General features: G+C 41.4%; 1 protein-coding gene across 3 annotated transcripts; it reads left to right on the forward strand.

The window, feature by feature from the left end:
* The first annotated feature begins 23,060 nt into the window (after positions 1-23,060).
* LOC119724367 (vacuolar protein 8-like) lies at positions 23,061-51,236 on the forward strand. 3 transcript variants are annotated; one of them, XM_038195385.1, is made up of 14 exons: positions 23,061-23,307; positions 37,535-37,868; positions 38,452-38,574; positions 40,972-41,091; positions 42,412-42,534; positions 43,664-43,786; positions 45,098-45,306; positions 45,851-45,896; positions 45,999-46,132; positions 47,555-47,680; positions 48,076-48,190; positions 48,686-48,820; positions 49,524-49,649; positions 50,568-51,236. In XM_038195385.1, exons 2-14 carry the CDS (start codon positions 37,718-37,720, stop codon positions 50,693-50,695), a joined length of 1,659 nt encoding a protein of 552 aa, XP_038051313.1. In that variant the 5' UTR covers positions 23,061-23,307; positions 37,535-37,717; the 3' UTR covers positions 50,696-51,236. The 3 variants fall into 3 exon arrangements, with proteins under 3 accessions (XP_038051313.1, XP_038051315.1, XP_038051314.1); XM_038195387.1 differs by lacking the exon at positions 23,061-23,307 and adding an exon at positions 33,138-33,578; XM_038195386.1 differs by lacking the exon at positions 23,061-23,307 and adding an exon at positions 36,720-37,075.
* Positions 51,237-51,461: the final 225 nt, after the last annotated feature.

The following is a 51,461-nucleotide window of genomic DNA, read 5'->3' on the forward strand; positions in this document are numbered from 1 at the left end:
CCCGCTGACAGCCTACTCTATGGCAATTTACACACAGAAACAAACTCGGGCAAAATATTCTTGCTTATGTCCCATTTTCTCCACGAGTATTGGGTCTACGGACTTCAAACTTGTTGGACGTTGTAGCCTGACTAACTAGCTCTCCATACATGTCAAAAAAATCAGGAATTTTTCATAACAAGATACTGTCAAGACGAGATATAGCATAAAAACAAACCACGGAGTGAAGCCCGCTGACAGCCTACTCTATGGCAATTTACACACAGAAACAAACTCGGGCAAAATATTCTTGCTTATGTCCCATTTTCTCCACGAGTATGGGTTGGGTCTACGGACTTCAAACTTGTGGACGTTGTAGCCTGACTAACTAGCTCTCCATACATGTCAAAAAAATCAGGAATTTTCATAACAAGATACTGTCAAGACGAGATATATAGCATGTAAACAAACCACGGAGTGAAGCCCGCTGACAGCCTACTCTATGGCAATTTACACACAGAGAAACAAACTCGGGCAAAATATTCTTGCTTATGTCCCATTTTCTCCACTAGTATTGGGTCTACGGACTTCAAACTTGTTGGACGTTGTAGCCTGACTAACTAGCTCTCCATACATGTCAAAAAAAATAGGAATTTTTATAACAAGATACTGTCAAGACGAGATATAGCATAAAACAAACCACGGAGTGAAGCCCGCTGACAGCCTACTCTATGGCAATTTACACACACAGAAACAAACTCGGGCAAAATATTCTTGCTTATGTCCCATTTCTCCACGAGTATTGGGTCTACGGACTTCAAACTTGTTGGACGTTGTAGCCTGACTAACTAGCTCTCCATACATGTCAAAAAAATCAGGAATTTTTCATAACAAGATACTGTCAAGACGAGATATAGCATGTAAAAAAAACCACGGAGTGAAGCCCGCTGACAGCCTACTCTATGGCAATTTACACACAGAAACAAACTCGGGCAAAATATTCTTGCTTATGTCCCATTTTCTCCACGAGTATTGGGTCTACGGACTTCAAACTTGTTGGACGTTGTAGCCTGACTAACTAGCTCTCCATACATGTCAAAAAAATAGGAATATTTTTCATAACAAGATACTGTCAAGACGAGATATAGCATATAAAACAAACCACGGAGTGAAGCCCGCTGACAGCCTACTCTATGGCAATTTACACACAGAAACAAACGGGCAAAATATTCTTGCTTATGTCCCATTTTCTCCACGAGTATTGGGTCTACGGACTTCAAACTTGTTGGACGTTGTAGCCTGACTAACTAGCTCTCCATACATGTCAAAAAAATCAGGAATTTTTCATAACAAGATACTGTCAAGACGAGATATAGCATAAAACAAACCACGGAGTGAAGCCCGCTGACAGCCTACTCTATGGCAATTTACACACAGAAACAAACTCGGGCAAAATATTCTTGCTTATGTCCCATTTTCTCCACGAGTATTGGGTCTACGGACTTCAAACTTGTTGGACGTTGTAGCCTGACTAACTAGCTCTCCATACATGTCAAAAAAAATCAGGAATTTTTCATAACAAGATACTGTCAAGACGAGATATAGCATGTAAACAAACCACGGAGTGAAGCCCGCTGACAGCCTACTCTATGGCAATTTACACACAGAAACAAACTCGGGCAAAATATTCTTGCTTATGTCCCATTTTCTCCACGAGTATTGGGTCTACGGACTTCAAACTTGTTGGACGTTGTAGCCTGACTAACTAGCTCTCCATACATGTCAAAAAAATCAGGAATTTTTCATAACAAAGATACCGTCAAGACGAGATATAGCATGTAAAACAAACCACGGAGTGAAGCCGCGACTGACAGCCTACTCTATGGCAATTTACACACAGAACAAACTCGGGCAAAATATTCTTGCTTATGTCCCATTTTCTCCACGAGTATTATTGGGTCTACGGACTTCAAACTTGTTGGACGTTGTAGCCTGACTAACTAGCTCTCCATACATGTCAAAAAAATCAGGAATTTTTCATAACAAGATACTGTCAAGACGAGATATAGCATAAAACAAACCACGGAGTGAAGCCCGCTGACAGCCTACTCTATGGCAATTTACACACAGAAACAAACTCGGGCAAAATATTCTTGCTTATGTCCCATTTTCTCCACTAGTATTGGGTCTACGGACTTCAAACTTGTTGGACGTTGTAGCCTGACTAACTAGCTCTCCATACATGTCAAAAAAATTAGGAATTTTTCATAACAAGATACTGTCAAGACGAGATATAGCATAAAAAAACCACGGAGTGAAGCCCGCTGACAGCCTACTCTATGGCAATTACACACAGAAACAAACTCGGGCAAAATATTCTTGCTTATGTCCCATTTTCTCCACTAGTATTGGGTCTACGGACTTCAAACTTGTTGGACGTTGTAGCCTGACTAACTAGCTCTCCATACATGTCAAAAAAATCAGGAATTTTTCATAACAAGATACTGTCAAGACGAGATATAGCATGTAAACAAACCACGGAGTGAAGCCCGCTGACAGCCTACTCTATGGCAATTTACACACAGAAACAAACTCGGGCAAAATATTCTTGCTTATGTCCCATTTTCTCCACGAGTATTGGGTCTACGGACTTCAAACTTGTTGGACGTTGTAGCCTGACTAACTAGCTCTCCATACATGTCAAAAAAATCAGGAATTTTTCATAACAAGATACTGTCAAGACGAGATATAGCATAAAACAAACCACGGAGTGAAACCCGCTGACAGCCTACTCTATGGCAATTTACGCACAGAAACAAACTCGGGCAAAATATTCTTGCTTATGTCCCATTTTCTCCACGAGTATTGGGTCTACGGACTTCAAACTTGTTGGACGTTGTAGCCTGACTAACTAGCTCTCCATACATGTCAAAAAAATAGGAATTTTTCATAACAAGATACTGTCAAGACGAGATATAGCATAAAAAAACCAAAACGGAGTGAAGCCCGCTGACAGCCTACTCTATGGCAATTTACACACAGAAACAAACTCGGGCAAAATATTCTTGCTTATGTCCCATTTTCTCCACGAGTATTGGGTCTACGGACTTCAAACTTGTTGGACGTTGTAGCCTGACTAACTAGCTCTCCATATATGTCAAAAAAATAGGAATTTTTCATAACAAGATACCGTCAAGACGAGATATAGCATGTAAACAAACCACGGAGTGAAGCCCGCTGACAGCCTACTCTATGGCAATTTACACACAGAAACAAACTCGGGCAAAATATTCTTGCTTATGTCCCATTTTCTCCACGAGTATTGGGTCTACGGACTTCAAACTTGTTGGACGTTGTAGCCTGACTAACTAGCTCTCCATACATGTCAAAAAAATCAGGAATTTTTCATAACAAGATACTGTCAAGACGAGATATAGCATAAAACAAACCACGGAGTGAAGCCCGCTGACAGCCTACTCTATGGCAATTTACACACAGAAACAAACTCGGGCAAAATATTCTTGCTTATGTCCCATTTTCTCCACTAGTATTGGGTCTACGGACTTCAAACTTGTTGGACGTTGTAGCCTGACTAACTAGCTCTCCATACATGTCAAAAAAATCAGGAATTTTTCATAACAAGATACTGTCAAGACGAGATATAGCATAAACAAACCACGGAGTGAAGCCCGCTGACAGCCTACTCTATGGCAATTTACACACAGAAACAAACTCGGGCAAAATATTCTTGCTTATGTCCCATTTTCTCCACGAGTATTGGGTCTACGGACTTCAAACTTGTTGGACGTTGTAGCCTGACTAACTAGCTCTCCATACATGTCAAAAAAATCAGGAATTTTTCATAACAAGATACGTCAAGACGAGATATAGCATGTAAACAAACCACGGAGTGAAGCCCGCTGACAGCCTACTCTATGGCAATTTACACACAGAACAAAACTCGGGCAAAATATTCTTGCTTATGTCCCATTTTCTCCACGAGTATTGGGTCTACGGACTTCAAACTTGTTGGACGTTGTAGCCTGACTAACTAGCTCTCCATACATGTCAAAAAAATCAGGAATTTTTCATAACAAGATACTGTCAAGACGAGATATAGCATAAAAACAAACCACGGAGTGAAGCCCGCTGACAGCCTACTCTATGGCAATTTACACACAGAAACAAACTGAGGCAAAATATTCTTGCTTATGTCCCATTTTCTCCACTAGTATTGGGTCTACGGACTTCAAACTTGTTGGACGTTGTAGCCTGACTAACTAGCTCTCCATACATGTCAAAAAAATCAGGAATTTTTCATAACAAGATACTGTCAAGACGAGATATAGCATAAAAAAACCACGGAGTGAAGCCGCTGACAGCCTACTCTATGGCAATTTACACACAGAAACAAACTCGGGCAAAATATTCTTGCTTATGTCCCATTTTCTCCACGAGTATTGGGTCTACGGACTTCAAACTTGTTGGACGTTGTAGCCTGACTAACTAGCTCTCCATACATGTCAAAAAAATCAGGAATTTTTCATAACAAGATACTGTCAAGACGAGATATAGCATGTAAACAAACCACGGAGTGAAGCCCGCTGACAGCCTACTCTATGGCAATTTACACACAGAAACAAACTCGGGCAAAATATTCTTGCTTATGTCCCATTTTCTCCACGAGTATTGGGTCTACGGACTTCAAACTTGTTGGACGTTGTAGCCTGACTAACTAGCTCTCCATACATGTCAAAAAAATCAGGAATTTTCATAACAAGATACTGTCAAGACGAGATATAGCATAAAAAAACCACGGAGTGAAGCCCGCTGACAGCCTACTCTATGGCAATTTACACACAGAAACAAACTCGGGCAAAATATTCTTGCTTATGTCCCATTTTCTCCACTAGTATTGGGTCTACGGACTTCAAACTTGTTGGACGTTGTAGCCTGACTAACTAGCTCTCCATACATGTCAAAAAAATCAGGAATTTTTCATAACAAGATACTGTCAAGACGAGATATAGCATAAAACAAACCACGGAGTGAAGCCGCTGACAGCCTACTCTATGGCAATTTACACACAGAAACAAACTCGGGCAAAATATTCTTGCTTATGTCCCATTTTCTCCACGAGTATTGGGTCTACGGACTTCAAACTTGTTGGACGTTGTAGCCTGACTAACTAGCTCTCCATACATGTCAAAAAAATCAGGAATTTTTCATAACAAGATACCGTCAAGGCGAGATATAGCATGTAAACAAACCACGGAGTGAAGCCCGCTGACAGCCTACTCTATGGCAATTTACACACAGAAACAAACTCGGGCAAAATATTCTTGCTTATGTCCCATTTTCTCCACGAGTATTGGGTCTACGGACTTCAAACTTGTTGGACGTTGTAGCCTGACTAACTAGCTCTCCATACATGTCAAAAAAATTAGGAATTTTCATAACAAGATACTGTCAAGACGAGATATAGCATAAAACAAACCACGGAGTGAAGCCCGCTGACAGCCTACTCTATGGCAATTTACACACAGAAACAAACTGGGCAAAATATTCTTGCTTATGTCCCATTTTCTCCACGAGTATTGGGTCTACGGACTTCAAACTTGTTGGACGTTGTAGCCTGACTAACTAGCTCTCCATACATGTCAAAAAAATCAGGAATTTTTCATAACAAGATACTGTCAAGACGAGATATAGCATAAACAAACCACGGAGTGAAGCCCGCTGACAGCCTACTCTATGGCAATTTACACACAGAAACAAACTCGGGCAAAATATTCTTGCTTATGTCCCATTTTCTCCACTAGTATTGGGTCTACGGACTTCAAACTTGTTGGACGTTGTAGCCTGACTAACTAGCTCTCCATACATGTCAAAAAAATTAGGAATTTTTTATAACAAGATACCGTCAAGACGAGATATAGCATGTAAACAAACCACGGAGTGAAGCCCGCTGACAGCCTACTCTATGGCAATTTACACACAGAAACAAACTCGGGCAAAATATTCTTGCTTATGTCCCATTTTCTCCACGAGTATTGGGTCTACGGACTTCAAACTTGTTGGACGTTGTAGCCTGACTAACTAGCTCTCCATATATGTCAAAAAAATCAGGAATTTTTCATAACAAGATACCGTCAAGGCGAGATATAGCATGTAAACAAACCACGGAGTGAAGCCCGCTGACAGCCTACTCTATGGCAATTTACACACAGAAACAAACTCGGGCAAAATATTCTTGCTTATGTCCCATTTTCTCCACGAGTATTGGGTCTACGGACTTCAAACTTGTTGGACGTTGTAGCCTGACTAACTAGCTCTCCATACATGTCAAAAAAATTAGGAATTTTTCATAACAAGATACTGTCAAGACGAGATATAGCATAAAACAAACCACGGAGTGAAGCCCGCTGACAGCCTACTCTATGGCAATTTACACACAGAAACAAACTCGGGCAAAATATTCTTGCTTATGTCCCATTTTCTCCACTAGTATTGGGTCTACGGACTTCAAACTTGTTGGACGTTGTAGCCTGACTAACTAGCTCTCCATACATGTCAAAAAAATCAGGAATTTTTCATAACAAGATACTGTCAAGACGAGATATAGCATAAAACAAACCACGGAGTGAAGCCCGCTGACAGCCTACTCTATGGCAATTTACACACAGAAACAAACTCGGGCAAAATATTCTTGCTTATGTCCCATTTTCTCCACGAGTATTGGGTCTACGGACTTCAAACTTGTTGGACGTTGTAGCCTGACTAACTAGCTCTCCATATATGTCAAAAAAAATAGGAATTTTTCATAACAAGATACCGTCAAGGCGAGATATAGCATGTAAACAAACCACGGAGTGAAGCCCGCTGACAGCCTACTCTATGGCAATTTACACACAGAAACAAACTCGGGCAAAATATTCTTGCTTATGTCCCATTTTCTCCACGAGTATTGGGTCTACGGACTTCAAACTTGTTGGACGTTGTAGCCTGACTAACTAGCTCTCCATACATGTCAAAAAAATCAGGAATTTTTCATAACAAGATACTGTCAAGACGAGATATAGCATAAAACAAACCACGGAGTGAAGCCCTGCTGACAGCCTACTCTATGGCAATTTACACACAGAAACAAACTGGGCAAAATATTCTTGCTTATGTCCCATTTTCTCCACTAGTATTGGGTCTACGGACTTCAAACTTGTTGGACGTTGTAGCCTGACTAACTAGCTCTCCATACATGTCAAAAAAATCAGGAATTTTTCATAACAAGATACTGTCAAGACGAGATATAGCATGAAACAAACCACGGAGTGAAGCCCGCTGACAGCCTACTCTATGGCAATTTACACACAGAAACAAACTCGGGCAAAATATTCTTGCTTATGTCCCATTTTCTCCACTAGTATTGGGTCTACGGACTTCAAACTTGTTGGACGTTGTAGCCTGACTAACTAGCTCTCCATACATGTCAAAAAAATCAGGAATTTTTTATAACAAGATACCGTCAAGACGAGATATAGCATGTAAACAAACCACGGAGTGAAGCCCGCTGACAGCCTACTCTATGGCAATTTACACACAGAAACAAACTCGGGCAAAATATTCTTGCTTATGTCCCATTTTCTCCACGAGTATTGGGTCTACGGACTTCAAACTTGTTGGACGTTGTAGCCTGACTAACTAGCTCTCCATATATGTCAAAAAAATTAGGAATTTTTCATAACAAGATACCGTCAAGGCGAGATATAGCATGTAAACAAACCACGGAGTGAAGCCCGCTGACAGCCTACTCTATGGCAATTTACACACAGAAACAAACTCGGGCAAAATATTCTTGCTTATGTCCCATTTTCTCCACGAGTATTGGGTCTACGGACTTCAAACTTGTTGGACGTTGTAGCCTGACTAACTAGCTCTCCATACATGTCAAAAAAATTAGGAATTTTTCATAACAAGATACTGTCAAGACGAGATATAGCATAAAACAAACCACGGAGTGAAGCCTGCTGACAGCCTACTCTATGGCAATTTACACACAGAAACAAACTGGGCAAAATATTCTTGCTTATGTCCCATTTTCTCCACGAGTATTGGGTCTACGGACTTCAAACTTGTTGGACGTTGTAGCCTGACTAACTAGCTCTCCATACATGTCAAAAAAATCAGGAATTTTCATAACAAGATACTGTCAAGACGAGATATAGCATAAAACAAACCACGGAGTGAAGCCCGCTGACAGCCTACTCTATGGCAATTTACACACAGAAACAAACTCGGGCAAAATATTCTTGCTTATGTCCCATTTTCTCCACGAGTATTGGGTTACGGACTTCAAACTTGTTGGACGTTGTAGCCTGACTAACTAGCTCTCCATACATGTCAAAAAAATCAGGAATTTTTATAACAAGATACCGTCAAGGCGAGATATAGCATGTAAACAAACCACGGAGTGAAGCCCGCTGACAGCCTACTCTATGGCAATTTACACACAGAAACAAACTCGGGCAAAATATTCTTGCTTATGTCCCATTTTCTCCACGAGTATTGGGTCTACGGACTTCAAACTTGTTGGACGTTGTAGCCTGACTAACTAGCTCTCCATACATGTCAAAAAAATCAGGAATTTTTCATAACAAGATACTGTCAAGACGAGATATAGCATAAAACAAACCACGGAGTGAAGCCCGCTGACAGCCTACTCTATGGCAATTTACACACAGAAACAAACTCGGGCAAAATATTCTTGCTTATGTCCCATTTTCTCCACGAGTATTGGGTCTACGGACTTCAAACTTGTTGGACGTTGTAGCCTGACTAACTAGCTCTCCATACATGTCAAAAAAATCAGGAATTTTTTATAACAAGATACTGTCAAGACGAGATATAGCATAAAACAAACCACGGAGTGAAGCCGCTGACAGCCTACTCTATGGCAATTTACACACAGAAACAAACTCGGGCAAAATATTCTTGCTTATGTCCCATTTTCTCCACGAGTATTGGGTCTACGGACTTCAAACTTGTTGGACGTTGTAGCCTGACTAACTAGCTCTCCATATATGTCAAAAAAATTAGGAATTTTTCATAACAAGATACCGTCAAGGCGAGATATAGCATGTAAACAAACCACGGAGTGAAGCCCGCTGACAGCCTACTCTATGGCAATTTACACACAGAAACAAACTCGGGCAAAATATTCTTGCTTATGTCCCATTTTCTCCACGAGTATTGGGTCTACGGACTTCAAACTTGTTGGACGTTGTAGCCTGACTAACTAGCTCTCCATACATGTCAAAAAAATCAGGAATTTTTCATAACAAGATACTGTCAAGACGAGATATAGCATAAAACAAACCACGGAGTGAAGCCCGCTGACAGCCTACTCTATGGCAATTTACACACAGAAACAAACTAGGCAAAATATTCTTGCTTATGTCCCATTTTCTCCACTAGTATTGGGTCTACGGACTTCAAACTTGTTGGACGTTGTAGCCTGACTAACTAGCTCTCCATACATGTCAAAAAAATCAGGAATTTTTCATAACAAGATACTGTCAAGACGAGATATAGCATGAAACAAACCACGGAGTGAAGACGCTGACAGCCTACTCTATGGCAATTTACACACAGAAACAAACTCGGGCAAAATATTCTTGCTTATGTCCCATTTTCTCCACGAGTATTGGGTCTACGGACTTCAAACTTGTTGGACGTTGTAGCCTGACTAACTAGCTCTCCATACATGTCAAAAAAATAGGAATTTTTTATAACAAGATACCGTCAAGGCGAGATATAGCATGTAAACAAACCACGGAGTGAAGCCCGCTGACAGCCTACTCTATGGCAATTTACACACAGAAACAAACTCGGGCAAAATATTCTTGCTTATGTCCCATTTTCTCCACGAGTATTGGGTCTACGGACTTCAAACTTGTTGGACGTTGTAGCCTGACTAACTAGCTCTCCATACATGTCAAAAAAATCAGGAATTTTTCATAACAAGATACTGTCAAGGCGAGATATAGCATGTAAACAAACCACGGAGTGAAGCCCGCTGACAGCCTACTCTATGGCAATTTACACACAGAAACAAACTCGGGCAAAATATTCTTGCTTATGTCCCATTTTCTCCACGAGTATTGGGTCTACGGACTTCAAACTTGTTGGACGTTGTAGCCTGACTAACTAGCTCTCCATACATGTCAAAAAAATCAGGAATTTTTCATAACAAGATACTGTCAAGACGAGATATAGCATAAAACAAACCACGGAGTGAAGCCCGCTGACAGCCTACTCTATGGCAATTTACACACAGAAACAAACTCGGGCAAAATATTCTTGCTTATGTCCCATTTTCTCCACGAGTATTGGGTCTACGGACTTCAAACTTGTTGGACGTTGTAGCCTGACTAACTAGCTCTCCATACATGTCAAAAAAATCAGGAATTTTTCATAACAAGATACTGTCAAGACGAGATATAGCATAAAAAAACCACGGAGTGAAGCCCGCTGACAGCCTACTCTATGGCAATTTACACACAGAAACAAACTCGGGCAAAATATTCTTGCTTATGTCCCATTTCTCCACTAGTATTGGGTCTACGGACTTCAAACTTGTTGGACGTTGTAGCCTGACTAACTAGCTCTCCATATATGTCAAAAAAATCAGGAATTTTTTATAACAAGATACCGTCAAGACGAGATATAGCATGTAAACAAACCACGGAGTGAAGCCCGCTGACAGCCTACTCTATGGCAATTTACGCACAGAAACAAACTCGGGCAAAATATTCTTGCTTATGTCCCATTTTCTCCACGAGTATTGGGTCTACGGACTTCAAACTTGTTGGACGTTGTAGCCTGACTAACTAGCTCTCCATACATGTCAAAAAACAGGAATTTTTCATAACAAGATACTGTCAAGACGAGATATAGCATGTAAACAAACCACGGAGTGAAGCCCGCTGACAGCCTACTCTATGGCAATTTACGCACAGAAACAAACTCGGGCAAAATATTCTTGTTATGTCCCATTTTCTCCACGAGTATTGGGTCTACGGACTTCAAACTTGTTGGACGTTGTAGCCTGACTAACTAGCTCTCCATACATGTCAAAAAAATCAGGAGTTTTTTATAACAAGATACTGTCAAGACGAGATATAGCATGTAAACAAACCACGGAGTGAAGCCTGCTGACAGCCTACTCTATGGCAATTTACACACAGAAACAAACTGAGGCAAAATATTCTTGCTTATGTCCCATTTTCTCCACTAGTATTGGGTCTACGGACTTCAAACTTGTTGGACGTTGTAGCCTGACTAACTAGCTCTCCATACATGTCAAAAAAATCAGGAATTTTTCATAACAAGATACTGTCAAGACGAGATATAGCATGAAACAAACCACGGAGTGAAGCCCGCTGACAGCCTACTCTATGGCAATTTACACACAGAAACAAACTCGGGCAAAATATTCTTGCTTATGTCCCATTTTCTCCACGAGTATTGGGTCTACGGACTTCAAACTTGTTGGACGTTGTAGCCTGACTAACTAGCTCTCCATACATGTCAAAAAAATCAGGAATTTTTCATAACAAGATACTGTCAAGACGAGATATAGCATGTAAACAAACCACGGAGTGAAACCCGCTGACAGCCTACTCTATGGCAATTTACACACAGAAACAAACTGAGGCAAAATATTCTTGCTTATGTCCCATTTTCTCCACTAGTATTGGGTCTACGGACTTCAAACTTGTTGGACGTTGTAGCCTGACTAACTAGCTCTCTATATATGTCAAAAAAATCAGAATTTTTCATAACAAGATACCGTCAAGACGAGATATAGCATGTAAACAAACCACGGAGTGAAACCCGCTGACAGCCTACTCTATGGCAATTTACGCACAGAAACAAACTCGGGCAAAATATTCTTGCTTATGTCCCATTTTCTCCACGAGTATTGGGTCTACGGACTTCAAACTTGTTGGACGTTGTAGCCTGACTAACTAGCTCTCCATATATGTCAAAAAAATTAGGAATTTTTCATAACAAGATACTGTCAAGACGAGATATAGCATAAAACAAACCACGGAGTGAAGCCCGCTGACAGCCTACTCTATGGCAATTTACACACAGAAACAAACTGAGGCAAAATATTCTTGCTTATGTCCCATTTTCTCCACTAGTATTGGGTCTACGGACTTCGAACTTGTTGGACGTTGTAGCCTGACTAACTAGCTCTCCATACATGTCAAAAAAATCAGGAGTTTTTCATAACAAGATACTGTCGCGACGAGATATAGCATGTAAACAAACCACGGAGTGAAGCCCGCTGACAGCCTACTCTATGACAGTTTACGCACAGAAACAAACTCGGACAAAATATTCTTGTATATGTCCCATTTTCTCCACGAGTATTTGGTCTACGGACTTCAAACTTGTTGGACGTTGTAGCCTGACTAACTAGCTCTCCATACATGTCAAAAAAATCAGGACTTTTTTATAACAAGATACTGTCAAGACGAGATATAGCATGTAAACAAACCACGGAGTGAAGCCTGCTGACAGCCTACTCTATGGCAATTTACACACAGAAACAAACTGAGGCAAAATATTCTTGCTTATGTCCCATTTTCTCCACTAGTATTGGGTCTACGGACTTCAAACTTGTTGGACGTAGTAGCCTGACTAACTAGCTCTCTATATATGTCAAAAAAATCAGCAATTTTTTATTACAAGATACCGTCAAGACGAGATATAGCATGTAAACAAACCACGGAGTGAAACCCGCTGACAGCCTACTCTATGGCAATTTACACACAGAAACAAACTGAGGCAAAATATTCTTGCTTATGTCCCATTTTCTCCACGAGTATTTGGTCTACGGACTTCAAACTTGTTGGACGTTGTAGCCTGACTAACTAGCTCTCCATACATGTCAAAAAAATCAGGAGTTTTTTATAACAAGATACTGTCAAGACGAGATATAGCATGTAAACAAACCACGGAGTGAAGCCTGCTGACAGCCTACTCTATGGCAATTTACACACAGAAACAAACTGAGGCAAAATATTCTTGCTTATGTCCCATTTTCTCCACTAGTATTGGGTCTACGGACTTCAAACTTGTTGGACGTTGTAGCCTGACTAACTAGCTCTCCATACATGTCAAAAAAATCAGGAATTTTTCATAACAACATACTGTCAAGACGAGATATAGCATGAAACAAACCACGAAGTGAAGCCCGCTGACAGCCTACTCTATGGAAATTTACACACAGAAACAAACTCGGGCAAAATATTCTTGCTTATGTCCCATTTTCTCCACTAGTATTGGGTCTACGGACTTCAAACTTGTTGGACGTTGTAGCCTGACTAACTAGCTCTCTATATATGTCAAAAAAATCAGGAATTTTTCATAACAAGATACCGTCAAGACGAGATATAGCATGTAAACAAACCACGGAGTGAAACCCGCTGACAGCCTACTCTATGGCAATTTACACACAGAAACAAACTGAGGCAAAATATTCTTGCTTATGTCCCATTTTCTCCACTAGTATTGGGTCTACGGACTTCAAACTTGTTGGACGTTGTAGCCTGACTAACTAGCTCTCTATATATGTCAAAAAAATCAGCAATTTTTCATAACAAGATACCGTCAAGACGAGATATAGCATGTAAACAAACCACGGAGTGAAACCCGCTGACAGCCTACTCTATGGCAATTTACGCACAGAGACAAACTCGGGCAAAATATTCTTGCTTATGTCCCATTTTCTCCACGAGTATTGGGTCTACGGACTTCAAACTTGTTGGACGTTGTAGCCTGACTAACTAGCTCTCCATATATGTCAAAAAAATTAGGAATTTTTCATAACAAGATACTGTCAAGACGAGATATAGCATAAAACAAACCACGGAGTGAAGCCCGCTGACAGCCTACTCTATGGCAATTTACACACAGAAACAAACTGAGGCAAAATATTCTTGCTTATGTCCCATTTTCTCCACTAGTATTGGGTCTACGGACTTCGAACTTGTTGGACGTTGTAGCCTGACTAACTAGCTCTCCATACATGTCAAAAAAATCAGGAGTTTTTCATAACAAGATACTGTCGCGACGAGATATAGCATGTAAACAAACCACGGAGTGAAGCCCGCTGACAGCCTACTCTATGACAGTTTACGCACAGAAACAAACTCGGACAAAATATTCTTGTATATGTCCCATTTTCTCCACGAGTATTTGGTCTACGGACTTCAAACTTGTTGGACGTTGTAGCCTGACTAACTAGCTCTCCATACATGTCAAAAAAATCAGGACTTTTTTATAACAAGATACCGTCAAGGCGAGATATAGCATGTAAACAAACCACGGAGTGAAGCCCGCTGACAGCCTACTCTATGGCAATTTACACACAGAAACAAACTCGGGCAAAATATTCTTGCTTATGTCCCATTTTCTCCACTAGTATTGGGTCTACGGACTTCAAACTTGTTGGACGTTGTAGCCTGACTAACAAGCTCTCCATACATGTCAAAAAAATCAGGAATTTTTCATAACAACATACTGTCAAGACGAGATATAGCATGAAACAAACCACGAAGTGAAGCCCGCTGACAGCCTACTCTATGGAAATTTACACACAGAAACAAACTCGGGCAAAATATTCTTGCTTATGTCCCATTTTCTCCACTAGTATTGGGTCTACGGACTTCAAACTTGTTGGACGTTGTAGCCTGACTAACTAGATCTCCATACATGTCAAAAAAATCAGGAGTTTTTCATAACAAGATACTGTCGCGACGAGATATAGCATGTAAACAAACCACGGAGTGAAGCCCGCTGACAGCCTACTCTATGACAGTTTACGCACAGAAACAAACTCGGACAAAATATTCTTGTATATGTCCCATTTTCTCCACGAGTATTTGGTCTACGGACTTCAAACTTGTTGGACGTTGTAGCCTGACTAACTAGCTCACCATACATGTCAAAAAAATTAGGAATTTTTAATAACAAGATACCGTCAAGGCGAGATATAGCATATAAACAAACCACGGAGTGAAACCCGCTGACAGCTTACTCTATGGCAATTTACACACAGAAACAAACTGAGGCAAAATATTCTTGCTTATGTCCCATTTTCTCCACTAGTATTGGGTCTACGGACTTCAAACTTGTTGGACGTTGTAGCCTGACTAACTAGCTCTCCATACATGTCAAAAAAATCAGGAATATTTCATAACAAGATACTGTCAAGACGAGATATAGCATAAAACAAACCACGGAGTGAAGCCTGCAGACAGCCTACTCTATGGCAATTTACACACAGAAACAAACTCGGGCAAAATATTCTTGCTTATGTCCCATTTTCTCCACGAGTATTGGGTCTACGGACTTCAAACTTGTTGGTCGTTGTAGCCTGACTAACTAGCTCTCCATATATGTCAAAAAAATTAGGAATATTTCATCACAAGATACCGTCAAGGCGAGATATATCATGTAAACAAACCACGGAGTGAAGCCCGCTGACAGCCTACTCTATGGCAATTTACACACAGAAACAAACTCGGGCAAAATATTCTTGCTTATGTCCCATTTACTCCACGAGTATTGGGTCTACGGACTTCAAACTTGTTGGACGTTGTAGCCTGACTAACTAGCTCTCCATACATGTCAAAAAAATCAGGAATTTTTCATAACAACATACGCTCAAGACGAGATATAGCATAAAACAAACCACGGAGTGAAACCCGCTGACAGCCTACTCTATGGCAATTTACACACAGAAACAAACTCGGGCAAAATATTCTTGCTTATGTCCCATTTTCTCCACGAGTATTGGGTCTACGGACTTCAAACTTGTTGGACGTTGTAGCCTGACTAACTAGCTCTCCATATATGTCAACAAAATTAGGAATTTTTTATAACAAGATACCGTCAAGGCGAGATATAGCATGTAAACAAACCACGGAGTGAAGCCCGCTGACAGCCTACTCTATGGCAATTTACACACAGAAACAAACTGAGGCAAAATATTCTTGCTTATGTCCCATTTTCTCCACGAGTATTGGGTCTACGGACTTCAAACTTGTTGGACGTTGTAGCCTGACTAACAAGCTCTCCATACATGTCAAAAAAATCAGGAATATTTCATAACAAGATACTGTCAAGACGAGATAAAGCATAAAACAAACCACGGAGTGAAGCCTGCAGACAGCCTACTCTATGGCAATTTACACACAGAAACAAACTCGGGCAAAATATTCTTGCCTATGTCCCATTTTCTCCACGAGTATTGGGTCTACGGACTTCAAACTTGTTGGACGTTGTAGCCTGACTAACTAGCTCTCCATACATGTCAAAAAAATCAGGAATATTTCATAACAAGATACTGTCAAGCCGAGATAAAGCATAAAACAAACCACGGAGTGAAGCCTGCAGACGGCCTACTCTATGCCAATTTACACACAGAAACAAACTCGGGCAAAATATTCTTGCTTATGTCCCATTTTCTCCACGAGTATTGGGTCTACGGACTTCAAACTTGTTGGTCGTTGTAGCCTGACTAACTAGCTCTCCATATATGTCAAAAAAGTTAGGAATTTTTCATAACAAGATACCGTCAAGGCGAGATATAGCATGTAAACAAACCACGGAGTGAAGCCCGCTGACAGCCTACTCTATGGCAATTTACACACAGAAACAAACTCGGGCAAAATATTCTTGCTTATGTCCCATTTTCTCCACGAGTATTGGGTCTACGGACTTCAAACTTGTTGGACGTTGTAGCCTGACTAACTAGCTCTCCATATATGTCAAAAAAATTAGGAATTTTTTATAACAAGATACCGTCAAGGCGAGATATAGCATGTAAACAAACCACGGAGTGAAGCCCGCTGACAGCCTACTCTATGGCAATTTACACACAGAAACAAACTCGGGCAAAATATTCTTGCTTATGTCCCATTTTCTCCACGAGTATTGGGTCTACGGACTTCAAACTTGTTGGACGTTGTAGCCTGACTAACTAGCTCTCCATACATGTCAAAAAAATCAGGAATATTTCATAACAAGATACTGTCAAGACGAGATAAAGCATAAAACAAACCACGGAGTGAAGCCTGCAGACAGCCTACTCTATGGCAATTTACACACAGAAACAAACTCGGGCAAAATATTCTTGCTTATGTCCCATTTTCTCCACGAGTATTGGGTCTACGGACTTCAAACTTGTTGGTCGTTGTAGCCTGACTAACTAGCTCTCCATATATGTCAAAAAAATTAGGAATTTTTCATAACAAGATACCGTCAAGGCGAGATATAGCATGTAAACAAACCACGGAGTGAAGCCCGCTGACAGCCTACTCTATGGCAATTTACACACAGAAACAAACTCGGGCAAAATATTCTTGCTTATGTCCCATTTTCTCCACGAGTATTGGGTCTACGGACTTCAAACTTGTTGGACGTTGTAGCCTGACTAACTAGCTCTCCATACATGTCAAAAAAATCAGGAATTTTTCATAACAACATACTGTCAAGACGAGATATAGCATAAAACAAACCACGGAGTGAAACCCGCTGACAGCCTACTCTATGGCAATTTACACACAGAAACAAACTCGGGCAAAATATTCTTGCTTATGTCCCATTTTCTCCACGAGTATTGGGTCTACGGACTTCAAACTTGTTGGACGTTGTAGCCTGACTAACTAGCTCTCCATATATGTCAAAAAAATCAGGAATATTTCATAACAAGATACTGTCAAGACGAGATAAAGCATAAAACAAACCACGGAGTGAAGCCTGCAGACAGCCTACTCTATGGCAATTTACACACAGAAACAAACTCGGGCAAAATATTCTTGCCTATGTCCCATTTTCTCCACGAGTATTGGGTCTACGGACTTCAAACTTGTTGGACGTTGTAGCCTGACTAACTAGCTCTCCATACATGTCAAAAAAATCAGGAATATTTCATAACAAGATACTGTCAAGCCGAGATAAAGCATAAAACAAACCACGGAGTGAAGCCTGCAGACGGCCTACTCTATGCCAATTTACACACAGAAACAAACTCGGGCAAAATATTCTTGCTTATGTCCCATTTTCTCCACGAGTATTGGGTCTACGGACTTCAAACTTGTTGGTCGTTGTAGCCTGACTAACTAGCTCTCCATATATGTCAAAAAAGTTAGGAATTTTTCATAACAAGATACCGTCAAGGCGAGATATAGCATGTAAACAAACCACGGAGTGAAGCCCGCTGACAGCCTACTCTATGGCAATTTACACACAGAAACAAACTCGGGCAAAATATTCTTGCTTATGTCCCATTTTCTCCACGAGTATTGGGTCTACGGACTTCAAACTTGTTGGACGTTGTAGCCTGACTAACTAGCTCTCCATATATGTCAAAAAAATTAGGAATTTTTTATAACAAGATACCGTCAAGGCGAGATATAGCATGTAAACAAACCACGGAGTGAAGCCCGCTGACAGCCTACTCTATGGCAATTTACACACAGAAACAAACTCGGGCAAAATATTCTTGCTTATGTCCCATTTTCTCCACGAGTATTGGGTCTACGGACTTCAAACTTGTTGGACGTTGTAGCCTGACTAACTAGCTCTCCATACATGTCAAAAAAATCAGGAATATTTCATAACAAGATACTGTCAAGACGAGATAAAGCATAAAACAAACCACGGAGTGAAGCCTGCAGACAGCCTACTCTATGGCAATTTACACACAGAAACAAACTCGGGCAAAATATTCTTGCTTATGTCCCATTTTCTCCACGAGTATTGGGTCTACGGACTTCAAACTTGTTGGTCGTTGTAGCCTGACTAACTAGCTCTCCATATATGTCAAAAAAATTAGGAATTTTTCATAACAAGATACCGTCAAGGCGAGATATAGCATGTAAACAAACCACGGAGTGAAGCCCGCTGACAGCCTACTCTATGGCAATTTACACACAGAAACAAACTCGGGCAAAATATTCTTGCTTATGTCCCATTTTCTCCACGAGTATTGGGTCTACGGACTTCAAACTTGTTGGACGTTGTAGCCTGACTAACTAGCTCTCCATACATGTCAAAAAAATCAGGAATTTTTCATAACAACATACTGTCAAGACGAGATATAGCATAAAACAAACCACGGAGTGAAACCCGCTGACAGCCTACTCTATGGCAATTTACACACAGAAACAAACTCGGGCAAAATATTCTTGCTTATGTCCCATTTTCTCCACGAGTATTGGGTCTACGGACTTCAAACTTGTTGGACGTTGTAGCCTGACTAACTAGCTCTCCATATATGTCAAAAAAATCAGGAATATTTCATAACAAGATACTGTCAAGACGAGATAAAGCATAAAACAAACCACGGAGTGAAGCCTGCAGACAGTCTACTCTATGGCAATTAACACACAGAAACAAACTCGGGCAAAATATTCTTGCTTATGTCCCATTTTCTCCACGAGTATTGGGTCTACGGACTTCAAACTTGTTGGACGTTGTAGCCTGACTAACTAGCTCTCCATATATGTCAAAAAAATCAGGAATATTTCATAACAAGATACTGTCAAGACGAGATAAAGCATAAAACAAACCACGGAGTGAAGCCTGCAGACAGTCTACTCTATGGCAATTAACACACAGAAACAAACTCGGGCAAAATATTCTTGCTTATGTCCCATTTTCTCCACGAGTATTGGGTCTACGGACTTCAAACTTGTTGGACGTTGTAGCCTGACTAACTAGCTCTCCATATATGTCAAAAAAATTAGCTATTTTTCATAACAAGATACCGTCAAGACGAGATATAGCATGTAAACAAACCACGGAGTGAAGCCAGCTGACAGCCTACTCTATGGCAATTTACGCACAGAAACAAACGCGGGCAAAATATTCTTGCTTATGTCCCATTTTCTCCACGAGTATTGGGTCTACGGACTACAAACTTGTTGGACGTTGTAGCTTGACTAACTAGCTCTCCATACATGTCAAAAAAATTAGGAGTTTTTCATAACAAGATACCGTCAAGACGAGATATAGCATGTAAACAAACCACGGAGTGAAGCCCGCTGACAGCCTACTCTAGGGCAATTTACACACAGAAACAAATTCGGGCAAAATATTCTTGCTTATGTCCCATTTTCTCCACGAGTATTGGGTCTGCGGACTTGTAGCTTGACTAACTAAGCTGGGGAACTTTAAAACCACTTGAAGGCCGTATAAAGACCAGCAAACTAAAACAATAAAACTCCACAATATCATCGATTTCAATATTCCCATCCCCTACTATAACTCAAAAAAACCATTTCTCCCTATCCCCGGAAATATTGGTGACCATGCCTTAACGGATTTAACGGAAATTGGGCGTTCCAACTGTAATATCTAGCACCCCAATCCCTAGCTGGCCCCCTTACCCTAATCATACTTTGACAAATAAATTGCACTGAGTTTTACATACATTGTACATGTATCTGATAATATGTCCTCGACCCTCGGTCGGCGCACAATCTCCGCCGAAAACGCTGTCATGTGCGCTAAACACAAATACAACTTGGGCGAGACTGATGGCGAGTCAAAATAGGATCGCGTACAGCAGAGGGTCTGATTCTTTATTTGACGGAATATACAACATTTGCAAACATCGAACAATAAAACTACCAAGTTTTTACGAAATACCTTACTAGGATGTTGGTAAATAACAGTCTAAAGCATCCTGTAAAATTATGGCACCTGGTGTGAAGTCATTTTCAAGAAAATGGTAATTTAGTATACATTTCCAACGGTGGTCGGCCGGGCACCGTTGGAAAAACCTAACTATTTTTCAACTACTGCTCCAAATTTACCATTTTTACAGTCCAAATTGTGTTTGCTATTGGTTACATGTTCATGAACGGGTGCAGGCCAGCTAGACTGGTTCCCTTGCCTTACAATTTTCCATCATCTATAAATTGATCCATTTTATCTTTTGTGGAGTCAGGGAACCAGACTACTTGAACATTATTGTTTTTCTTGGTTGTTTTTCCAACCTTTTCGAACACAAAACTTCAAAAATGTCAGTGTATCAATATTTGATATATTATACTAACCCCTCAAATAGTTCATTTCTGAAAATTACAGCAAAAGCCAATGATGTACATTCCCTTTAACAGTTGTTTTAAGTTATCAGAGTTTGACTTAACATACAAAAACATTCAACACCACCCATCTAGCGGGTGCCGCGCGAATCACGACATCCTCAGCCTCGACTCCATGGGCGCGTGTGCGTTCCTTACACTAACCCCTGGCTGTGATGATGACGTAAATGACGCTGATTGGCGTCGGCACGTAAAACGGATACACTGCAGCCTAATTATAATGTACGGAAACGTATTACCGCCACACATTTATTTTTTTTCTTTCACGTACGTACGTGATAGTTTCACGTACGTACGTGATAAGTTTCACGTACGTACGTGATATGTTATAGGTTTCACGTACGTACATGATAAGTTTCACGTACGTACGTGATAAGTTTCACGTACGTACGCGATAAGTTTCACGTACGTACGCGATAAGTTTCACGTACGTACGCGATGAGTTTCACGTACGTACGTGAAAACTTTCAGTATATCACGTGTTTTACTGCGTGCGTTTAGTTAGTCTTGTTCCCAGACCAAAGATTCTGGCTATTCCCGATGAATCTTAAGTCCGGTAGCCTCCGGTAATACATTGTATTACAATTTACGTCACGTGACTAAAACGGGAGGAATTCCTCCTTTTCCCTGAAAATTACCGAAGTTTGCCGAATTCGTTTCGTCGACAATCGGATAGCGCCTGAGTATTTCCGAATATAATATAGGTTTAATTAACTGCTAATTGCTTATTAAATTTGTTTAAAATGAGTCGATAAAATATGCATTGCTTTCACTTAGAAATCTTGAAATTCAACGACGATTTTGTGCATCAAATATAATCGGATCGTATGGGCGAACTTTTTGCTGCGTCATGTACAATTTTGAATTTGACGACCATTACTGAGATTCAGTCCAAAACTCTGTCTTCATTCGGCTCCGCCTGCTAACAGTGCTATTTGGGTGCTTAATTTTGAAGATTCCAGATCAACATTAGCCAATGTTATCTTACCAAAACATCAAACTGTATTAGCATAACTGTATGATATTACGAAGCAAGTGATTAACTTAAAAATTTGATCAAAACATTAAAAAGCTAAACGTGATAAAGCGAAATCGGAAACGAAGCCGAGCTTTGAAAAAGGGCCATCAATGTCGTCATGTTTATTTTTAGCCACGGAGGCTGCCTGACCTAAGATTCATCAGGAATAGTCAGAATCTTTTGGTCTGGGAACAAGACTAACTAAACGCACGCAGTAAAACACGTGATATACTAAAAGTTTTCACGTACGTACGTGAAACTCATCGCGTACGTACGTGAAACTTATCATGTACGTACGTGAAACTTATCATGTACGTACGTGAAACTTATCATGAACGTACGTGAAACAGAAAACTTATCATGTACGTACGTGAAACTTATCACGTACGTACGTGAAAAAAATAAATAAATGTGTGGCGGTAATACGTTTCCGTAATACTGTGCCATATTTTGAAACATTTAAATTACACAATTCCAGGGGTTAAGATCGCGCAAGGCATGATGGGAAACAACATGGCGCAGCAAGATCGTACCAATGGGGAACGAGGTTGCGACATCCGATAGTTGGGTTACAAAATTTCCACTAGACTGGTTACATGAAAGCGAAAACCTATTCCTTAACATGATATGGACGTCAAGAAACCTGACTTTACAATCGTAAACTTGCACAGTGTTTCTATGATTCGCTTTTTCTATACATTGTATTTTTTGTGAAATGGCCGTCTTTACAATCTAAATGGTGTTCCTGTTAACGTACCTACGATAAATATAGGAATTTGTGGACAAATAGTAGTTATAAGTGATAATATTATGTTTGCAAAATGAGAAATAACTTATGGAGATTAATGTAGCAAGGACTTGTAAAGTCTATTTATCAAATTTGTTTACGCACAGAATTATTATGCGTGGCTAGGCTAGAGCTAGCTAGAAATAGAATCAATTTTTCAAGCGATGTTTTTTGTTGTTATTTTGCCCGGAACTACAATGTTCCTGCGGTGATCAACAAAGGATCAATGTGGAGCTGGTTCCAGGTGTGCATTCCCACATTAAAAAGCTTGATAAGTATTTGCGTTCGTAAGATCTGAGACCGTAGAACGACGGCACTTAACGGCGGTAAAACAGGTGAGTCGGAAACAGGTCAACTCGTACGCGAACCAACTCGTACGCGAGTCAACTCGTACGCGGATTGGTCAACTCGTACGCGAGACAACTCGTACGCGAGCCAACTCGTACGCGAGCCAACTCGTACGCGAGCCAACTCGTACGCGAGCCAACTCGTACGCGAACCAACTCGTACGCGAACCAACTCGTACGCGAACCAACTCGTACGCGAACCAACTCGTACGCGAACCAACTCGTACGCGGGCCGTTTTAGGAGTGGTTTCGAGGATTGGGTTGGCATGGTTGGGAAGAATTTGGGAATAGTGTGACGGGTAGTCCGTAGTTAAATGTGTGACCGTTGTGTGTGATTGGGAGTGAACCCATGAATGATGATAATAAAGTAACTGATTTTTGTAGTTAGACGAGTGTTGTATCCTTTTGTGCATACCTGTAGCCTTGTCACGTCAAATTTAATTCCATATATTAATGCAACGATGTACCAGTTGCATTTTTCGTGTTTTTTTAATCAATGTACCTGTCAGTCAATTAATTGTCACCATTGTCAAACTGACCCAATTGCAACAATTCGTCACAGCGCACCTGGGTGTGCAGCCTGCGAAGCCATTCACCTCCCCATTGTTTTATTTTACAAAATATAATTTGGATACATAATAATTAGGACTAAAAAATTATCGGACCCAAGCAAAAAATTAATTTTCTGACCCAAGAAAATCGCATTTGACCCAAGAAACCTCGCATTTCCGGTGAAATTATATAAAATTCTGATTTTAACAAAAAAAAAAAAATCATCTCCCCATTTTTTTCTTTTTTTACAAAATATTATTTGGATATATAATAATTAGGACTAAAAAACTATCTGACCCAAGCAAAAAACTGGCGGACACTGTCCTTACAACTGTATAAGCATGCTATATTCCTTTTTTATAGTAGCTCCTTTTTATACAATAGACCTCGCAAATATCGTTGTTTTCTTGTCATTTTACTTGTCTAACCAACCAGCAATTGTACCGCGGCATACACAGGTAACAACGATTCAATCATGCATTCTTTATACAGTGCGCGGTGCGGCGGGAACCAATCATACTGGTTATCGCGAAGACAACTTCCCAATCAATCAAGCGAACTTGTAAAAAAAAAAAAAACGCAGAATTCTTCTCTAAAAAATCGCGAATGTAAGTAGCACTGGCGGTTTCAAAAATCAACTACATTTAATTTGAACATCTCAACCTTTCAGAAAAGGTAAAATTATGCCGACCTACCGTACCGAACCTAATTTCATCTGTCCATGCATGGAGGAGCTAAACCAATCGTCTAAACTCACGCGTACGAGTTGGTCCGTGTACGAGTTGGTCCGCGTACGAGTCGGTCCGCGTACGAGTTGGTCCGCGTACGAGTCGGTTCGCGTACGAATTGTCCCGCGTACGAGTTGGTCGCGTACGAGTTGGTTCGCGTACGAGTTGACCTGTATTCGGTCAGTCGTGTTAAATAAAAATGGATCCGGGCCGGGGGATATTGAAAATCATGCATGCGCAAGTGTATGTATTGCAGTGCAATCAGTGCATGCACAGGCTTAGCCCCATAAATGTGCTCAATTTACTGGACTACCTCCTTAAATAATGGCAACCCTTCCACTTGAACATGAACCCCAAAATGTAGAACTTTGTCAACTTTTTATTTTCATATTCAGACTTTGTTATTTTATAATTAATGTTAAAATAGTTTATTTTGCAAGCACACTCAGTCATGTCAGTCACCCCTCTTTTTCATGTTTTTCAGACTTCTATTTTTCGTGTAATTTCGTGTTCGAATATTGTTGATGTACCCTAACGTTGCGGGCACCCTAACGTGGCACACTTTGATTTTTCACCTGTAGCGCTAGTCCGAGTAACTTGGACCCAACTTATCGCCTTTTTAAAAATTTGGACATGGTCTGGCGATAGTAGGGTCCAAGCCCATTCCTCGACCTAGACAACACAGTCACTGACAGTCCCAAAAACCAACATTTTCCAACAAAAAACATCAGATTTCACCTTCAAAACGGCCTCCAAATTACTAGATATGTCACCTGAGGTACAAGTAGACATAGATGATTAAGATGGTTGTACTTAAGTTTACTTACGATCCGAAAAAAAAGTGAAATTTTCCGTTCAATTCTGGAGACCCCCTCTGCCTAGGTTGTCGTTGTTGTGCTCACGTTCAAAACTGCATGATAATGGCGTCTGACCTCGACCTCATGCAAATGTGGTGCGGCGCGCTTGCGCATAATGCACATAATGCAGCATACACGGCAGATTCCCCTGCGCCGCGCCGACGACTGTTTCCTGATGTAGAGCGCTGTGTAAGTTCGCGGTACGCCTGGGTAGCCAGCGCGACTCCCAGGCGTACCGCGAACTTACACAGCGCTCTACATCAGGAAACAGTCGTCGGCGCGGCGCAGGGGAATCTGCCGTGTATGCATGCAGTGCATTATGCGCAAGCGCACCGCACCACATTTGCATGAGGTCGAGGTCAGACGCCATTATCATGCAGTTTTGAACGTGAGCACAACAACGACAACCTAGGCAGAGGGGGTCTCCAGAATTGAACGGAAAATTTCACTTTTTTTCCGGATCGTAAGTAAACTTAAGTACAACCATCTTAATCATCTATGTCTACTTGTACCTCAGGTGACATATCTAGTAATTTGGAGGCCGTTTTGAAGGTGAAATCTGATGTTTTTTGTTGGAAAATGTTGGTTTTTGGGACTGTCAGTGACTGTGTTGTCTAGGTCGAGGAATGGGCTTGGACCCTACTATCGCCAGACCATGTCCAAATTTTTAAAAAGGCGATAAGTTGGGTCCAAGTTACTCGGACTACTGTAGCGCCCAGCTAGAGCAAAAGTGTCAACTGAAATTTCACAGAAAGTGAAATTTCATCAAGTTCTTAAATCACGAGTTTATCTTTCCGTTACAAAATTAGAAGAAAAAATTTACTTCGGCGTGATTTTCTGATTTTATCAAAGTGCACAGTGAACCTTTGAAAATGTCCCCCCAAAATAAGCAAACAATTTTCTGATAAGCTTCTAGTTGGGTATGTAAGTAGAGATATTAATAATAACTCTTCGAATCACACTTTTTAACATTTGGACATGGTCTGGCGACTATCGCAAGACCATGTCCAAATGTTAAAAAAGGCCATTTGTAGAGCCCTAGTTACACGGACTAGAGATAATAATGGTTTATCAGATTTTATCAACTTTACATAAATTCTTAAATGTTAATTTGGAATTTTTTTCAAGATTTATTCCAGTGCGCCACATTAGGCAACACTCAGCCGATTTGTGCCCAGTTTTCGGACGCCACCGTTTTTGAATCCGAAACTGTTCACAGAAGTTAAATAACAACCATTATTAAAGGGACGTGTACATCATTGGCTTTTGCTGTAATTTTCAGAAATGAAGTATTTGGGGGGTTAGTATAATAGATCAAATATTGTTACACTGACATGTTTGAAGTTTTGTGTTCGAAAATGCTGGAAAAACCAAGAAAAACAAAAATATTCAAGTAGTCTGGTTCCCTGACTCCACTAAAGATGAAATGGATCAAACATACCGGAAAATTGTAAGGTAAGGGAACCAGTCTAGCTGGCCTGCACCCGTTCATGAGCATGGAACCAATAGCTAGCAAAACAAAATTTAGACTAAAAAAAACCTGGTAAATTTGGTGCAGTAATTGAAAAATAGTTAGGTTTTTCCAACGGTGGTCGGCCGTTGGAAATGTATACAAATATACCATTTTCTTGAAAATGGCTTCACACCAGGTGCCATAATTTTACAGGATGCTTAAGCATGTCATTTACCAACATCCTAGTAAGGTTACAACTTGGTAGTTTTATTTTTCGATGTTTGCAAATGTTGTATTTTCCCTTTAAAGTAAAAGTACTAATACTTCACTGAATGAATTTGAAGTTTGTCAACAAAGAAGTTTGGCAACACTGATGTGGAAAGTCGGGGTAAACATCAAAGTGCGCCTCATTAGGGAACATAGGTTATTAAATGCCTGAAATTCTGAATAGGTTTCTGCAACGTAGATACAGATACATACATACTCCAGTGGAGGGTTCTGCACGAGATGATGACAATGTGTCCGTCATTGCATTCATTTATTTCACTGATCGGAGCAGAGTATTAAAGGGAAAGTACATTGTACAACATTGGCAAACATCGAAAAATAAAACTACCAAGTTGTTACGAAATACCTTACTATGATACAGTTGGTAAATGACAGTCTAAAGCATCCTGTAAAATTAGGGCAGTCCTGGTGTGAAGTCATTTTCAAGAAAAATGGTACTTTTGTTTACATGTACATTTCCAGCGGTGGTCAGCCGACCACCGTTGGAAAAACTGTTTTTCAACTACTGATCCAAATTTACCAGGTTTTTTTCAGTCCAAACTTTGTTTGCTATTGGTTGCATATTCATGAACGGGTGCAGGCCAGCTAGACAGGTTCCCTTACCTTTCAATTTTCTGGCATTTTTGATCCATTTCATCTCTGGTGGAGTCAGGGAACCAGATTACTTGAACATTTTTGGTTTTTTTGGTTTTCCAGCATTTTCGAACACAAAACTTCAAACATGTCAGTGTAACAATATTTGATCTATTATACTAACCCCCCAAATAGTTCATTTCTGAAAATTACAAAATTACCAGCCAATAATGTACATTCCCTTTAAACGTCATCCTCATCCAATGGAAACGTCTACATTTGCTCACCAGTTTTCATCGGTTGCTATGTGGGAAAGAATGTCATTTGACACAGTTGATTGATGCAGTACTAAAGTGGTGTTGGACTGTTGCATGTTTTTACTACATGTATGCTACGTTTTTGGACTCTTATAGTACGCAGTAAGGTGAATACATGTAACAAAAATAGTTGTGCTTCCGGTTTCTCTACCTTCCCTATTCTGACAGCCCCTTCCCTAAATTTTCTAAGGGAAAAATGAGAAAAAACACCCCCAAACCATCAATTACTACCTTAAAACAAATTGTTAAATTGGACTAATGCCCAAAAAAAGAGTCTCTGGTTTCTGGTATGGAGCTTGCCCGAAAAGTGATGCGGCGAAGTGTGTGTTTTTTTTGTTTTGGTTTTTTTTTACTTTTTTTTTCTTCAAATGTCGGCTGATGACTGCAAATGGTGCCCGACTAAATTTAGTGCAAAATATATGGGAGTCCAGAGAGGGCACATAAAAAAAATACTCGATCGTAACCCCATCTAAAAGCATGTTAAAATTGTGCAGCAGCAGGATTCCAGTCAAACCAGTGAGTTTGGCAGTTTTTAGACATCATCTTGCATTGAAAAAAAAACTTTTTCATTTTGCCGACACGCATGGCTAAGGCGACGCACGCGCATACCAGAAACCGAGACTTTTTTTTTTTGGCCTAAGCTAAAGATTTGTGCCTAAATTGTATTACATGTATTTGCAACCAAAATACAATGCAAAGGTCAATCTAAAGTGACCTTTATAAATTTATCGCTCAGTGGTCTAAATTTAATCGCAAGTCTGTGACCAATACTACCCTTGTCTACCTGTACATGCAGACACCCTCCATATGATCGTACTCAAAAAAGTTGCCAAAAACAAAAAAATTCCCTACCTACCGGTACCAGTAGGTACCCTATTTTCAAATGCCATGTAATCAGAAGCAGAAAATTTTTGGGGGGCCTAATGCGAGTCCCAATTTTGTTTCGGACAAGCTTATTAGCCTGTACTCCCAATAACCTTGACTTGTATGGGTCACAGATTTTGGGGACAAATATTGACCACTGACAGATAAATTTATAAAGGTCACTTTAGGTTGACCGTTGCATTGTATTTGGTTGCGGACAACAGATACCGGTAGTAATTTAACACAAATATTTGGTGCTGGTAAGTTAGTCCAATTTAACATAATTGTTTTTTTCTTTCATAAAAATCAAACTTAAATTAGATGCAAAAAGTACATTGTAAGACTTATTCTAAGCGAATTTCTCAACCAACATTTTTTCTTAGTTTCTTGATTGGATCAAAATATGTGAGAACCCAACCCCCTCCAAAAAACAACAAAAACCAAAGTGCTCTACAAAACACACTAAAAAGCATGCATGCCTAAAATTTTATTCATAAATCCTTAGAACTTTTTACCCATTCCTATTGGTCGAAAGCCTGTGTCTTAAACGGATGAAAAGACATGGCTGGCTGGTCTTCAACACTTTTCCAGTGTCACATGAAATTTGGACTCCTAAAAATCCAGTGCCTCTTACTGTTTTATTGGTTGAACGTTCACAATCCTCACGTACCGGTAGGCATGCGCAACACTACCAGTGAGTCAGAATTGTATAAGTCCTAAATTCACAACGCAACGCCCCAGGTGCATTCTGCGCGACATCGTGCAGTACGCGCGACGTGCGCGCCAATCTCCATAAATGGAGTGTTTACATCTTATTCGCGAGCTGGATGCTCCCTCATTTAGCTAGAGGGGTGTTTAAAAAAACATGAAGTGAACTTGTTGAACAAAATCAGGTTTTTTTGACCAAAATGATTGATTGTTTTGACCGAAAAGGTATTTATAAATGGGAATAAATGTAAGAGTCTGGATGCTGATAATTACCCTCGCCTTCGGCTCGGGTAATTATCAGCACCCAGACTCCACGCGGTCTTAAACAGAGTGATTAATACCGACCAAGCACACATTTATTCCCTTATTGAAAGCCAACACGGAATAATATTATTTTTGTTACGGGTTTCTAATATCCATATCATGATAAAACTCGGTAAAGTTTAACAGTATTTTATTACATATGATTGGATATTAAATTGACTTCAGCCGGTTGCAGTCTTTCATGCATGCTAGATGATTTTTTTTTTTTGTATTTTCCAAATTGGAAATACTATGAATGCTTGACTTGCTGTTTTGGAAAATATCGCAATTGTGTGCTGATCTTTTATCATTCAGTACCAGAAGGCCTTGCAGCTCCACCAATTATAATAATCATTCAGCAGACAAGCAAACAAACAGTCAAGAACACAACTGAAAATTGTCCCTGACTTTGTGTGAATTGTGATAAAAGTATCCACGCATAGAATGCCAAGGGCATGAAGTTGGTTTTTTTTTTTTTTTTTTAACTAAATTGCAATGTCTGCAAAGTTAAAGGGAATGTACATACGTGTACATGTACATCATTGGCTTTTGCTTTAATTTTCAGAATTGAACTATTTGAGAGGTTAGTATAATACTCAAATTATTGTTACACTCACATGTTGGAAGTTTTGTTTTCGCTGGAAAAACCAAGAAAAACAAAAATGTTCAAGTTGTCTGGTTCCCTGACTCCAGTGAAGATGAATTGGATCAATTTACAGATGCCGGAAAAGAGTACGGTATTAGGGAACCAGTCTAGCTGGCCTGCACCCGTTCATGAACATGAAATCAATAGCAAACAAAACTTGGACTGAAGAATATGGTAAATTTGGAGCAGTAGTGAAAAATAGTTAGATTTTTTCCTACGGTGGTCGGCCGACCACCGTTGGAAATGTATACAAAAATGCAATTTTCTTGAAAATGACTTCACACCAGGTGCCATAATTTTACAGGATGCTTTTAGACTGTCATTTACCAACATCCTGTAAGGTATTTCGTAAAAACTTGGTCGTTTTATTTTTCGATGTTTGCAAATGTTGTATTTTCCCTTTAAAGCAAACTGAACAGACACCGCAGAAAAATTTTAATCAGTAGCATCTGGTTTGTGTTTGAAGCCAGGTTTTTTAATTATTTCATTCCCGCTTCACTGGCAACTCGGCAAACAGATCTTTCACAGTCTGGTGCCGAGCAAATTATCTGACAATTATTACACATGCTATATTAAGGTACCGGTACAGTCCCGTAATTTGTGCGTTTTGTTCGTTTGAAGCAACAAACATGCTCAAACTCTAAAGAAGGATGCTGAACAACTAACCTGATGAAGGTTCAGCTCAGCTTCAGCTGTATATTCTGCGAAAAACAACATTCTAGGATCTCGATTTCAAATCAATTCAAAAGTTGCTGAATCATGTTTTGAATTGGGCCTCAATTCAGCGTCCGAGACACGTTGTCAGCGAGCCGATTGCAGCTACACGATGTCGCGCACTGAACCGACAAATAATAGCAACCGTGCACGCGTGTGCATCGTGCCAACGCTTGGGAGCGCTTCGCCGAATGAAAAAAAATGAACTACTATCGGAAATTTCCAATGCATCTTTAGACACATCGTTGGAAGGGCCTTCTTTTGTGTATTTCTTCAAAATGACAGCTTGCCAGAAATAATGATTTCACAGGGAGTTGAGTCCCCTTATTATATTTCAACCAAGTTTGTTTTTCAACAATAATTATGTCAGTTACTTTTTGGATAAGGATTTAGACAAATGATGGACTGTAGCTTTAATGGAGACCTGTCCATGTAGCAGTGCCCAAGGTTGCTGTATTATTAGTGCTGGACTGAGTGCACGCCCACTGGGTCTGTGCGGCCATGCATGAACGCACTGGTCCATCCCTCTGGGTTTTTTTGCCTGGCTTAACTTTTAATTGGCTTTGAGGATGCTTTGAGCCACTTTGAATTGGGCAAAACGGAACTATTTCTGGAGTCCGCTGAACTGTTTGAATGGGCTTTGTCAGTGTATGGGCGCAGGGCTATTTTAGGAATTTTCAGATTTCATACAAGTTTTGCTGCTGCATGTAAGTCTAAATTAAACAAATAAAAAAAAATAGCTCCATGGTTATGCCAAGTTTTCAGGGTCGCCCTAAAATGGGCTACGGAGTATGTACATGTTTAATGTATCATGCAGTATTACTAACTGTTGGCATGCCTGCCTTGGTTTGATAGTGAATGTTTATAGCTTGTTTTACAAAAGCAGGTTGTTTATTTAAGAAATTTGTATTATTGAAGACATTGTTTTTGTTTACAGATCAGCAGCCAATAAAGTCACACTGAAGATGTTTATGTGGTCTTATGAAACCATTTTCCTAATGATCCTAAAAAACATGCTTATACTTATAGGCATAGGAGGGATTAGGTCATTGATGAAAACATCTCCGCCCATTCACGGCTTTGCCTCGAATTAAAAACGAACTGCTCACGGAAATTTCCAAAAATGCATCTTTAGACGCATCCTTGGAAATGACCTTCTTTTATTGTTTTCTTCAAAATGACAGCGTGCCAGACAGAATAATTTCACAGGGTGTTTGGTGCCATTACTGTTTTTAAACCAAATGCTTATTCAACAATAATTTTGGATAGCTGCAAACTTTTCACTTTTTACTTACTTTTTTGGATAGCTGCAAATGATGTACTCTACCTTTAATATGCATTCATATGATAATTTATACTTATAGGCCTACTACATATGTACACATGTATGAACATGTGTGTTAGGGTTCAATCCACTGTAGACCAAGCCTGCAGATCTGGTACACGGTACCCTGTGGAGACATGTGCATAATAGGGAACAAAAGACTGTATACGTCACCACGGGGCAATTTCTAGATGAATACGTCTCCACAACAAGGTTATAAATCACGAAATAAATGTAGACACATTTTTACTCAAAAAGTAGCAATTTCCAAGGTGTGTTGATCTGTTGCAAACAGGAAATTACAATCCAAATTTCAGCCACAGAAATTAATTTTGGTTAAAATATGAGCATTTTGAAAACCCCGTAGGCTTTCAAACTCGAAAACTTTAGTACGCGAGAACAAAGAAATGACTCCACGAGGATACAAATTTTAGTATGTGTGTACTATGCACATGTGTGTTCTAAAGTGTTTGTTTATCAATCCACTACCAAGCCTGCAGTTTACATACATTGTACATGTATGTCCTTATTGGAGATATATATGGAGCCAAGCTCTGTACATGTATGTTTATTCCTTTGTGTACATTCGCCAGACTGTATGCTGTACCACAATACAGAGACTTGCTATGCAAACAATAGACCATCCCAGCAAAACAATAACTGCAGCTGCAACCCAGGGCCTGTATACACACATATATACACTGATACCCAGCACAAACGGGCTGTACCCACATTGCTCCTTTGTTGTTCGCTGAGTAAGGATGCAGAATTTGTTTCTTCAGTTTGTAGTTTTTGAGCCAGAGATGAGCCCGCATTTTTGAAGAGAGCTCTAGGAACATAAAACTTCAGTGGGATTTGACGAGATTTTATATGTAGCGCAGCCAACTGATGTACCGTAGCCTACATGTACGATATGTACGTACGTATCAATGGTAAGGTAGGCCTATAATTATATGATGGATAAACATGTACAAATAGACATTTGTTGTAATGCTTTGCAGTGTTTACGCCGGTGAAGGGCAAAACCTAATTTGCTTTACTGTGATGTTTTACAGTAAACCTATGTACCGGTACGTGCTTGCATTTTTCCTGTATTTTTAGCTTGCCTGTCTTTTGTACAATGCAGATTTAAAACAAATTACTGTGTATTTCTGGTAATGACACCAAGGATTTTATTCCTCAAAAGTGCCCTAGGCACTGTAGCTTGCAAGCCTGAAGAAACCTGTAGAGAGGAGACAGTGAGAAGAAATTTACAGTTTTAGAGGTGGGAGGAAAACCCCAGTTACGAATATTGTGGGGGAAACCCACGGAATCAGGTAGGGACTGAAAACCTAATCCACGTGTTGGCCCAGGTGGGATTCGAACCCGGGTCACCGCGGTACGGAAGGCGAGGAAAGTACCGCTACGCCAACGCCAACCTGACTCCCATAGACCATATTGAAAAAAAGTATGTTAATGAAGGCCCGCTTCAATGGCAAAAGCATTGTGCTAGCTATTGTTCAGAATCTGCCATGGTGCAGTTGCTTTGTACAATAGTATTAGTAAGCACAGTGCTTCCACCATTAAAGGGGGCCTCGGTGATAGCGTATTTGGAGTGGTCAGTACAACCATAGAACAAAGTCTGAGTTGTTTTAATACAAATTGTGACCCATTTCAATTTTCTTTTTGCACAGACAGAAAATTGATTAGTTCTTCAATGCTCACCATCCATGTAACACGATATTGTGGGTGGAGAAATACATGGTTTGGTTTTTAACTTTCCCTTAAAATATTCACAATGAAGAAAAAAAATTCAATTTACTTAATGCATCGACCCCTCGTTCATTATATTGTGTTTCCCGTTATGAATTCTAAGCACGTCAACGTACACAATCATGTTCTATGTGATTATGACATTTGTTATTGTGAGGCTCTGTATACAGCACAATGGCACACATACATTTTCATTTGTATAATGCTGAACAGATGAAGATATTCATGCTGCATGTTTTTTATACCATGTACAAGCCTTACCAGAGCTCTGTTTAAAACCCTGACCTAGCCCCATAAATGTGGCCAATTTTCTGGACTACCTCCGTAAATAAAGGCCACACTTCCACCATGTACCAAAACATGTAGAACTTTGTCAAATTTTGATTTTCACATTTAGGCTTAGTTTGTACTAGTTTATTTTTGCAGTCCATCGAGCAATCCAGAAAGTCAAGGCTCGCTCCAGGGAGTCAGTACTTTCAAAAAGACCTGTACAACAACAGAGTTCCAAGGAGAAAGTTCCCTTTGTTGTCACTTTCCACCCCTCACTTCCCCCCATTCGTACAATAACCAGTTCTAACCATCATATTCGTCACACATCAGGTCGACTTCAACGTGCTGTACAAGAAGAACCCATAGTTGCCTACAGACGGCCACCCAGTCTCAGGAATCTCATTGTCCGGGCAGATGTCCCCCCCTTTAATGATAATGTTAACCCCCCTTTGCCACAGGGAACTTTCAGGTGTCCCAACACCTCCAAATGCATCATCTGTAGACAACACATTGTCATTTAGCCTTCGAGAAAGACTCTGCTAGGGTCGAAACGTCAGGCCACTTACTATTTTTTTGCAGTTTATTTGTGCTTTAGAAGCACACTCACCCATATGCTAATCAGAAAGTGCTGCCTTTTTCAGATGTCTAATTTTCGTGAAATTTCATGTTGAAATTTTGATACGCAAACGTGTGCAAACGAATCTGGAAATTTCACGAAAAATAGGCATCTGAAAAAAGGCAGCTCTTTCTGATTAGCCTATAAAGACTAAGAGGGTGAGTATGCTTCTAAAGCAAAAATAAACTACAAACTAAGCCTAAATGTGAACATCAAAATTTGACAAAGTTCGACATGTTTTTGTACAAGGTGGAAGTGTGGCCTTTATTTACGGAGGTAGTCCAGTAAATTGGCCACATTTATGGGGCTAAACATGTTGCCTTTGTGGAGCTGTATACAAAGTACATGTTCAATGAGGGTATGCATGACTTATTAGGCCAAAAAAATAAATACTTCTGCTTCCGATTACATGGCCATAGAAAATAGGGTAGGTACCGGTAGGTACCAAAAAAAATGGGGGGGGGGCTTCCTGTGTTTATAGTGAGTAGTACGAATTTGTGATTATGCAAATAAGTTCTAAAGGGCATTGCATTCAGCGTATATAGTGCTGGTTGGCAGGTATCAATATTCTGGAATTGTTCACCATGTTTTATGCATACATTTTTTTTGTATGCTTGGCATAGTCAATTAAATTTGTCCATTTACTTGCAAGCTTCAATGTTGTTTTGAATGAATATTCAGTGAGGTCGTCTTTTCCAGAGGAATTTCAGAATGCTGACAACGATTATTAAAATCGCATTTTTGGACAAAAGAGAATTTCAGACCACCGTTGGAAATGTATACAAAAATACCACTTTCTTGAAAATGACTTTACACCAGGTGCCATAATTTTACAGGATGCTTAAGACTGTCATTTACCAACATCCTAGAAAGGTTTTGTAAAAACTTGGTAGTTTTATTTTCGATGTTTGCAAATGTTGTATACTCCCTTTAAACCAAAGAAAGAAAAAAATTGTTCAATTTGGTTTGTAATTTTTGGGCTGTGGAAGGATAAACAAATACATGACATTTACAATCTAAGTGGACCACATCTAGGTATATTTACGTCTGTACAGTAAAATTCTACCAGGTGCATGTACATGTATACATTTGTGCAAAATTACATAACCGTTAAGCTCCTTTTTACACCAAGAATCGCCGTGTTCATGTACAAGTTGACGTCTGACCCTAAAATTCAGTTAAAATGTTCATGCAGCATTTAGAGGCCATGCAATTCTAGAAGCAAAGTATCAAATATTTTAAAATGCACTGTATACAGTGGAAGTAATGCGAGTGAAAAAAATTACAGGCTATTGTGTAGGCGGTGATATGCTTGGGTAGGTTTTATGCAGATCCGCTCTTCATAATTTAGGGGGGTGGTTAAGGTCACAATGTACGTCTAGAGGTTTTAAGAAAAATACATTGTACCATTGAATCAAAACACAAAATCTGCTGGTTGCACTATTGTTTGATTCTTGTGTATACAACGTACATGTAGTAACAAGTGTTGAGCAGTACTAAAACACAAAGACCTTCCTGCCAGGCAAAATAAAATGCTGGTATCTCTTATAATTTATTAGTGCTGTTTCCTCTGGATAAAATCTTCACAGACAAAGAGCGTAAATGCCACACTGGTCTCTTCGACTGAGGATAATGCATGGTATAGATGCTCTCCATTCAGCAGACATCTTTGGGAGGTTTTGATCTTCTGGTATCTCGTATAATTTATTAGCTGTTTCCTGAGAATAAAATCTGTACAGACAAAGAGCCGTGAAACGCCACACTGGTCTCTTCGACTGTGGATACTGCATGGTATGGATGCTCTCCATTCAGCAGACATCTTTGGGGGTTTTTGGTCTTCTTTCGTTTGTCGGGTAGACAATTCAGATGTCAACTTGCAGTTTGTTTAACAGTAGTCTGGTCCAAATTACAAACATGTACAGTAGTTAGACTGTCTGCTTCATGTGGAAATTGGTACCCGGTAGATGGGGCAATCAGTCTGCAGTTTGGACAGTGATTGCTGGAGAATTTTGCAGGATTGAGGCCCTGGTCACCCCTCCAAGGACCACATTCAAGAAATAACAGAGCATTCTGCAAGTTTGAGGCTGTATGCTGTTTGGATGCAGGATTGAAGTTACATCCTAGCAAAAATGCCTAGGGAGTTGGGGTTATCATGGTTGTAAGCTGTGAACAGGATGCTTTGCATGCCAGAGTTTTGTTTCTGTTATGCATTGAATTAATTTTGCAATGTTTTGTTTTTCTAATCTGTAGGTTATTTTAGATCAGGATTGTTGAAAAGTGAAGCAGTCGGCGTATCGTGGTAGTATCCACTGTGCGCTAAAGAAACAAATCTTTCATTGGCTTGGAATTGACTGCTGTCATTTTGAGGAGTTGTCGTACCATCAATGCGTGAACTGCCATGATACTGTGACCCGTGACCTCTGACCTGTTACCATGGAGACAGTGCTGGACTACTGCCTGTCCTACTGTTGCCTGTGTTGCAGTTGCTACGCCCCGCGTACCCATGACGACGACCTCTACGAGCCCCTACTCTTGGACGAGGAGCGGGCCGCGGTGAACGAACTGCTGAACTACTTAAACAGAGGTGGGTAAACTTTATGAGCAGATACTTAGTCTGAACACAATCATACATGTAATATCTCTTTGCTCATATAGAGTCTGAAAACGGCCAGTAAATCACTGTCGTAGTGACCTCTGATGCAGTGTCAACTCATTTCAGTATCCATTGCGTATGGATAGGCTTAGCATTCCAGTTGTGCATTTACGTGAGAACTAAAGACAAATTCGGCGAACAAAATCAGAAGCCGTTAGAGGTAGAACCAGGTTCGCACTCGGGTAGTACGCACGCACTCTGGGCTCCTTAGACCAATTTGACAGGGTTAAGGAAATGCACGCACGCCTCATCTTTAAGAATGCGTATGGCATTCGCGTGGGCGTGGTGCCACCTCAAATGGCTTCTAATTTTGTTCGGCGAGTTAGCTAGTAGAATCCGGCGACCAGAATTAGAAGCTTTTACTTTTACTTAGTAAAATCAGGTAACCGATTAAAATGTCATATGTTGTATATTGCCCTGGACCGGTACTCGTCTGTTTTTTTTGTTTTTGTTTTGGTTTAGCGTGCTGATATGCTAAGCGGTATTTTCTTATCTGATTGATTTCATCTTGCAGAGTATGAGGAGAAGCCGTCGTTATCCGAAGACCGTCTGCGCGCCATTAACATCCTGACTTACTCGCACAACGATGACCTGCAGAGGTCGGCCGCCCTCTGCCTGGCCGAGATCAGCGAGAGACGTAAGAATCTTTGTATTGTTGTTAAAAGAGTAAAGTCAGTTCCGGCTAATATGCCCATTTTGGCCGGGGCCTACATGTATTTTCAGTGTCCGTTGCAAAACAAAATGACAGAGAAAATTTCTATTCCCCCTGGATGGGATGCCAGTCCTTCGTAGGTTACTCCCCAGCTAATGCCAGTACCGATTTATAATCCTGGGTGGAGAGAGGCAAGTTATGGTGAAGTGGCTTGCCCAAGGACACAACACGTGGCCAGCAGGTGGATTCGAATCCCTGACCCTCTGATCGTGAGTCGTAAACCCTAACCACTGTGCCACACTCTTCCATTTGTATCGTATTCCACGGGTAATATTCTGCCAGAAATGCAAGTACCAGGCTCCGTTAAGTTACTCAGTGGTTGCAGAAGTGGATGAGCAAAGACTCCAATTAGAGTAAATTGAAGGATATATCAGGTGATAATACAGATACTCGTTTGTATTTCAGAGGATTTCTATTGTTACAGCAGCAGATATTAACCTGCCTATGCAAACATACATTCTGTGCCTAGTAGTCCATTCAGTCAAAATCAAACAAGTGACTGTTTTCAACAGTTAAGAATCCCCAGTCTACATACCTGTAAAGCAGGATTGACTGGCTGGGACTGCTTAAGTAACTTGATTACAGCTATGCTTTGACTCCGGGTGAGTGATGAAACAGCTGTGACCACATACAAGTGTGCATACACCTGCAATTGTGGACCCCCTATTGTCCTGCTTTTGTTTGTACACTAACTTTTTAGCAACAGTTTTCATTGGTTTTGTACACGAATCACAATTGTGGACCTTCGGTCAAACATGGACCCTGTTGTCCTCTATTGTTCAACGTCCACAATTTGAATGGTAAACTCAACCTGCCTTCTTTGTCCCAGCTTGACTAGTCACAGTGCTTGCTTGACATATGATCTGACTGTTGGTGACTAGCCTTTGTTAAAAGTACAGCCGGGAAAGTGGAAGTAAATTTTGACTGTCTGTGACTGTTTAAACAGCGGGAGGGTTAAAGGGTCTAAGCACTAAAAACAGGCAGAGGTAAGAAACAAATAAATACATGTACGTTATAAGATTCTTTCATAACTAAAAGCTGAACAGCAGTGATTATATGTACACACGTATCTTTGTATGTATGTGTGTCTGGAATGTGTGTCCTAATTATAGCCGTACTTGTATCTCTGAGGGGTAAATATCACCTCACTTGAGGTGGAATTAGAAATGTTAATGAGAAATGTTAATGGTGTCTATTTCTGGCCTGTGTAATTTCATTGAAGAATGTAATTTCTGGAGAATGCTGGAACTGCAAGTAACCGGCATTTTAACGAAGGTCGTCTCCGACAAGAATAGAAGTCAATCAGTGTGGGATGCTTTATGAAGCAGGGGGAAAACAAGAGAATTTAATGAGTGAAGAAAGGTCATGGCATGTTGAAACGAGGGGGAAAGGTTTGAAGAAAGAAAGATTACGATGGTGCCATCCTGTTCTTCAGTGACATTTTGGATTCTGGTGATTTGTGGATCATGAAATGAACGTAATTGTGGTATCTATTCTAAGGTTTTTTCAGTGCCAGTCATATTGAACATTTTGTCAGAGTGCCATGGGGAAATGGCAAAAAAAATTGTACCTGAGTGATCTTTATGATCAGTAATGGGGTTAGTTTGGGCAAGCTGAGGATATTTTTCAGATCCTCTTATAGAGACAAAAGCAGTACCTAGGACATTGTAAAATAGTTACATTGATAAATTCTCGTAATTCAGGGCTGAGATTTGGGGGAAATGAAAAATCCACAAAAAAATCTGCAGAGGGTTCGAGAGTCACTAAGGGCCCCAGAGCAACGTAGGGTCTATGGTATGGTTGTAGATTTTGCCCGAAAGGCACCTCTTACATACCCATTTCTTTTACGCTATCGATACATGTAGGAGCACCTTTATGGCAAAACCTCAGGAATTCCAGATTTCATATGGGATTCTTAAAAGTTTCTGAAATCAGGGAGGCAAATATCCTGACCAAAAATTCTGAAACCAGGAAAAATGCTGACAAATCTCATCCATGTCGTACAAATAGCAAGCGTTAGTTGCTGACACCATTGTCAAGACGTGGACGGCTACAGATCTAGATGTTTCATCTGAGCAGAATCTCTCCTAAAGGTTTGCTAAGTTTCAAGATTTCTCTGTGTTTCTGTCACAGTGACCCAGCCCATCAACAACAAGGTGCAAACCAGGAAAAATCCTGACAAATCTCATCCCTGTCATACAAATAGCAAGCATAGGTTGCTGATACCATTGTCAAGACTTGGAAGGCTACAGATCTAGACGTTTCCGTCTGAGCAAAATCTCTCCTAAGGGTTTTCTAAGTTTCTCTGTGTTTCTCTCACAGTGATCCAGCCCATCAACAGCAAGGTGCTGGAGCCGCTTCTGGCGCTGATGGAATCTCGAGACATCGAGACGCAGAAAGCTGCTTCCCTGGCGCTCAGCAATCTGGCGCTGCATGGCCATGGTACGTACAAAGATTGATGTCAATTCTTGTAGGTCTTGTACTAGTATTGTTTTTGTAAATAGCTGGAGCAAGTTTGATCGAGGAACACTGGTCGACTAGTAGTTGATTCATGGTAGGCCTGTGCAGTTAATAGCTATGTGCAAACGTCTCTAGTCAAAGGATGGTCGAAGTGTCATCGCGAAACTTCTTGGTCTTGACTCCCTCTCCCTGCTGTGATTTATGATGTGCACAGTTATTGCGACCAACCCTGGTAGACTGGTCCCAAATAGTTGACCAGATTTGTCCAACTTTGGGTCGTTCAATAGGAGTAGGAGCAAAGATAGTTGACATATGGTTAACTATGGTCCAACAAACAAGGACGCATTTTTATCACTTTTTTAGAGCACCGTGAATGGACATCAACAGCCTGTGCGTACTGTACTGTACTGGTTCGCGCGTGAAGTACACACAACTTCCAGAATATAAGCCACAGCGTCTTCGCGTGAGCGCCAGGTGTCGTCAGCGGGCGAATACGTCAGAATTTAACTTGTGATGGTCTCCCAGATTAATCCCCGCCCCCAATAACTTTGGATCATTTGAAATACGCAGTCGATGGACCGGGAACCAGTCTAGGTCTCCCCCAACTCTCCGTTTCTGGCCGTTGAAGGAGTACTTGTGCACGGCGCCCATAGTTCTCACCTGAGCTTGCACTTTATTGCACATGTTTGTAGTACCCTCCACATGGGGACGAACTGGATAGTGCAAAAGCTGATTGTCGACAATGACTCCAACTGACTCCAAAAATAATGGGTTGTAAGCCAATAGGCCAACAAAAAAAAAGTCTCCGGTTTCTGGTATGGAGCTTGCCCCAAAAGTGGTGCGGTGACGCGGCTTTTTTTTTTTTTTACCTGTTTTTTTTGGGGGGGGGGGTTTAAATGTCGGCTGATGACTGCAAATGGTGCCCGACTAAACTTAGTGCAAATATATGGGAGTCTAGAGAGGCCACATAAAGCTTATTCTCGATCATAACCCCATCTAAAAACACGTTAAAATTGTGCAGCAGCAGAATTCCAGTCAAACCAGTGAGTTTGGCAGTTTTGAGACATCATCTTTTATTGAAAAAAAAACTTTTTCATTTTGCCGACGCGCATGGCTACGGCGACGTGCGGGCATACCAGAAACCGGAGACTTTTTTTTTTTGGCCTTAGCCATAACTCGATCCCAAGGGTGTAAAAAAATCGTATTCAAATCGGAAGATTCAGGACTGTTGGGGCTAAATGATTTAATGTGCCATTTGTATCCATTGACTGATTGTCCCTATACCATCTTGTTCTAATACAGATACCAACAAGGATGTGATCATGAGAAGCGGCGCCCTTCAGCTGTTGATCAAGCTGCTACGGTGCTCTAACGAGGAGATCCAGTGCAATGTGTGTGGCTGCATCACCACCCTGGCTACTACAGGTACAAATGCGTCGCAGACGTTCCTTGCAGACTTTCCTTATCCACATACAGGGGTGTAGGTGTGGTATTTTTGATGGATCACAAGTTCGGTCGCAAGTAAATTCCAATATAACACAAGTGTGGTCACAAAATACCTAAATAAATTGTAATGCTTATACAGCGCTTTCCATTGTATCAACAATCTCAAAACGTTTTACAATTATTCCCCCATTCATCAGGCCACGAGACTACGCGGCAGCCGATATCAGCTCACGTTCGGTCCTCTACCCTCACAGGCACCCATTCATACTCCTGGGTGGAGAGATGCAATTGTACTTAAGGGTCTTTGTTTTAACCCTGCGACAAGTGAGTTTATCAAAATACACACGAACACGTGAGGTTGGTCCCGGCTTGGACCAAATTTAGTTCTTTGTTTCTCAAGACAAGGGCGAGGCTGTTTCTACACAAACATACAGTGTACACAGTGGCAATTACCCAAGGCAGTGACTGAGTGGACCGAGTCACTTGGTCAAGGGGGTAGAGGTTTTGGCTACACAAACATATTGGAGCATGGGTTTTGTACACAAACATATGGGAAGGGATATAAGTCCCGCACATTTCAGTGACTGCCAGGTTGACCCGAAGATTGACACCCTATCTAAAAGTAGTGTCTAGGCAAGCTAGGAGATGTCCTAGAGACTGGGTCAAGTGGTGCGTGGCATCTAGTCAGGTGATCAATACACGTGATTTCTGGCCCACGCTGGGCCAAGCTCACTCGTCGCAGGGTTAAGGGCACAAACACCATGTTCCTGGCAGGGCTCGAACCAACGCACCATCGTGCATGAGTCAAACACTGTAACCACTGGACCATGGCATTCACAAGTAAATCACATATCAATTCACAATTTAGGGAATGCTCGGGGAATGCAACACTTGTTTTACAGACTTTCTTAATCCAAATCCAGTCCAGGTGCTTGCGATGGATCGCAAGTGCATTACAAGTTTGGTCACAAGTCCATTCACAGGTTAGTGATCTTGGAAGTGAAACTTGTTCAAGGGAGGGATGACTCCTGAAAAGTAATTCTTCCTGCGTCCAAGTGATTTCTGTGACCACGTTTAAGAAACTATCTTAACCTCTTGTTTTCTTCAGATGCAAACAAGAAAGAGATTGTGTCCTGCGGAGGCGTTCCGCCGCTGATCAGCCTGGCCAGATCCACCGATACTAGGGTCAAGAGAAACGCGACAGGTGCACTACTTAATCTCACCCATATCGGTAAGTCAGCCGTGTAATTGATTAATTAATTGTTGCTGCAGGTGTAGCTGATGTGTAGCATGTTAAATTTGCGGTGTTGTGGCTACGAGGCCATCCACTAACAGCTAAGAGCAAGTTCAGGCGAGGACCATTAGTTGACTAATGGTTGATAAGTAAGTTACGATTGTCCACTAATAGCAACGTGCGAACGCCTCTGGTCAAACGATGGTCAAAAGGTCATCACGAAACTCCTTAGTCCAGGCTCCCTGTTGTGGTTTATGATGCGCATGGCTATTGGTAACCAGCGATGCTACAGTGCCTCTGTTCCAAATAGTCAACTAGAGTAGTCCAACCGTCCTGGGTTCAAGTGAAGTTAAGTCCGGCTAAGTCGGCACTCTCAGGGCCCAAGAATTTGTGACGGCTTACGCCAATGCCGACATCTGCTGTAAGTCGTCATTTTGCCGACTTACATGAATGGTCTTTTGCACACATGATTCATTGCACTAATTGGCTTCGATTTACCCTGGATTATCTCCTTAATACTCGAGTTGAATCCAGCAAATTAATCCTCGAGTTGTATCATCACGTTTGGGGTATTGATAGTGGAGACCACGATACATGTACTGTACAGTAACGAACTAAATGCTTGCATGGTCCGGTATATAGCACGCACGCATTGACTGCAGCAGTAGTCGTTCAATAAGATGACCCCCAAAATGGACAGAGCGCATGCGTACAGCCGAGAGGGGGTACTGGTATTGATATGCTCACGATGCATATGCAATGTATGCAGTAGGACACCCTTTTTCGACACCGATGCATGCAGCGATCACGGGCCGTGCGAAACCATTCGACACCGCAGTACAGGAAGTCGATGCCAATGCGTGATTTGTTGAATGCCGACTTACACAAAGGATTTTGTAATGCTTTTTATGGAAACGGACCAAGAGTAACACGACGACTTGAGCGAAATGGCGACTTATAAAAGCCGACTTAGAAATAAAATATTCAATGGAAATGCATTACGGACAATCGGGACTTTAGTCAGACGGCCGACTTGAGCGATTTGACAAGTTGTACAATGTCGGTTTAGCCGGAGTTTACTGTATCATTAACTATAATCCACGCTTGAACTTGCTCATGTGACTCTGCGTATTACACCCGTACGCAAGGCGGCCCCTAGTGATGGCAGAAACATGGCGGCACCTATTGCTCAGAATAATCGCCAGTTACCATTATGTGGGGTTCTGTGGCCAGACTGAAAGAGGCTGCAAGAAAATGAAATCAGAAAAAAAGGTCTTACCTTTTTCCGATCCAATCTGCTCTTTACAGATTCCACGAGGACCGTGCTGGTCTCCCACGGTGCGGTGCCGCTGTTCGTCAATTCCCTGCACTCGGAGGACCCGGAGATCCAGTATTACTGCGCGGCCGCTCTCAGTAATCTGGCCGTGGATGCTACCCATCGGGCCTCAGTGGTCCAAGCTGGCAACAGCAAGGTCCTGAGACAGCTGATCAGGCTGCTGGAGTCTCCTTCGGAAAAGGTAAAGGGGGAAAGCATGTCATAGTCTCAATTTCTGTCATTAACCCTAACTCCCTAGGCATTTTTGCCTGGTTGCAACCTCAATCCTGCAAAATCCTCCAACTGCCTCCTTGTGAAAATTGCATACAGCCTCAATCCTGCAAAATCCTCAGGTAATTGTTGAGTGTGGTCCATGGAGGGATGACCACTGCCTTGACTAGCGTTGTACATATGGTGTGCACGACCGGAATTTTCCATTATTTTTAAGAATTATTGACCGTAAATATATTTACAATGATAAAGGAAATTCCTTTTTGTGTCAATTTTTTTGCATAGCTTTGGTAGTGCAATGGAAACAGTTCAGGCTGAAATTTGCATATAATTGAATACTCCATTCAATCAGCATAATAAAATTGGCCCAAAAAGAATTCCGACCTACCGACCCTATTTTCAAAAGGCATGTAATCGGAAACTAAATTTTTTTGGCCTTAACAGTTGCATGAAATTGGACCCAGTGTTAACTGTCTTTTCAAGAGTCTATAACTGTTATATTTCTGTCTGTCTAGGTGAAATGTCAAGCATGCTTCGCTCTGAGGAATCTGGCTTCGGACGGTGAGATTTTTTTCCCGTTTTTAAAAACATTTTCTGTGCATCACCTCGACGCAAAGTTTCTTTTATAAATCCTTCTAGTTTGTTAAATCGCTCTTTCTGTAGAAGACAACCAAGTGAACATAGTCGAGATGGGCGCCCTACCTCCATTGCATCACATCATGGAGACGTGTACTAAGGATACGGTCGCTGCAGCGGTGGCGGCGCTACGCAACCTCTCCATACACAGAAGAAACGAGGTGAGATATAGTACATCTTAACCATTAGTATTACATTGTATTACATTGTACTACATTGTACTATATTGTATTACATTGTACTACATTGTATTATATTGTATTACATTGTACTACATTGTATTATATTTTATTATATTGTATTACATTGTATTACATTGTATTATATTGCATTATATTGCATTACATTGTATTACATTGTATTACATTGCCTGATGAATCCATAAAATCATGTGCTCGAGCGGTTTGAGGTGGTACAGGTGGCTAACAGGCAGGTTGGTTTCAGGGAGTAACAGGCAGGGTGGTTTGAGGTGGTACAGGGAGTAACAGGTAGGGTGGTTTGGGGCAGTACAGGGAGTAACAGGCAGGTTGGTTTCAGGCAGTACAGGGAGTAACAGGTAGGGTGGTTTGGGGCAGTACAGGGAGTAACAAGCAGGGTGGTTTCAGGCAGTACAGGGAGTAACAGGCAGGGTGGTTTCAGGCAGTACAGGGAGTAACAGGCAGGGCGGTTTGGGGCAGTACAGGGAGTAACAGGCAGGGTGGTTTGGGGTGGTACTGGGAGTAACAGGCAGGGTGGTTTGGGCAGTACAGGGAGTAACAGGCAGGGTGGTTTGGGGCAGTACAGGGAGTAACAGGCAGGGTGGTTTGGGGCAGTACAGGGAGTAACAGGCAGGGTGGTTTCAGGCAGTACAGGGAGTAACAGGCAGGGCGGTTTGGGGCAGTACAGGGAGTAACAGGCAGGTTGGTTTCAGGCAGTACAGGGAGTAACAGGCAGGGTGGTTTGGGCAGTACAGGGAGTAACAGGCAGGGTGATTTGGGACAGTACAGGGAGTAACAGGCAGGGTGGTTTGGGCAGTACAGGGAGTAACAGGCAGGGTGATTTGGGACAGTACAGGGAGTAACAGGCAGAGTGGTTTGGGCAGTTCAGGGAATAACAGGCAGGGTGGTTTCAGGCAGTACAGGGAGTAACAGGCAGGGCGGTTTGGGGCAGTACAGGGAGTAACAGGCAGGGCGGTTTGGAGCAGTACAGGGAGTAACAGGCAGGGTGGTTTGGGGCAGTACAGGGAGTAACAGGCAGGGCGGTTTGGAGCAGTACAGGGAGTAACAGGCAGGGTGGTTTGGGGCAGTACAGGGAGTAACAGGCAGGGCGGTTTGGGGCAGTACAGGGAGTAACAGGCAGGGTGGTTTGGGGCAGTACAGGGAGTAACAGGCAGGGCGGTTTGGAGCAGTACAGGGAGTAACAGGCAGGGTGGTTTGGGGCAGTACAGGGAGTAGTAGGCAGGATGGTTTCAGGCAGTAAAATGAATAATAGGTGTATTTCCTTTGGACATCTATAGATTTTTTTTTTCGAGTATATGCTGAACTGTTGTAGTTCCGAAAGATCTCATGCCTGAATTTATTTAGGAATCTGGTTTTTTTTTTCAGATGCCAATTGTCAAAGAAAGCTTCCTAGTTGAGCTCGGGAACCAGCTAAGGGAACCCATGTCTTGGGATGCTCACTGCCATGCCGCAGGCACAATACGCAACCTGGCTGCGGGGGACCAGTTGAGGGTAAGTCCTTGTTTAAGAAAGGTGGCTTTAAGACAAAGGACGCAAATCGTCAATCTTTGCATGGAGACCAAAACCTTGCATTTGATGCCAACTTGACCTAATGCCCCAAAGTATATCAGTACAGAAGCAGTTACATGTACAACAGCGTTCCAGGAAATGCTACAATAAGAAGACAAGAAGATATTAAAACAAGCTACACTTGTTGATTCCTTTTAAACTGACATGCCTGTTTGAAACTTGATGGGTTCTTTGTACCGGAGAGCTCGTCTCTCAAAGGCCATCAACATGTCAATCCAGCTACAAGACACAGACGGATACATTTCAATTTTTGTTTTACTGGGCCTCGGCACTTAACTGCTCACTAACAACAATCGTCACTGTTTCGTTCCTTTTAGACAATCATTGAGAAGGGAACACTAGACAGCCTGATCATCGCATTCATGCGGTCAACGTCGCCGTTAGCCGTGCAGTCTGAGCTGACAGCTGCCCTGGCTGTTCTGTCTGCGGATGGTGAGTGTCATTTTGCCTTCCTACTCTAGCTGGGGAGTGTGGCCTAGCGGTTAGGGTTCGTGACTGGTGATCAGAGGGTCAGGGGTTCGATTCCAGCTGCTGGTCATATGCTGTGTCCTTGGGCAAGCCAATTCACCCCACTTGCCTCTCTCTGCCCAAGAGTATAAATGGGTACCGGCTTTAGCTGGGGAGTAACCTGCGATGGACTAGCATCCCATCCAGGGGGAGTAGAAATATTCTCAGTCGTTTCATGCTACTGAAATCGGAGATAAACGCCGGCCTGATGGGCCACATTAGCTCGTGACAGACTTTACTGTTTAGTTTTACTCGAGCTGCGAAATTGAGCAAAGCCGTCTCAGCAGCCGTAATAAAGTCACTGTTTTAAATTCCGTGTCAACATACAAGCGCAATTGACTGCCTGTGGCGGTGCAAACCATCTTTCTAGTTCAAACCAAATAGCTCCTTATTTAACGTTATGTGGTCTTTTATTTTCAGAACAAGCCAAAGCTATCCTTGTGAACGCCCAAGAGGGGAAGGTGTTCAGCAAACTGATCAGTCTGGCTGCCAACTCACATCATTCAGATGTGCAGTACAACAGCGCTGGTACCATTGGTCAACTGGTGTTACAAGGTAATGAATATTCAGTGATAGAGCTCACATGCAGTTTACTATTGGTTCAGATATGCTGCTCATACAGGGTGCTATTGGTCAGATCATGCTTTGAGGTTATGAATATTGAATGTTAACATAATGAATATGCAGTGATAGATCCTACATATAGTTTACTATTGGTCAGATCATGCTGTAAGGTTGTGGATATTGAATGTTAACATAATGATTTTTGGCTTGTAACCAGTTTTTGCAAAGCGTGACTTTTTCCAGCAAATACATACAATGAACCCTCTCTGCCTGTCAGTGTTCCTTCAAACAGTTGCATTGATTAATTAGTTCACGACTTTTGATCAAGTGTCCATGGTACATGTACATGCAGCTCAGTCCAACTCGATCCAAAACACTTTGAGATATGTACACAGACCAGAGGGTGGGCGGGGCGCATGGCCTAATCCGGAACGGTCCAATTCCGTGAAATAGATAACAGAGAATTCCAAATGAATATTGACCTTCATTCCTTACCTTTCATTGCTTCTTTACAGTGACCTACATGTACTGGTTACATCTTCCTGTGAGGTTTGATTGTTAAGATAATGAATATGCAGAAACCACAGGTGGGAAGGGCTTATGGCCTAATCCTGAATGGTCCATTCCAGGAAATCAGTAACAGAGAATTTTTGACTAATATTCATAGACCCTTACCTCTGATCCTCATCAACAGATCTGAAGCCAGAGCTGATCACTGCTAACATCCTGGGTCTGTTGCGATACATCGAGCGTTTCGCCAGACACCCAGACCCTAGCTTCATACACATCGGCTTGTGGACCAGTCTACAACTTCTGAAAGGTAAAACAATAAAAGACGGCCATGAACAATCAAACATCAACCCAATACTAAGGCTGCGTCCGTATGACAGTCTACTGCTTGCTATTACACATGCCCCTATGGAAGTGGCTTGACACCTGTGTCATAGGCCGCATCCGAATTATTTGGCTACGACTAGCAGTCACGCACGTCTCTATGGGAAATGGCTCCAGCCGCTTCCTTAGTCGCATGTGTGAAATTACAAGCCATAACCAAACTTGTGGCATGCGTGGCTAGTGCGTAAAGCACCTCTAACCACTGTGGCCCTGGTTCGTTCCCGGCTAGGACCATATGTGAGTAGAGTTGTGTGTTGGTTCTCTCCTGTGCCACAGGGGTTTTTCTCTGGGCCCTCCGGTTTTCCTTCCTCTGCAAATATCAAACACTTTCGATCTCTGGTTGTGCTTCGTGGTCAGACTTGGGTCGTATGGCGGCTGCCAAAGGCGCCTTTACATTTCTTTGGCTCGACCACGTTGTAGTAGTCTATTCGCCGTGGTCTATGATATGTGAGCAGATTCACTGATAAATTAGGCAAGACAACCGCCTCTTGACCTCTAGATTTTGACCAATCAGTGGGCACTTTCTACATCGGGTCTTCGGTCATTCACCTGTTGCGCATCATGGCGCGCGGCTTGCATATATCCGCATGTCTAGACATATCAGACGTGATACAGGAGACTTGCTCCGTGGATAACGGGTGATACTCAGACTAATGTTGTAGCTGTGTCCTTCGCAATTCAGGTTCTCAGCTGCGAGTTAGAATGATTAGCCCCCAACATTACTACGAGTACTTCTGATGCAGCCATCCATGGGAATTGTGCATCAACGTGTCTTCCTCAGAAATCCAGAGGATCCTTGTTGTTATGGGCTGTTTATGCATGCTTGTGCTTTTTCTCTCGACAGATGCCACATTCCGCACCGCGTTCGGGGAGAGTGCGATCCCACGATTACTCGAGGGAATGCAGCAGAGACCATCGATGCCGCTGCAGATACAGCAACTGGCACAGACCGTGCTGGACAACATGGGCTGATAGAGGGCGCCAGACACCCAACTGAGTGAGACGATAGAGAGCGCTAGTCACTTGGCAGTACTTGATGATAGAGGGCGCCAGATACTGAATTACAAGTGATGATAGTAGCGCTAGTTACCGAGCAATACAAGGTGTTACTGACTGGACAATATCAGGCAACAGAGGGCGTAGTTACCACGATTTGATGACAAAACTGATTTCTCCTGAGTTAGCGAGTTACCCGTAGCATCTTTATACAATGCACGACTGTTGTGATGTGTGTGACTATAACCAACCACTGCGTGACATTATTGTGTATCAACAAGCAAACTAGTCTCCACTTCAGCCGCACAAGAGTAACGCCATGAATCAGCGACAGTGCACAACCCCTGATTTTTGTAATCTTCCCAGCATGCATTGCACAAATCGTTCTCTGATTTTAGCTTATTAACAACAAAATATATACCCTTTTGGTGGAGTAGTTAAACAGAGGTTAAATTTTACGTAATTAAGCCAACAGGGAAACCACATCAGAGCCAATATACAGGGTGAGTAAAAAAAACGAAACCCAAATGTCGGGATTATTGTTTTAGTGAAGTTCTGCAAGTAGTGCTTTCAAAATCTAGTATAAGCTTTCTTTTAGTACAAGAATCATTCAAATCATTCATGTACTTTTCAAGTTACTGAATTTTAAACACAACCACTGCTTTAAAGTTCTGTCCACGAATCCCAAAAAGGTAAGTGTTCTTTCAGCATAACGAAAAAATCTTATAGGAATGTGTGTGAA

This window comes from Patiria miniata, unplaced genomic scaffold, assembly GCF_015706575.1.
Source record: "Patiria miniata isolate m_02_andy unplaced genomic scaffold, ASM1570657v1 HiC_scaffold_18, whole genome shotgun sequence".
NCBI classification, from domain to species: domain Eukaryota; kingdom Metazoa; phylum Echinodermata; class Asteroidea; order Valvatida; family Asterinidae; genus Patiria; species Patiria miniata.

What these genes read in the sequence shown, in the direction of transcription:
- LOC119724367 (XM_038195385.1), top strand. Translation starts at nt 37,718, where the DNA reads ATGGAGACAGTGCTGGACTACTGCCTGTCCTACTGTTGCCTGTGTTGC. An exon ending in GCTGAACTACTTAAACAGAG is followed by an intron (nt 37,869 to 38,451) that starts GTGGGTAAACTT and finishes TTCATCTTGCAG; the next exon opens with AGTATGAGGAGAAGCCGTCG. An exon ending in CAGTCTACAACTTCTGAAAG is followed by an intron (nt 49,650 to 50,567) that starts GTAAAACAATAA and finishes TTCTCTCGACAG; the next exon opens with ATGCCACATTCCGCACCGCG.